This window comes from Zingiber officinale, chromosome 5A (genome assembly GCF_018446385.1).
Source record: "Zingiber officinale cultivar Zhangliang chromosome 5A, Zo_v1.1, whole genome shotgun sequence".
Taxonomy (NCBI): domain Eukaryota; kingdom Viridiplantae; phylum Streptophyta; class Magnoliopsida; order Zingiberales; family Zingiberaceae; genus Zingiber; species Zingiber officinale.
In genome coordinates this window covers 126,347,251-126,419,339 of record NC_055994.1, presented here as the reverse complement: position 1 = coordinate 126,419,339, position 72,089 = coordinate 126,347,251, and the positions used below count along the sequence as shown (strand labels likewise).

Below are 72,089 nucleotides of genomic sequence, written 5' to 3'. Positions count from 1 at the left end.
TCAATTAAAATTTTTATATTTTTATATTCTAATTGATAGTCCTTTAAGGTATGCATCATCCATAATAGTTGAGATGCACATTCCCCCATGGCTATGTATTTTGCTTCAGTAGTGGATAAAGTAACACAGTGTTGTTTTCTGTTTGACTAACTTACTAGGCAGTGACCTAGAAATTGATAGCTTCCACTTGTGTTTTTTCTATCTAGTTTGCACCTGGCAGAGTCTGAGTCAGAATAGACAACTAGGCCAAACGTGCTAGTCCTAGGGTACCAAAGTCCTACATTTAGAGTTCCCTTAATGTATCTAAGTATTCTTTTAACATTTGTTAGATGTAATTCTTTTGCATAAGATTGGTACCTAGCACACATACCTATAGTAAACAAAATATTAGGTCGACTTGCAGTTAGATGCAGTAGACTTCTAATAGCACTTCAATAATATTTTAAGTCTACTGATTTTCCTTCTAAATCAGACTCAATTTTAACATTAGTTGTCATTGGAGTATTTATATTTTTAGAATTTTCCATGCCAAATTTTCTAATTAATTCCTTAACATATTTTTTTTGAAAAATATATATTCCTTATTTTGTTTGTTTAATTTGTAAGCCTAAGAAAAAGTTAAGTTCTCCTACTAAGCTCATTTCAATTCACTTTCTATTAATTTAGTAAAATCTTTTAAGAACTTAGTGTTGGTTGAGCCAAAAATTATGTCATCTACGTAAATTTGGGCTATAAAGATGTCTTTTTCTAAGGTTTTTAGAAATAAAGTTTGATCTATTTGACCTTGTTTAAACCCCTTAGATATTAGATAAGTTGATAGGCGTTCATACCAAGCCCTAGGTGCTTATTTTAGTCCATATAGGGCTTTCTTTAACCTAAAGACATGGTTTGGATGGTCCAAATCCTCAAATCTTGGAAGTTGACTTACATACACCTCTTCATTGATGAATCCATTTAAGAATACAGATTTTACATCCATTTGGTATAACTTGAATCCTTTATGTGCTGCATAGGCTTACATCATCCTTATGAATTCAAGTCTGGCTACGGGTGCATAGGTTTCATTATAGTCTAAGCCTTCTACTTGGATGAACCCTTTTAGTACTAGTCTAGCTTTATTTCTTACTATTTCACCATTATCATATAATTTATTTCCAAATACTCATTTAGTGTCAACTATGGTTTTATTTATGGATTTAGGTACAACTTCCCAGACTTGGTTTCTTTCAAATTGGGCTAACTCCTCTTGCATTGCTAAGATCTAGTCTGGGTTAGGTAAGGGTTCTTCTATAGTCTTGGGTTCAATTTTAGAAATAAGGGTTATCTGACTCAAATTTCTATAGGATGATCTAGTTCAGACTCCTAGGGTTGGATCACCCAGAATTTGGTTAGATGGGTGGTTGGAACTTATTCTTGAAGGTCTTATGTTAGGATCAACAACTGGTTCTTATGATTTTCTAAGTTTAATTTGAATTTCTTTATCATCTTTTATGTTTCTTGTATTAATATTTTCTATATTTTGATTGATATTTTCATTTGTTGGATTAGGTAAATTATTTTCTTCATCAAAAATCATATTAGTTATTTCTTCAACTTTTAAGGTATTCTTGTTATAGACTCTATAAGCTCTACTGGTTGTGGAGTACCCTAAAAAGATTCCTGTTGTTGATTTTGATGTAAATTTTCCTAAATAGTCTTTAGTGTTTAGAATATGGACTTTACAACCAAACACCTTTAAATAATTTAAGTTAGAGATTTTATTATAATATATTTCATATGGAGTTCTATTTTGAAATTTATTGATTAGTATTCTATTTTGAATGTAACAGGCTGTATTTATTGCCTTAGATCAAAATTGATTATTTAGGTTATCTTCATTTAACATAGTTCTAGCGGCCTCTTGTAGGGTTCTATTTTTTAGTTCTACTAGACCATTTTGTTGGGGGGGTTCTAGGGCATGAGTACTCATGTTTGTATCCACGAATTTCACAAAATTCAGTAAATTTATGGTTTTTAAATTCTCCTCCATGATTACTTCTAATTCTTTTAATTTTAGTATAGTTTTTATTTTCTATCAACTTGCAAAAGGATTTAAATATTTCATAAGTTTCATCTTTAGTTTTTAGAAATTTTACCCAAGTAAATCTTGAGTAATCATCAATTATAACTAAGCAATATTAGTTTTTGCTTAGTGACTTGATTCCATGTGAATCAAACAGGTCTAAGTGTAGGAGCTCAAGTATCAGGTTAGTTCTATTTAAGTTGGTTAACTTTTGAGTTGACTTGGTTTGTTTACCTTGTTGGCAAGCATTATAGATTGTATTTTCTATAATTTTTAATTTGGGTAAATCTTTAACTAAGTCATTTTGACTCATTTTTGAAATGAGTCTGGTATGAGTGTGACCCAGTCTTCTGTGCCACAACTTAGTTTTCTCTTGTTGTGTCAAGAGACATTTTAGTGAGGAGGTTGGCAAGTCAATTGTATAGATATTCTTTTTCCTAATTCCCTTAAATGTAATTTCAAATTTTTAACATTTTTAATTAAACACTCAGATTTTGAAAATGTGACTAAGTACCCAGAGTCACATAACTGACTAATACTAAGTAAGTTAAAATTCAATTTATCAACCAATAAAACTTTTCTAATATAAAAATTGGAACTCAGTTTGATATTACCTATTCCGATTACCTTAAGTGTTCTGTCATTACCGAATGCAACTGACCCTAGCTTTTTGAATTTTATCTTGGTGAACTTCAATCGATCTCCAGTCATGTGTCTGGAGCATCCACTATCCAACATCCATTGGTCCAAATCGTTATGTTCCTACACATAAAATATTGATTTGGATCCAATTTAAAGGATTGTAAGATAGATTGGATTGAGTTTAGCCTCTTATTTTCCATCTCACCCAATCTAGGGTTTTAAATATATTATTTCTATGAGTGACTGTGAGATGGTTGATTGAGCTATTAGAATTATTAAGTTATGTTAAGTTATGAATTGGTTAAATTGATTAGATTTAATAAATTGATAAGATTTATTAATTTATTTGAATAAGATTTATTAATTTATTTATTAATTAAAATTTACTCATTAATGAATTTATTAATATTAATTAATTAAGATTTATTAATTGATTTATTAAGTAATTAAGATTATTAATTTATTTAGTAATTAAGATTTATTCTAAATTTTATCTAAGTCCATCTCACCCTTTTCTAAATTATCAATCAGGGAACCTTATAGGTTTTTGTGAGATGGTTAATTTTATCTTTAGTTTAGATTATCATCTAAGGATTGATTTACATTTGAGTTAGACTCAGGTTTTACAATCAGTCAATTGAATATTCATTTCAAAGATTGGCTTCCAGGCTGTGGTGAGACACTAGGTCTTCTTGGTTATGTGATCATCCACCACTTCCAGACAAAGTCTTTCAAAAAAATTGGATATTTAATTTCCTGTCTAAAACCCTTAGGTCTAACTAGTCAAGTGTAAATCAAGCCTAGGTCCTTATCTAGCCTAGTCTAAGCATGTATAATAAAGGCAGAAAAAACAACCATCAAATAAATTTATTTATCGATAAAGATGGTCTTTCTATTGTCTCCCCCTGGATCATAGCCTCGATGGGGTTGGGCCATTCGGAAACGGATATGGATCCATGGCTCTCTCGGATTCTGTTTCTGACTCGCTCTCAGTTTCTGATTCATCGACTTGTTCCCGGGCCGTAAGCACAAGGAAGCTCATCTATTCGAGCTCTTCATCAGAGTCTTCTGAAGAAGACTCATCCCATGTCGCCTGCAGTGCTTTCTTCTTCCTTTGCTTCTTTGTTTCCATTTGGTTTGAACAGTTGGCTTTGATGTGTCCCTTCTTGTTGTAGTCGTAGCAGGTTACTTCGGACTTCACTTTTGGACTTGATTACACCGTCTTGGACTGAATCACCTTTTTGATGTCTTTCTTTGTGAACCCTTTCTTCTTCTTGTAGAGCTTTCGTATAAGGTTGACGAGTTTGGCTGCTATCTCATCGTCGTCGTCTTCTGGGTCCGGTTCATCTTCGGACTCGGGTTCAGTTCTGTGCTTTGCTTTTTCTTCCCACATACTGCTCGTACCTGCAATCAAAGTAATTCCTTTATCGACTGGAGTAGTATTAGTCTGCTCATGTAACTCAAATTCAGAGAATAATTCATCTAATTTGATTAACGACAAATCCTTAGACACTTTGTAAGCATCTAGCATGGATACCCACAAGGTGTTCCTCGGAAATGCATTTAATGCATACCTGATGACGTCGTGATTTTCCACCTTCTGTCAGATCGTGTGGAGTCCGTTCAATAGATCTTGTATGCGAGGATGAAGCTGGCTCGCTGGCTCACCTTCCTATATTTTTATATTATATAATTTATTGAAAATTAAATCATGTTTACTTACTTTTGTAACGGAAGTTCTCTTGTGTAGCTCGATCAGCTTCTCCCATAGTTCTTTTGCGCTTGAGAATGAGCTGACTTGGTTCAGCTCTTCTTTGGTTAAGCCACATTAAAGGGTGCAGGTTGCTTTGGCGTCGACCTTGATTTTCTTTATCAAGTTGGTGTCCTAGTTCACGCATGATACTGGCTTTCTAGAGCCATCGAGTGGAAGTTCGAGACCAGTTTGGTTGATTATCCACATCTCGACTTGCGTCTTGAGGTGATACTTCGTTCAGCTTTTCTAGTAGTCAAAATCTTCACTAGAGAATAGGGGAGGACGTGTAGTGTTATATCCTTCTTGGTGGGCCATTTAAAAATCTAGAACGACAGAAAAATGAGAAAATTTATTCCAATACTTGGTCTTGGATTAGTAGTGCGGGATAATGAATTTAAATAGGCGAGCTCGAGTGGTGTTGCACCAGCTTCGAGAGAGATGAATTCTAAATTGCGATAAAACGATCTGAATAGGGCAACTATACCAATTCTGATTAAATAAAACAAAAGAATTAATACCACAAAAATTTACTTGAATGGTGGTTTTACCGATTCGAAACGACCCCGCTCTGATACCAATTGTAGGATCGAAAATCGCTAGAGGGGGGGGGAATGAATAGCGCTCATGGCTAATTCATTCGTTTCGAGTAAACTCAAAGTAAATACGCAGCGGAAATAAGAGAGAGACAAACAAAACACAAACATCAATTTAAGTTAAAGTTTAATTTTAAGTTTAAATTTAATTTTAATTTTAAGTTTAAGTTTTAAGTTTTAAGTTTAACTTTTAAGTTTAAGTATTAATTTAAGCTTTAATTTTAAGTTTAAATTTTTAATTTTAAACTTAATTTTTTTTAACCCTAATTTTTTAATTTTAAAGTTAAATTCATTTTTATAATAATTTTTTAAATATTTTTTTAAGTTAAAACAAGTTTTAAAATAATTCACAAGTTAAAATAATTTTTTTGGGTTAAAATAATAAGTTAAAATAATTTTTTTAAAAATTATTTTAAGTTAAAATAATTTTTAAAAATAATTCTTAAGTTAAAATAATTTTTAAAAATAATTTATAAGTTAAAATAATTTTAAAAAATTATTTTAACTTAAAATAATTTTTAAAATAATTTTTAAGTTAAAATATTTTTTAAAAAATAATTTTTAAGTTAAAATAATTTTTAGTTTAAAATAATTTTTAGTTTAAAATAATTTTAAAAATGATTTTAAGTTAAAATATTTTTTTAAAATAATTTTTAAGTTAAAATTTTTTTTAAAAATAATTTCTAAGTTAAAATAATTTTTATGTTAAAATATTTTTTTAAATAATTTTTTAAGTTAAAATATTTTTTAAAAAATAATTTGAAATTAAAATTTAAATTTAGTTTTAAATTAAATTAAATTTAGTTTAATTTATTTTAATTTAATTTAATTTAATTTAATTTAATTCTAATATATTTTATTTTAATTTTAATTAAATTTTAATTGTATTTAATTTAATTTTAATTTTAATTTTAACTTTAATTTTAATATAATATAATTTAATTTAATATAATTTGATTTTATTTGATTTTATTTGATTTGATTCGATTCGATTCGATTGGATTCGATTGGATTTGATATGATTTGATTTGATTTGATTTAATTTAATTTAATTTGAAATTATTAGTCATCTCACATGATTTATATTTTCAATCAGGGAAACCTATAATTTTTGTGAGATGAAGTTAAGTTTAATTTTTAAGGTTTGGTTTAACTTTGTGTTAGATTCAGGTTTAACTTTGGGCTCTATAAACAGGCATTGTTTGGATAAATTTCTGGGCTATGGTGAGTCACATGAACATCATTAGAGTAACTATGTCTTCGAGATTTTCCAAATAGTCATATCCACTGAACTTAGTATAAAACATTGGTCTAACTAGTTAGGATCCGTAAGGGGTAGCTTCAGTTAGTTCTACTAAGCTAAATGCACTAGGTCGAAGCCATATCTTCCTAGACATGCATAGACAAAGCTTCCCTAACCTACTATTATTCAAAACTTCACTCGTATCGTAGGTCAAGTTAAACTTTTGTCCCTTTTTAATCTAATCCTAATTACCCTGCCGGGTATGTTATTTTTGGAGGTGCCAACTAGATTGGAGTCTCCCCTAAATTATTGACTTTTATTTTAAGATTTTTGTATAATTAAGATTAGTTTTAGTTAAAATTTAATGTTTAATTTGTAATTTAAATTTAAATTTTTAATTTTGAATTAATTAAATTGGTCAAATTGTCTTTAAAGTTCTTTAAAAGAGTGTATTTAATATTTAAATTTTCATTCAATTTTAATTTTATTAAGTTAATTGAATTGTTTTTCTTTAATAGATTATTGTTAATGTTTAAGCTTTTATTAGTTTTTAAATTTGAATTGATTAAATTATTTGTATTATATTTCTTTAAAGTTTTATCTTTTAACTTGTTATTACTTGTTAATTTCGAATTTTATTTAATATTTAATTTTAAATTTGTTAAATTTGGTTTTGATTTTAATAGAGTGTTTGAATTTATTCTTATATTTTCTTCGTCTTTTAAGTTCATATTATTAGTTAAATTTATCATATTAGTCTTATCTTTAAAATTTCTTGGCTTTGGATAGAATTTTCTAAATTGATATTGTCAAAATTATTAAATAATTTATTAAGGTATTTATTCATTTCATCTAAATCTATTTCGTTAATTTTATAATTCAATTTTATTTTAATGTTTGAATTAATTATTTCTGAATTAATTAATGTGTCTGAATTGATTTGGTCAATGTTTTGTTTGACCAAGTCACGGTTGATGTCAATTTGAGCAAAGTCTTGTTGACTTGATCAAAATCTAGATAATCATTCAAATTAATTTTGTTATCATTTGAATTTTTAGGGTTATTAATTATGTTCAGATTTTTTGAATTTTCTAAATTAATTAGATTTATTTTATCAGATAATATCCTAGGGGTATTTTTGCATGTATTGCCAAATACATTATTTTCACGTATATTTTCAAAAATATATAAATTAACATGCATATTTTTTAAACTACTACTAGCAGAGGTATTTTGGTAAATATTACTGACCTTGAGCGCAGCCTCTAATTCAGTAGGCTTCTCCGTTGGATTTGACTCGAGTTCAGATTTAGTTTTGACTTGATCGTCTAACTCCAATGGCTCCTTGTGAAGCTTGGTCAGGCAGGTCCAAAACTCGTGGGCATCCTTGACCTTTCCTATCCTGCAAGTAACTTTGTTAGGTAATAAATCTGAAACTAACTTTATTATCTTTTGGTTTACTTCTGAGTTTTGTGTTGATCTTCTCAGTGTCATGCCACCATCGAAGTCGTTCATGAGGATAAAAGTTTCTATCTGCATCCTCCACATCATCTCATATGGAGGTGGTTCGTGAATGCTTCGTCCTTCGACTTGAGCCATTAAGCACTGAGGATAGAAAACTAAAAAGAGGTGCCAAGACTTGGTCTTGAATTAGGAGTGTGGAAGAAAAAATATAGTATTTCAATAATTTTAAAAAAATAATAAACTATTAATAAAAAATATTATTTCAAATTTTGGTAAATGCGATATTTTGATCATACTAACTAACTGTGAAAAGATAACAATAAATTTTTGAAAAATAATTTTGGAGGGAAAAAACACAAACGATAGTTATTTTTCTTTTAAAAAGAACCTCCCTTGCTCAATTGGTGGTTGCACCAATTCAGAGCGGTACCTGCTCTGATACCACTTGTTGGATCGTGTAGTTCGCTAAAGAGGGGGGATGAATAGCGATCGAAAATTCGTAGCGAGTACGCAGCGAAAAATAAAAATCATAATGCTAACACGAACTAGTTTTACTTGGTTCGAAGCCTTCGTCAACTCCTACTCCAAGGCCTGCACTCGTTGAGTGCTTTCGTTGGACAATTCACTAGAAGTTTGAAAATTGTTTACAAATGAAAGTACAAGAACTTGTTTAAAAAGCAAATATACTGACAACAAAAAGAAATAACTTGAGCCGCAAGTTGTCGGAGAAGTGTCGTCGTGTCGCAAGAGTAGAGCGCAATAAAGCAGTCGTAGGAAGCAGCTGTGTTCTCAGCTCTGGAGGAGGCCTTCTTTTATAAAAGTGCTCCGGGTGCCCGGACCATGACGTAGGCCCGACCAATCAGCGCGCTCCATATTGCGATGAGATAAGTTTTGCCTTCCGGGCACTCGAACCAACTTTGGGCGCCCGGATCCCTTCCGGGCGCCCGGACCACCATTTTCCTGAAAACTCCTTTTCTTGCAAGAAAATGTTAGTCCAAGGAAAAATAAAAGTTATGTTACCCTGCAAAATAAAGTGTTTGCACAATTTATAATCAAACAGAGTAGTAATTAGATTTCGTCTCGTCGAGATCGGAATTTAGTCACGATCTCAATTTAGATTTTCGAAATGGATCTAAGTTGGATCGACGCCTAAGTTCCCTAACTGGGAACGCGTCCTCACCAAGTCACTCCCCTCCAATGACTTACCTTAACTTACCTGTCAGACGTCCGGTCAGCCCGTCGACCCATCTGGACTTCGTGCCAGTTACCCGGTCAGTCCGTTGACCTAGCTGGACTTCGTGCCAGATATCCGGTCAGCCCGTCGACATGTCTGGACTTCGTGCAAGCTATCTGGTATGCTCGTCGACCTAGCTAGGCTTCATGCCAACTATCCGGTTGGTCCGTCGACCTAACTGGGCTTATCCTGCATACTTAGTCAAAAATGTTAGATCACAACGAGACTAACTTAACTTACTTTGTCATTCATCAAAACTTGAGTTAGACCATTAGTGTTAAACGCACCAACAAGTTTGGCCATATTATTCAGTATGATTTTAATCTTTCATTGAAATATTTTTAATTTATTATATTTATTGTGCTATTATAATTTTAAACAAATATGAAATGTATTTGCAGTTAACAATAAGCGAAGACTATTATTAGGTGCATTGATACTTTACATTTTTCTCATTTGGTATAATATCCAATGTTTTGAATTATTTTTATTAACTTTTTATTTTCATTATTTTATTTCACTAATACTAATATATGTATCATGTTTATAGGTGACAGGTACCTGGATTTTACTTATAATATGATGGTTGAAGATTGTTTAACTAATTGAGTTTTTATTTCACAAGACTTTGTTAAGTCTAAAATTTAATAATTTAAGTGTAGTGTGTAGTTAGTTTTGGATGTAATTACTTCTCATTAGTATTGTATTTTTAAATTTGACTTAAATGATTATTAGATGAATGAAAAATTTATATTAGCACTTTAAATTGTATTTCTATTCTAAATGGTGGATGTATTGTTATAATGTATAAATTTTGAATTCAAGTTATATATTCTAAATAGTTATTCTTGTAGTGACAATTTTTAATACCTTTATAAATTATTATAAATGATATATATATATATATATACACCATTAAAATATAATTTTTCTTGACATTTTTATATTGTCGTTATATCCCTATATTGTGATTTTTTTAAGTTAGCATTGATATTGTATAATGACATTAGAAAATGTCAGCAATGCAAGGAGGGTATAAGATGACATTACTTTATAGGGCATTTCTCGATAGTGTCACTAAAACTTAAGTGTCATAAAAAATAAACTATAAGGGCATTTATGTGTGCCCTTAAAGGCTATTATTCTTGTAGTGACATCAATATCTTAGAAGTCACCAAAGGAACATCTTGGGGCATTCGATTGAAATGTTGAATATAATCATGCAAAGTTTCTTTAGGCTTCTACTTGAGAGCGAATAAATTCAATGGTGACTTGTGATACCTCCCATTGAGGATACAATCAAAGTCTTATATTGGAAAGATATGAAAAGAATTATGGGTTTAAAAAGATGTAAGATATCTCCATTGACACGAGGACTTTTAGATAGAATCCAAAAGTAAAATCATGAGGGTTTATGCTTAAAGTAGATAATATCATGTCATTGTAGAGATATGTAAATTCCTTTTGGATACAACAAATGGTATCAGAGTCATGGTCCAAACTAGATGTCATATAAGGTTCCATTGAACGAAGTTATGAGAGGCTTAGAGCAGGTCAGGGTGACCAGATGCTTACGAGAAAGTCCAGAGCAGGTTAATAGTGACTGTATGCTTGCGGAGAGGCCCGAAGCAGGTCAAGAGTAACCGGATGCTCGCGGGAAGTGTTGGTTGCTACTCGAAAAACCTATAGGTTCCACTGTACAAAATTTTTGTACAAAGGTCTGAACCTTTTCCTAGCTACCATGTGTTCTTTTAAATTAAAATTTTGAATCGCCTGCGGAACTTTACACGTTTGATCCAAAACTTAATCTATTTGTTCTTTTAGGTTTTGACTTGGATCTCCTGCGGAACTTAACACGTTTGACCCAAGTCTCCTTAAGTTATTAATTCCATTAAATATTAATTTCCATAAAAGGTTCCCAGTACTGACATGGCGAGGCACATGGCCTTCTTGGATATGGGAGCAACCACCACCGACTAGACAAAACCTTTAATAGAAAGCTAATATTCAATTTCCTAAAATAACTTTAGGTTAACCAAAGAGAACAATCAAATCACAAGGAAAAGAAAGAAACAAAAGAACACAACTTGAAAAACCATATTCGAAACACTAGAACGTAAGCCTCTTGTATTTAGTATTATTTCCAAAAATAACTAGTATGATGCGGAAAGAAAAATTACTAGTTATACCTTTTAGAAAAACCTCTTGATCTTCTACCGTATTCCTCTTCTTATCCCGGACGTCGTGTGGGCGACGATCTTCCGAGACGAGAACCACCACGCACCTTCTTCTTCTCCAAGCAAGGTTCGGCCACAAGAAGAACCACCTCCAAGGAAGAAGAACTTGATCACCACCAATACTCCAAGGGATCTTCAAGATGAGGCTTCCTCCTCTTCTTCTTCTCCTTCCTAGGTCCGGCCACCAACATGAGCTCCAAGAGATGTATGGTTCGGCCACCAAAAGAGAAGAAAGGAGAAAGGCTAGGGCCGGCCACAAGAAGAAGAAAAGAGGGAGAGAAAAATAGAATAGATTCGTTAGCAATGAAGCCTCCTCTACCCCCTCTTTTATAATCCTTGATCTTGGCAAATAAGGAAATTTTAATAAAAACTTCCTTAATTCTTTTGCCATTGAAAAGGAAAATTTATTTAATTAAAAATAATTTCCTTTCTCAATTTTATAATGGCCGGCCACAAGAAAAAAAACTCCAAGCAAATAAAATTTTAAACACCAATTAAAACTTCCTTATTTGCTTCCGGAATTTTATAAAAATTTCTCAATAATTTTTATCCCTTCATGATTGGTTTATAAAAAGGAAATTTAATAAATTAAAATCTTTCTTTTAAACATGTGAATAAAAGAAAGTTATCTCTAAAAATTAAAATCTCTTTTAATCTACAAATAAGGAAAGATATCAAATCTTTTCTTAATCTCTTGTAGAAACTTATAAAAGAGAATATTTAATTTTTAAACTTTCTTTTAAATCATGAATATGTTTAAAAAGGAAAGTTTTCTTAAAATTTAAAATCCTCCTTTAATCAACAAATAAGGAAAGATTTCAAATTTTAAACTCTCTTTTAAACATATAGATGATTTACAAATAAGGAAAGTTTTTACCAAAAATTAAAACCATCCTTTTAAACTACAAATAAGGAAAGAGATTAATCTCTTCTCTTAATCTTTGTAGAAAGCTATAAAAGGAAATTTTTAATTTTTAAACTCTCTTTTAAAAACATGATATCCACATAAGAAATAATTTTAATAAAAATCCTTTTTAATATTCTAGTGGTCGGCCACCTAAGCTTGGGACCCAAGCTTTGGCCGGCCACCAACTTAACTCATCCACTTGGTCTTGGCCGGCCCTAGCTTGGGTTCCAAGCTAGCTTGGCCGGCCCCATTGGATGGGTAAGAAGGTGGGTATGCGGTGGGTATAAATCTCTATATACTAGAGGCTACGATAGGGACCGAGAGGAGGAATTGGTTTTGGTCTCCCGATAAAATTAAGCATCCCGTGTTCGCCCCGAACACACAACTTAATTTTATCAATAATAATTCATTCCACTAGAGAACTATTATTGAACTACCGCACCAATCCCAAATTACATTTTGGGCTCCTTCTTATTATGAGTGTGTTAGTCTCCCTGTGTTTAAAATAACAAATGTCCACTAATTAAGTAAGTTACTGACAACTCACTTAATTAATATCTAGCTCCAAGAGTAGTACCACTCAACTTCATCGTCATGTCGGACTAAGTCCACCTGCAGGGTTTAACATGACAATCCTTATGAGCTCCTCTTGGGGACATTCTCAACCTAGATTACTAGGACACAGTTTCCTTCTATAATCAACAACACACACTATAAGTGATATCATTTCCCAACTTATCGGGCTTATTGATTCATCGAACTAAATCTCACCCATTGATAAATTAAATAAATAAATATCAAATATATGTGCTTGTTATTATATTAGGATTAAGAGCACACACTTCCATAATAACCGAGGTCTTTGTTCCTTTATAAAGTCAGTATAAAAGAAACGACCTCAAATGGTCCTACTCAATACACTCTAAGTGTACTAGTGTAATTATATAGTTAAGATATACTAATACCTAATTACACTACGACCTTCCAATGGTTTGTTCCTTTCCATCTTGGTCGTGAGCTACTGTTTATAATTTATAAGGAACCAATAACATGATCTTCTGTGTGTGACACCACACACCATGTTATCTACAATATAAATTAATTGAGCAACTACATTTATCATAAATGTAGACTTTTGACCAATGTGATTCTTATTTCTAGATAAATATTTATACCAAAAGCTAGGCTTTTAGTATACACTCTAACAATCTCCCATTTATACTAAAAGACTAAGCTGCCATATCTGCTGCCATACATCTGATTCCCATGCCTTTCAAAAGCTCTTGCCTTAAGGACCTTAGGTTATCATCTGATGCAATCTAGGCGGCAACAACTTCTCCTCGTTTATACGATTTCTCGTATTGGGTGGTACTTGCGCTCTATTGTGTTTTCTTGCCTTATAGACTTATGGTTTCTTCGAGTTTGTTACTGCACCAACATTATTACAATAAATTGTAATAATATTTGGACAAACCAGAAATCATATCTAAATCTATCTTGAGGTTATTGAGTCATTCAGCTTTTATGGCTACCTTAGAGGCTTGCCATATACTAAGCTTCTATGGTGAAGTCCAGATAAACACCTATGCTTATCACTCTTCCATAGTTATGACTTTACCTCCTAAAGTAAACACAAAACCCCGAGGTTGACTTAATATTGTCCCTATCCGATTGGAAGTTAAAATCCATGCAACCCACAGGGACCAAAATAACTGCCTTGTAAACTAGCATATAATCTCTAGTGCCTCTAAGGTACTTATATGCTTTACTGCAGTCCAATATCCTTGTCTAGGGTTACTTTGATATCTGCTAACTATGCCCTTGGCAAAACAGATTTCTGATCTCATGCATAGCATACATTAGGTTGTCTAACTGCCGAAGCATAAAGAACTGCCTACATGTCCTCAATTTCCTTTGATGTCATCGAAGACATCTGTTTAGATAAAAACACTCCATGCTTAAAAGGTAAGAAACCTTTCTAGGAGTTTTGCATGCTAAAAACGAGTAAGGATTTTTCGATATATTAAACTCGGGATATATCTATATATATTTTTCTTGCGATCCCTTATTACTTTGATCACAAAAATATATACATTCTCCCAAGTCTTTTATATCGAATTATTTGGACAACCATACCCTTACTTCTGACAACATTTTGATATTGTTTCCAACTACCAAAATTGTTATCTACGTATAGTACAAGAAACACCACCACGTTTCCATCACACCCCATTTGTATACACAAGACTTATCCGTTTACTCAATAAATCCAAAGGTCTAGATTACTTTGATAAACTGGATGTTCCAAGACCTTGAAGCTTTGCCTCAGTCCATAGACTGATTGAGCTTTCACACAAGATGCTCTTAGCCCTTTATAATGAACCCTTCTGGTTTGCTTTATGTGGATGCTATCTTCAAGACTTCCATTAAGGAATGCTGTCTTGACATCCACTTACCAAATAGATAAAAGAATCTGGATAGACTTAAACATGGCTACCAGTGAAAAAGTTTCCTTTTTCATCAAGCCTTGCTTTTGAAAGTTTCTACCTTCCTGTCTATCCCTCTTTTCCTATTATAGACCTTTTTACACCCAAAGGCTTTTACACCATCTGGTGGTTCTACAAGCTTCCAGATTTTATCAGAATATATATATTCTAATTCTGTTATTCATTACTCTTTGCCAAGATGCTGGATCTTTATCTTGGAGTGTTTCATCATATGTCCGGGATCAGGCTCATGTTTATTTGGGATCAAGTCCAAAGACTCTCCCAAAACATGAATCTCTTAGGTTGCTTGACAACCCTCCCACTACGAAGAGGCACTATCTGTAATTGTGTATCTTTTATGATACGTGTTGCAGTTTCTTGTGATATTTCATCTTGTACAGTTGGTACTAGATTAGACATGTCCTTTATTATTTCCTTAAGAACAAATTTACTTATGGGCATGTGGTTTATTACATAGTCCTATTCTAAAAATCGGTCATTGATAATGACCTTCTGATTTTTAAGACTATAAACCTACTTTTGTTTCTCTAGGATAACTCATAAACAAGTGAACTCCTGCCCAACTTATCAGTGTCTCTTATGTGCTAGACCACCCAAATCCGAATATACTTCAGACTAGGCTTACGCCCATTCTGCAATTCTATGGGAGTAGAGAGTTCTGACTTTAGAAGGTATTATGTTCACTTCTGTTTCTAGTGTATATCCTTAAAACAAATTTGGTAATAACTCATCATCGATCTAATTATTCCATGAGAGCCTTATACCTTCTTTCTACTACACCACTCTGTTGGGGTGTACCAGGTGCAGTTAGTTAGGATTGAGTCCCGACTTCTGATAAGTGACTCCCAAATTATCCTAAGAGGTACTTGCCACTACGATCTTACCATAGTGACTTAATACTTTTACTTTAACATTTCTCCGCATCAGCCTTGTACTCTTTGAACTAATCAAAGTACTTAGTCTTGCGGCACATTAAGTAAATGTATTTGTATCTTGAATAGTTATCTATAAAATAGATGAAATATTCGATACTACCTCTTGCCTGGATAGTCATAGGATCACACAAATCAGAATGAACCAATTCCATCATATCTTTGGCTCCATACCCCTTAGACTTAAAAGCTTCTTGGTTATTTTTCCTTTCAAGTAAGACTTGTAGGTTGGAAAGATTTCCACTACTAATGAACACAAAAGTTCATCAGCTACCAATGAATCCTACTTAAGTTAATATAACCTAGCTTTAGATGCCAAAGATATAATTGGTTCATTTCCGAAGGTTGCTTTCTCTTAAAATTAGAAGATGTGTGACTAATTTCCATTTGTTGCATCGTGGGAGTTATTGGATTATAAATTGTCAACCATCATACCAGAATAGATAACTTTCCTATTTTTCTTGATAACAACTTTGTTATCAAAATAGACACAATATCTATAATAGTTTAGAAACTGAAATCAGGTTCTTTCTAAACTTGGTATGTAAAGACAATTACTTAAAATCCATATTTTATTCTTATCAAAGAATAAACATCTCCCACTGCAATAGCTACCACTTTTACAGTAGTGCCCATGTGGACGGTGATTTACCTTTCATTTAGTTGTTGGGTTTCCTGGAACCCTGCAATGAATTGCAGACATGATTAATGGCATCTTGTATCTACACACCAGGTACCGGTAGATAACTCCACTAAACATGTATCAACTAATGAATAAAATACACCTATATTGTTCTTAGTTCTAAGAGAACAGTCTACCTTAATGTCCAAATTCTATTTCCAATCAATTATAATTGGGACCACTAAGTCAATCCTAAAGTATATCAGCTAGGGTTTGACCATCTTCCTAAGAATCACAAAAATATTTGGTTAAGACCAACTCCTTAAAAAAAAAAAAAAAAAAAACCATGAATTTTGTATGCCACGTTAGTGTGGACGTATACAAATTCAAAAAGGAAATTTTATCATTTAATTTTATTATCTCGTCAACCTTACTTTATGACGAATAAAATTAATAGTTGGTCTATCTTTAATCAAATATTTGGTCAAGACTCTAAATTTAAAATAATATTGATTCCTCTAACAATACTATTTAAATTTACCAACACCTCAAAACACCGTGAATTTTGCATGCCACGTTAGTGTGGACGTATACAAAATCAACATTTGTAAGAGGAGGGTTTTACCCATTAACTATCTTGTCAACGTAACTTTATGACAAATAAAATTATCTCAAACACCGTTAATTTTGTATGCCACGTTAGTGTGGACGTATACAAAATCAATCATTTGTAAGAGGGGTTTTAACCCTTTAATTTTATTATCTTGTCAACCTAGTTTTATGACAAATTAATAGTTGGTTTCATTTGGTCACACAAATAATAATAGTGACTCCGTTGGGGAGGATACTATTAGATGTGTCTAAGTGTATACCATTACTTGACACTAAGTCCATTAATAAGATTATGCCCCTTCCGTTGGGGAAGATCACACGCCTTTAATTAATTTCCAGTCATCCAAAAATGGAAGTCTGTTCTAGTGATCCACAAACAAGCTCATCCGTTATGGAGGAAGGCACTCAGAGCCAACGCGCAAGCTTGTTTGCATCACTTACAAACCAGTAATGGAGACCATGGGATTTATTTAAAAATCCCTCTCCCACTTAGTTATTTATAAATGAGGAATTTTAACTATGCTAGCCTACTAAACTTGTAAACTAACATACACACACAGCATAATATAAAAGCAATAAATAGAAAATCTAATTTTCAACTATTATGGCTTTTATCTTTAATTGTCCTCCGTGTGTTGTCATCCGAAGCTGCTGCCATATTTGGCTACCGCCACCGGGTCTAGCTGTCGCATCCATCTTGCTCCTAGTTCTGCTGCGCCTCTGATCCTTAGAAGGTTCCACACTTTGCAAGATTCGATCCGCGACATAAATAGAATTTTACAATTTTGATCCTATATTCCATAAAAGGAATGTACATGTATCTAGATCAAAAATAAAATCCTAATAAAACTAAATACAGCTCCTGCTGTATTTTATAATACAATCATGCACACACAATAAAATGCCCTTGACATGTCCAAGGGTCCAATCACACACATAATAACTATAAGTCATAATAGTTGGATCCTGCATCCACAAAGTTAGCACATCCTACTATTATCCTGCCTAAATTATGTATGACATGTGCATAATTAAACTAATACCAAATACACAGAGGCAAAACCCTAGCTCTGATACCAATTGTTGGTTGCTACTCGGAAAACCTATAGGTTCCACTGTACAAAATTTTTGTACAAAGGTCTGAACCTTTTCCTACCTACCATGTGTTCTTTTAAATTAAAATTTTGAATCGCCTGCGGAACTTTACACGTTTGATCCAAAACTTAATCTATTTGTTCTTTTAGGTTTTGACTTGGATCTCCTGCAGAACTTAACACGTTTGACCCAAGTCTCCTTAAGTTATTAATTCCATTAAATATTAATTTCCATAAAAGGTTCCCAGTACTGACATGGCGAGGCACATGGCCTTCTTGGATATGGGAGCAACCACCACCGACTAGACAAAACCTTTAATAGAAAGCTAATATTCAATTTCCTAAAATAACTTTAGGTTAACCAAAGAGAACAATCAAATCACAAGGAAAAGAAAGAAACAAAAGAACACAACTTCGAAAAACCATATTCGAAACACTAGAATGTAAGCCTCTTGTATTTAGTATTATTTCCAAAAATAACTAGTATGATGCGGAAAGAAAAATTACTAGTTATACCTTTTAGAAAAACCTCTTGATCTTCTACCGTATTCCTCTTCTTATCCCGGACGTCGTGTGGGCGACGATCTTCCGAGACGAGAACCACCACGCACCTTCTTCTTCTCCAAGCAAGGTTCGGCCACAAGAAGAACCACCTCCAAGGAAGAAGAACTTGATCACCACCAATACTCCAAGGGATCTTCAAGATGAGGCTTCCTCCTCTTCTTCTTCTCCTTCCTAGGTCCGGCCACCAACATGAGCTCCAAGAGATGTATGGTTCGGCCACCAAAAGAGAAGAAAGGAGAAAGGCTGGCCACAAAGAAGAAAAGAGGGAGAAAAATAGAATAGATTCGTTAGCCATGAAGCCTCCTCTACCCCTCTTTTATAATCCTTGATCTTGGCAAATAAGGAAATTTTAATAAAACTTCCTTAATTCTTTTGCCATTGAAAAGGAAAATTTATTTAATTAAAAATAATTTCCTTTCTCAATTTTATAATGGTCGACCACAAGAAAAACTCCAAGCAAATAAAATTTTAAACACCAATTAAAACTTCCTTATTTGCTTCCGAATTTTATAAAATTTCTCAATAATTTTATCCCTTCATGATTGGTTTATAAAAAGAAATTTAATAAATTAAAATCTTTCTTTTAAACATGTGAATAAAAGAAAGTTATCTCTAAAAATTAAAATCTCTTTTAATCTACAAATAAGGAAAGATATCAAATCTTTTCTTAATCTCTTGTAGAAACTTATAAAAGAGAATATTTAATTTTAAACTTTCTTTAAATCATGAATATGTTTAAAAGGAAAGTTTTCTTAAAATTTAAAATCCTCCTTTAATCAACAAATAAGGAAAGATTTCAAATTTTAAACTCTCTTTAAATATATAGATGATTTACAAATAAGGAAAGTTTTACCAAAATTAAAACCATCCTTTTAAACTACAAATAAGGAAAGAGATTAATCTCTTCTCTTAATCTTTGTAGAAAGCTATAAAAGGAAATTTTAATTTTTAAACTCTCTTTAAAAACATGATATCCACATGAGAAATAATTTTAATAAAATCCTTTTAATATTCTAGTGGCCGCCACCTAAGCTTGGGACTCAAGCTTTGGCGCCACCAACTTAACTCATCCACTTGGTCTTGGCCCTAGCTTGGGTTCCAAGCTAGCTTGGCCGGCCCCATTGGATGGGTAAGAAGGTGGGTACACGGTGGGTATAAATCTCTATATACTAGAGGCTACGATAGGGACCGAGAGGAGGAATTGGTTTTGGTCTCCGATAAAATTAAGCATCCGTGTTCGCCCAACACACGACTTAATTTTATCAATAATAATTCATTCCACTAGAGAACTATTATTGAACTACCGCACCAATCCCAAATTACATTTTGGGCTCCTTCTTATTATGAGTGTGTTAGTCTCCCTGTGTTTAAAATAACAAATGTCCACTAATTAAGTAAGTTACTGACAACTCACTTAATTAATATCTAGCTCAAGAGTAGTACCACTCAACTTCATCGTCATGTCGGACTAAGTCCACCTGCAGGTTTAACATGACAATCCTTATGAGCTCCTCTTGGGACATTCTCAACCTAGATTACTAGGACACGGTTTCCTTCTATAATCAACAACACACTATAAGTGATATCATTTCCCAACTTATCGGGCTTATTGATTCATCGAACTAAATCTCACCCATTGATAAATTAAAGAAATAAATATCAAATATATGTGCTTGTTATTATATTAGGATTAAGAGCACACACTTCCATAATAACTGAGGTCTTTGTTCCTTTATAAAGTCAGTATAAAAAGAACGACCTCAAATGGTCCTACTCAATACACTCTAAGTGTACTAGTGTAATTATATAGTTAAGATATACTAATACCTAATTACACTACGACCTTCCAATGATTTGTTCCTTTCCATCTTGGTCGTGAGCTACTGTTTATAATTTATAAGGAACCAATAACATGATCTTCTGTGTGTGACACCACACACCATGTTATCTACAATATAAATTAATTGAGCAACTACATTTATCATAAATGTAGACTTTTGACCAATGTGATTCTTATTTCTAGATAAATATTTATACCAAAAGCTAGGCTTTTAGTATACACTCTAACAGGAAGGTCCAAAATAGGTCAAGGTGACCGGGTACCCGATGCTTGTAGGGGGTCCGGAGTAGGTCAGGGTGACTAGATGCTTGCGGGGGAGACATGAATCAGGTCAAAGTAATCGGATGCTCGCGAGGATGCCTAAAGTAGGTCAGAATGACTGGATGCTCGCGGAAAGACCCATAGCAAGTTAGGGTGACCAGATGCTTGCAGGAGGTCCGGAGTAGGTCAAGAGTGACCAGATATAAATACTTGCGGGGAGGCCTGAAGTAGGTTAGGGTAATCGGATGTTGCAAGGAGGTCCAGAGCAGGTCAGGGTGACCAAATGCTTGCGAGGAGGCACAAACCAAGTCAAGAGTGGCGAGATATAAATGCTCATGAGGAGGTCCAGAGTAAGTTAAGAGTAACTAGGTGCTTGCGGGGAGCTTCAAAACAGGTCAGGATGACCGGATGCTCACAAGGAGGCCTGAAGCAAGTCAAGAGTGACAAAATGCTCATGGGGAGGCCTGGACCATGAGAGTATGATGGTCCTTAGTTTGAGGGGAGGATTATTGGAGATATAATCAAAGTTCCATATTGGAAAGATATAGAAAATATCATGGGTTTAAAAGGATGTAAGATATCTCTATTGGCATGATATCTTTTGGGTAGAGTCCAAAAGCAAAATTATGAGGACTTAGGCATAAAATAGATAATATCATGTTATTGTGAAGATGTGTGAATTCTTTTTGGGCAAAACACCTCTGACTACTAGTAAAATGTTGTAAGAATATCGTTTTGAAGTCACTGAACAAGTGAACATAGGTTGCAAGTGTTGGAATTTGATCAGGGATGTCCTAAGGTAATTGCCTTATGTTTTTTTTTATATTTATTTGATAAGTATAGATTTAGTATTTGAGTGCATATTATGTATTTGATTGTCTTAAACTTATTTACTGAATGTTTATAATATAATTCATAGCATAAGAGAATATGTGATTGGATCGCAACTAGTGATTTTCTCTACATGTGCAATTATGAATATATTAAAATTTCTCTAGTCGTCGAATTGATGCATTTGGGCATCATCAATTCTATAAGACTAGCACGGGTTATACTCCTTGGTTCTGCCAAACAACTATTTTCTCACTGGTTGGAGACATTGGGATGTCGAGAGTTAAACATGGATGCTGGTTATAGTAACTAGTTTATTGGAGTGACTCATTGTAAGACTTCATATGGTTCTCTGCATATATATAGATATATCTGTGAAGTTCTTACTGCAGCACGAATGCAAGTTTCCTTCGATTTAAGGTATACAAGTTATCTTGATCACGGAGACTTATACTTTGACATCTTAAGCAAGTATCTCATTAAGGTGTGGGCCCGGGATGATTAAATATAAGTTGAAGTGCCCGAATATGTTTGGATAGCCTGTAGAGGATTCAGTGCTCCTTGCGAGGAGATATATACCCTATGGCCACTCGTAGGGATTATTACTCAAAGTCTTTGGCTAAAAGCATCACATGTTAAAAGTGCGAGACTCTTGTACACATGTATGAGTAATTTGAATCTTCAGAACGAGGAAGTATTACTTGGGTTGGGTGTGACGTAGTTAGCCTAGTGGGGACAAGACATATAAATCATATCCTGAACCAAGTGGGTATAAGATGAGTGAAAGGAACGAGGCACGACTCACTGTAGTTGCTGAAGAGTTTAGAATTAATTCTAAGATCAATTATGATTTTTCGGCTAATTGGGGATCATGATGTACTACTAGGTATCACTCATGATGGTTCTATAATTAAGTAGTTAATTATGGACGATCAATATAAACCGAGAACCTATTGGTTACACTCACTAACGAGTCTCTAAAAGACGTAAAACAAGTTAAATAATAGGATTCTTAGATCAAGAGATAAATGTTTGTTTATACTATACATAAGATAAATTTGGGTTGGATTTGAGTTTTCTAATCTAACTCATTAATGAGGGTTATATATTGATATGGTTGAGAGAAAATTATACACATGAGATCATTAATTGGCTTGCAAGATTTTTTAAAACCTTAACCTAATTTCTCTTCTCCTCTCCCTCTCACCTCTCTCTTTGCCGCCGCTAACAAGGGGAAGCCCTTGTTGCCGTGACCACCACAAGGAAGAAATCTCTTCCTTGTGTGCTTCTCTTCCTCTTCCTCTTCATCTTCCTCTTGATCCCTCTTCTTAGCTCGTGGCTAGTAACTTTCGAAGGAGAGGCTTGTACTCAAGGAGTTATTTTGAGGAGCTCGGCGTGGATATGAATAGAAGCGAGGTTCGACAATGTCACTACGGTTGATGCCATTCTCGTTACAGGTTTTCCGTAAGGTACACCTAGCATAAATTTACTTTCCGTAAAAATTTAATTATGCGATCATGTTTGACATGTTGTATCCTTATATGCGTGTGATGTAATAATTTAGGAATTATTATTGTTTTGTTTTCCGCTGCGCCTGTTTACAAAACATGTTTTAGCACATACCGCATCGGGCATATCCCAACAGCAGGGAGTCGGGTGAACCACCTCTGAGCCGAGCCCGAGAGTGTGGTCAGAAACATTCGATACTTCACGTCATCCGAATATTGATGTAATAAGGTGGCATTTTCAAACATGCATACATGGTCTTCCAGATCTGTAGTATCATTTTATTCGCCAATCATCAGTGATCGATAATGACGCGACAACAAATCTTCTAGAATGCTTTGCTAAAAAGGAGAACTAGTATGACTCTTTGGTCGACTGAGAGACAGTGCTTTGCCTCGAGTGAGTTCTTAGGGTGGTGTGCTTCTAGCTGAAGATTCGGAGTGTCCGAGTGTGCGCCACGAGTATAAATTCCAGTGGAATTACCGACCAAAATTTTGGCTACGTCTGTTGGCTGTGCCAGTATTGGTTAAGGGACTTGAGGAATTCCAGTCGAGGCGAAAGGTTCATGAGAAGTTACTTGTTGCACTTGTTGTTCCAATACACCTCTTATCGTGGCAGTCACGATCCGATCCATGTCGTCTTGCACTATGGTGATGGTGGTGGCTCTCTTGGTGTCATCCATCTGAGTATCTTGGTTCAAGTATACGTTCTCACATATAACACCAATTTGATCTTGTGTCAAGACCCTCAGAGGATGATCCACCAGTGAACTAGCAAATGGGTTGACTGTTGCCACTGAAACCGCAAGGAGAGGGAGATCGTGGGAAGAAATCACTATCACCTGGAGCACTTGAAGATGAACAAAGGTAGAAGAGGAGGGTTAAAATGGTGTCGGGGTTGCCCTGGCTTTACCACTCTGACGCTCAAGTCAATTTACGATGAAAAGGTGAAGAGCTTGCTAAGAAAGATGAATAGTAGTATCTTAGGTCTCCAAAAAACATCATGCCTCCTTTCACGCTAATGAGTTTCTTTTATAGTGTCTTCCCAACTAGGGATGGCAATGGGTCAGGTTCGGGTCGGATTCTATATCCTCCGTCCCCATACCCATCGGATATAAGATCTCCGATGGATATACTCATACCCATTAAATGATCGGATATCTTCTATAATTATAATTTTTCTTCTTTCTATCCAACTATTATCATTCAACAAAAATATATTAAAATTAACAATCTATTAAAATATATATATATATATATATATATATATATATATATATAGATTAAACATCTATATAGTGTCCTCCTAATACCAACAAAAATAGTAAGTTGATTTTGGAAAAAGAAAATTTTCTTTAATATATGTATATATATTATTTAATCGGGTATTCGGGTCGGGTATCGGGTATTGATAGTCCCTTCATACCCTCCTCCATTCGAGTCGGATGTCGGATCCTCCATCGGGTTCAGATGAAATTGTCATCCCTATTCCCAACTCTTTGTCTTCCATGTGCATTAATGGTGCATAATAATTTTCCCTAACTCTTTGTCTTCCATATTATTAATGATGCACAATGCTTTTCCAAACACTTTGTTTTCTATGTGTATTAATGGTACATAATATTTTACTTAATTCTTTATCTTCCATGTGTATTAATGGTGCATTATATTTTCCTCAACTCTTTATCTTGTTAATTGGCCGGTCTGCATGAATATCGATCATCTGATTGATTGATTCATCCGAATGAACTTGGCTGGTCAACACGAGCGACGGTTATCCATTGACTGGAATGTTGACTAAGACACGCGAGGGTTACTTTAACTGACCTAATCAGATATAAATAAGAAGTCTACATGTAAAATTGTAATATGCGCAAATTAAATCATGAATATTAAGAGCTTGACGGTTGCACGTGTCTTATTTTAGTTGATATCATATATACAACTTACGTCAATTAATCTTAGGATGACTAATTCGATATCATAGAAATTTTCTACTGGGCATCAAAATAAATAAAAAACGCTTATAATAAATAACTCATCAAGTGAGCGTTATTAGATCAACTGACCATTAAATAAAATTGACCCATTAATACAACATTATCCCGAGAGTTATATGTATTTTTTTTAATATATTTTATAGTTGACATTCAATATTTGGCTTAGGGCATCTCAAATGGTTAAACTTCTCAATAAATTTTTTTTGTAGTTCCCAATATGCCACATCAATATCACATCATAAGTATAAAAACCTCTTAGAATATCTCCAATGATTCAACCTCTCAATAAATTTTTTTGTAATTTCTAATATATCACATCATAAGTATAAAAATATATTATTCTCTCCATAATCAAAAACCTCCGTATAATTTTTGTCATGTCCTACATTATAAATCATATATCTTTAATTATTATTTTTCATTTAACATCTCTATATAATTTTTATTTGATATTTTAATTAATTATGATCTTTAATTTAATTTATGTATAATTTAAAATTAATAAATTAATAAATTAATGATTTTTAATTTAATTTAATTTATAATTTTTATTCAATATTTAATTTACTTATACATTTAACTTAATTATAGCGATTTGTATATATATATATTTTAACTTATCTCAAATATATTTATTTTCAAAACAAAAAAGTACCATTTTAATTATTATTAACTATATATAAAATAAAATATTATAATTAAATATTTTATCAAATAATTTATTTTTAATTATTTAGAAAGAATTAATCCTACACATTAATTATAGGCTCCATCTTAAAGAAAATTTAAAAACTCAAACTTATTCTTAAATTAAAATCTCAAACCTTTTCTATATTATCATAGAATCTTTTTTGATTAAAATTTTTAAATTTTATCAAAGGCTTTTTTGATTAAAATTTTTTCCAACATAGAAGCTTTTTTTAAATTTTTTTTTTTATTTTATCAAAGGCTTTTTTGATTAAAATTTTTTAATTTTATAAACCTTTGATAAAGTTTAGGAGATGCTCTTAGGCAATTAATTTAGAATGAAACAAGTCCGTATTTTTTTATATAGTTTATAGTTGACATTCAATATCTGACTTAGCCGATTAATTTCGAATGAAACACGTGTCCTTTTTTTTCATGCGCAAAGAGATTAAAATTTCCCCTCGACCTTCAAAAATCTCCTCACTTTAAAATCAAATTGGTTGCAGCACCAAAATACCATTATTTTTAAAAATATATATATTAATTCCATGATAAAACCGAGCTTAATTCCAGTACGACCAGTTGAGAAATGGTGTTTGCTCGTCGGCGAAGAAACCTGTGCACTCCTTTCCCTCGACGAACTCTTCCATCTTCATTGGATGATTCTGGTAATACTGAATCCCTCCTCCTACTCCAACAGATCTGGTCGTACTCATGTCCAGGTTCAGCAAAGGCGGTTCCGGCGAACCGGGGAGGTAAGAGATGATGCTGGCTGTCGCTGACGCCGTGTGGGTGGCCGACGCCGATGACGATATCCCTCGCGGGCTGCCCTCGTCGTTGAGCAGGGCGTCATTGAGGACAGCGCTCGAATCGCTGTCCCACGACCAGTCCTTGCACGCCAGCCCCGGAGGAGAAAGTTCCTTCGCTGCCAAAGTCGCCTTTTTCTCGGCCTCCGATGCCAATGGATCCTCCTCCGTCAACTTGTGCTTTAGTTCCTTGATCTGCATTTTTATCGATTGGCCAAGGAGTCAAAATCCCCCTTTGGAGCATTTCCCCCAATTTGGAGAGTGCAAAATTAGGGTTTTTGGGTTACCTCGACAAGCAAGGACTCCTTGTCGCGGAGGAGGGCGTCGCAGTCGAGGCTGAGAGCGTCGTGGCTTGCCTTGAGGGTGGCGTAGTCGTGCTCCAGATGCTTGGTCTTCCACCGCGCCCGGCGATTTTGGAACCAGACGGCCACCTGCCGTGGCTGAAGGCCGAGCTCCTGCGCGAGCCTCAGCTTCCGTTCCGGTTCCAACTTGTTATCCATCTCAAAGCTGTTCTCCAGACCTCTCACCTGCTCCGCGCTCAGCCGACGCTTCTTCGCCCCGCACTCTACGCCACCGCCGTATAACTCCTCCATACTGTCTTCCTCCTCCTGCCCGTCTATGGACGACCGGAACATGCTCCTCTTTTCTCCTACACCAAGCACTTCAAGGTTAGAGAGCAATTACACACAAAAGTTTCAATTTTTTCATCATTTCTTATCTCAATTTAGCTATTCATCATGGAATTTATACCAGTGGGGATCAAATAATCCGAGTAGCTAAATGACCTCTTCATGCCGTCACAGCTTAGTCGATGGCCTGAAGAGGTTTAGGTAGTTCTCAAGAAGCAAAGAGAGTCGCTTTAGCTGTAAGGACTTGGTTTGGTGCTCTCTAACGGAAGAAGGGAATTGGGTTGAAACCTAACAGCTGTGGGAACAGCTTTGTGGGGAACCGAGGAAGAGGAGAGGAGGGTGGTCCCTTCCATGCCCCCTCTTCTTTCTCCTTCTGGTTCATATCATCTCCTTTAGAGCCCATCAATGGAGAATGATCTCTCTGTGCACTGAAGCTTTAGGAAGCTTGCTCATAAATCAGGCAGATAAGAGGTTGGAGTCGACAGAGATGGATAAGGGAGTAGGAGAATTGCAGAACAGAAGGCAATGGATTGCGTGCCTTTATAAATAAAAGAGATGTGTATGTAACCTTTGGTTGTGCTTGGGGTTAAGTTTAGACGGACACGGGTTAAGAGGAGACTTTGGAGTGAAATGAAATGAACTGAAAGAAGGCTCAAATGCATATTCATTTGCTATTCCTTCTACCCATGCAGATAAGGAGTTCTGGCAATGTAATTTTACATTGATTTTGTTTTTGTATGGACCCAGTCATTTATGGACTTGGAACTTTAGACTTATAAGAAATAAATTACACCATTAGTATCTGAATATTTTAACTAAATTATTCAAGAAGTAGTGAAATTTTAGAATTTCATGATTTTGTTAACTAAACAGATGTTTTTATGATAAAACTTGATGTAAATGCCTAGCACGAGGGTTTTGGAGTATTAATGGTGTAAATGAGCAGACAATTAATTAATCCACGCTGTCAATTAAATAAATATCTTGCTAAAGTTGGCTTAATGGCATGTTAGTATTTTAACGCTGAATGAATAAAAAAAAAAGAGTGATGCCAAATTTAGCTATAATATATGAATATTGTGGTAGATTTAGAGAAAATTTCCCGAGGCTAAGCTAAATTTAGATATTAACCTTTTCTTAGATGTAATGCAACATCAACAACAAGTCTCTTTTTAACCGATTAATTGAGATTCTTATTTGTGCTAGGGCAAAATGTCCTTGGTGATTTAGCTATATGTATTTTGTCATGGGATCGATGATACTGAGTCGTTTGAGATGAATGATATCACCTTTTCTGTCATTATATGGGTATTGTCATTGAACTTTAATCTATGTGATTGATCTTAACATTGAACTTTAATGTCATTTACAAGGGCACTTCAAAGGTTACTAAAAAACACTTTAACCTAGCCAACAACAATGGGCTCCATGAGCACTGTTTTTGCTAGGTAGATCCTCTTTGCACTATCTCTATTCTCTAGTACCCCACCCATTTATCAACCCAAAGAAGGAAAGTCATGGAGATTATTTTTAAATAAAAAGTTGTCTTTTTAGAATTTTTGGAACACTGGTTAAAACACATGTTAGTTAATACTCTTTTATTATTAAAGTTATCTTCTCAGTTTCCACTACTAAAGACGACTCATTCAACGATTGTTAAAACGATTGTTGAACTGGCTGGTTTTAGGAACACATTCCTTCATCGTGGTAAATTATGATTCCAAGATTCTACTTTGACGTTAAAAGAGCAGTGTGCAGAAAAGGAGCAACTCATGCATGAAGCATTCATTCAATGGAGGCTTTGATTATAATAAACCGTGTTGCCCCACCATATCAGTGGTTTATGGTGGCAGGATCCCATGCTCGCCCATTGTGAGCCCATGCCTTTATCGAGGTGCATGATTGGACAGTCTTAATCATTTTCTCTTTGCCTTTGTTAAATGCTAGCCCTGCAGCCACGGCGGCCATGACTTGTAATTCTGGATGTAGCAGACAATCCCAAGTGACGGTGGCATTAGCCACAGTGATGAGCATTTGTTCTTGATTTATTCAATTCCTGAGTTTCTCTTATACAGCTTTGAATATGCAAATGGGGACAAGCAATACAAATTAAATGATTTAATTTATATAAAGTTTTGACAGGAACCAAATCGCGTTCAGGCTGATCGTGCATTTTTGAGTTTTTTAATGCCTTCAAACTTATACCTGCATCGGTCACCCAAACCGGTGAACATCAAGGTTTTGATGGTCTTACTACTTCCACGTAAGTTTTTATTAGTCTTCTACATTTGTTGGAATAATGGACTACTGTACTTGGCGACTAACGTCTAGTTCTTCGTGGATGATGATCTGTTGTTGTTCGGGCCAAGCCACCAGCTTTTTGCTGAAGCAGCCTTTAATCTTATAGTTTCCACCTTACACCTGTGCATCTACAATGGCAAAGTCTAGTCATAGTGGAATGAACTCTTTAACATCATCCAAAGGCTTTGATTCCCATTATCATCCAAAGGTGATTGATTGATTGGGAAAGCGATTCCCTTGTGGTAGAGCCTACGGCAGTACCTCACCTAATGGATTCCTGCACATAAGGAAGAGCCACAGGAAGCAGATAAACAATGAAGGAAAGGAAACGAAGTGAGGAGGTGTGCTATTAGTTTTGGATGGCGTATTCAGTCATGACCAGGAAAGTCCACAGGGATGTTGATATTTGGACTTTATCTTGGGTGCTGGAACTTTAAAAGAGCTATGAAATTGCAGGGCCTGTCACAACTTTCAGGGTTGTGCTTGATACAGTAGAACTTTTCATTACAGAATTCCTGATAATGCTAAGTGGCGTAGTGATTTTCGGTTGGGAGGAGGGATGGTTTTCAAAAAATTTAAATATTGTTATAGATTGATCTTTATCATTTAAAAGCCTACAATTTAAGGTGTTGAAAATAAATTAAAATTCAAAAATATTGATCATAGCCCTTGGTTCTAGTTGAAATAATAATTCTTTGATCCAAAGCTTATCTATGATTTAAAATTAAAAAATTATTTATAATTTTACTTTCTTATAATATTTAACATTACTGCATATGAAATTTGTAATACCATCTAAATAAACATCCTAATTAACAATCTAATAATTTATTAAGTTTATGTTTTATAATTTTCCTTTAACAAAGCATAAATAAAAAAATAATAACTTACTCCTCTTCTAACAGTTGTTTTTGAAAAAAATAAAAAGAGGGGATTTTTATCTTCTTTGCTAGCAATCAATCTTGACCAATTTCAACAAGCTCGGTAATAATACAAAACGACTAAGTTAAGGACTATTCTTATGATATCAATAAAATCTTAAAAAATAGGATAAGAGGAAGAAGATGCAAGGGCTAAAGACTTCTTTTGTTGCTGAAGGAGGATAGTAGTTGATGTTATATTTTTTACTTGCTCGAGAAAAGAAAGGAAAAAAAAAGTTCTTGTGATTAAGAAAAGGGAGGAAAAAATTATAAATTTATTATTGTTATTGGAGAAAAGAAGATGAAGAAACAAATGGGGAAAAAAGAAGAGAAAAATAAAAAAAAAAAAAAGAAAGGAAAAATAAAAAGAGCTCTTGTGATTAAGAAAAGGAGAGGAAAAAATTATAGATTTAGAAAAGAAGATGAAGAAATAAATGGGAAAAAAAAGAGAAAAATAAAAAAAGAGTGATAGACACAGGAGTGACATACAGCCTGCAATGCATGTGTCAAGGGAAAAAAGCAATGAAAGAACTAAAATAGAAGGTTCCTGAGAAATATCATAATTCATTTTAAATCAGTCAAATTTGTTTAAATTTTAAATTTAATTCAGTGGTAACTAAATCAATTCCAAATTAATTTGTTGGGGGAGATTGAAGCAAAACGGTTTCAGCAACAGCTTCATGAGAGATGCAACTCAATTAGCAAAACGTTCTGGATCTGAATATTCAATGCATGCAAGATTACACAGCATAGAAAATTCCACAAACACTTGATAGACGGTAAGCAGCATCTAAAATTTTATGCACAAGAGCCTACAAGCTAAGAGAATGCAACTGATGCTTAGATTGGAGGGCACAGCGTCCCTGAGGGGATTCTGTTTAATGCCAAGTGAATCTAACCATACAAATCAACATACTAAGGGCATCGCTAGCTAATAGTTAGAATACTAGGGTGCAATTTTATTGTAATAGGATAAATGGTCAATTTTTAATGGACATGTGCTCTGGGTAAAAAATACTCTTCACACCTTTTAGTAATTTAACGGTAGAATATAAGTTGACCGTATAATATAATTTATCACTCTCTACATAATTTGTAAAGACGAACTATTAAAAGATAATTATAATAATTAAAATTCTAAATATTTTTTTTTATAATTTCTAATACATTATATTATAGACATACAAACCTATTACTCTTTTCACAATTAAAAAATCTTCCTATAAATCTTAAATTTCATTATTAATTAATCACTAGCTTCACCATCGATAAAAGTCAAGTTTGAATTTTCACTATTATTTTTTTAAAAAATCTCAAATCTCATGTCCACAGTTAGTTAAGTTTTTTTCAATTTTTTTCAATTTTTTTTTTTTTTTTTTTTGATAAATCTCTTTGATCCGGTTGTAAGAACAGGGGACCCCCGTTCGGTGGGGTCAACACCACATGGAAGTCAAAGTGGCAGGAGTCCGGCCGGAGAGGTGTGGGTCCGACCGGCCGGACGGGCGGCTAGCCGGTGTGGTTAATGGTTAAAGGGGTCATCGAAAGTCAGGGTTCCGGCGCTCAGTGGACAGGATCGCAAGGCCGAGCGGACGGCACGCTCGGCCGAAGCCATAAGGTAGCATGCTGTTAATAGTCCCTACAAAGCAGGTGATTGAGAATCTCCCCAAGTAAACCACCATATAGGTCCGGCCGGATGTCGCGGAAGCTGGCCGGCCGGACGCTAGGTCGGGAGCAAAGGGGAAAAGGACAAGGTACATCTCTTCCTGACAGCGGGTATGCTCCCCATGTAGGCCATACTCCAAATCTTATGACAGGGGGTTCCGCTATCCCATCAAGGATATGCCTGGACTGTAGCAGTATGGCGTCAGGTAAGCTTTCTGACAGACACATACCGAGGTATGGGTTGCGGACACGTATGTGCCTCGGAGGACGTGCAGGAGCTCTTTCACCACTCTATATAAAGAGTCTCATACTTCGCCGGAGGTACGCGCGTTTGGACACCTTTGGAGCCACTTTTTTCATCTGCTTGCCTAACTTGAGCGTCGGAGGGTCGTCACCGGGAACCCCTTCCCGACCCGACTTCTGTGCAGGTTCGCCGGAGTTTCTTGCAACCAGTCGAAGATCCACGTCACCATCCGGGGAGCGCCACGTGCCCAGCATCCGTTGATTCAGCATTCGGGCAGAATCACTCTCCAAAAAATTTGCATTCAAGTTGCTCAAAGTTGGAACTTCGAAATTTAATTTTCATTTAAAATAATATTAGAATTTATGACATTTTTAAAATAAAAGAATTATAAATATTTTTAAATTAATTACCCCTTGTCGACGATGAAATTTTTATTATTATGAGATTTTATTGATGGAGATAAAAAAATATCATCCTTTGTTCTCTATAAAAATCGGTTTTCCATATTTAAATTTTTGAATCCGTCATTGATTAATGTTGTTACTTTATTTAATTAAAAAAAAGTATGGTCCACCGTCCATATATAGAGGAGAGGACGCATGATGAAGTCACGAACTTTATTTATATTGGGAGCTGAAAATATGTATTTACGGTGAGGAAGGGTGACCGTATCGGGAATTTTATATTGGGAGTTTTGTCTTGCGTTAAAAATTGAGGCAGGGGATGGCTGTCGCGATGATACAATAAAAAAATATATTATATGAAAGAGACAAAACTTTTAATGTGAAATAATTTAATATTTTTATTCGTTTTTACCATCCGATTACTTCTGATTAGTTCCATCTCATAATTTTTTTTATTAATTATTAGGATAAATGAAAACGTACATATGAATCACAATGAATGTCCTGTGTTTTTAAATTTCTCAGAAATAATCTGTCATTTTGTATATTATGGGGGCACCTGGTGAAAATGATTGATAATTACTATCGATGATTTAAAAATGAAGGGCGAATTTTTAAATAAATAAATAAAATGAATACTGATTTACTGAAATCCAGCCGACTCAGTCGTCCACTTTCAAGTAACGTACCAATAACGAAATGGGTACGAAGTAGAGTATTCAATCAAAGAGATTGCGGAAGGCATGGGTGTTCATGCTGGACCGGATGGGTCTCCCCGATCGTAGGCCATCCCGTTTCTCTATTTAAACCCCACCCCGCCGTTTTTGAATGCGGCAACAGCTGTTTCTCGCCTTGTCTGCCGGCTCTTCGATACCAGGAGACGAGGTATGTTTTGTCTAGGCTCTACACGTTGTTAGTTTACTGGAAGAAAAGTTTGAAGATTTCTAGGCTTTGCATTGATTTCGGGGGAGTTTGATGTCGATTTGATAATGTGTTTGAGTAGTTGTTGAAGTTATAAATCCATCCCAAGGGATGGACTACTAGGAATGTCTAGGATGAATATAATCATTGTTTACTATAATTGAGTAACTATATCCTTTTATCATCTTTTATTATAATTGAGTAGCTGTTGAACCTGAGCTTTCTTTCATTTGGTTTCCAGCTGAAGGTTCACGATAGGCGATCAGAAATGGCTTCTCTGTGTTCTCCTCCTTTCGTAGTCAGGATCGGCCATCATCCTTGGTGATATCTCACCTTCTCTCGTTTTCTTGAACTTTGAAATGCAGCTCGTTGAAATATAATCCTTAAAAAAAAACATGAGCTTGAGCGTTCCCTTCGTCATTCAATTAATTATGGAAAAATTGATAGAAAAATTAGGTTGAGAAATCTCAACACAAAATTTATGTATTTTATTCAATTCTTAAAAAATTATAAATTGAACAAACAAAATTATATAAGCGTATCAGAATCCATAGTATGAAGTCGATTTTTGGCAAGATCTTCAATTTACAAATTTTTCTTAGTATCCTCAAAGTTTTGTGGATGAGGAAACAAAACAAAAGCATTGTCTACAAACTGGGATCATAACCTTTATTTATAGAAACATAAGTTTGCCTATTTCTAATTTGACCTCTTAACAAATTAGAAATTACACATGGTATTCACATTAATTTATTCATAATAATTAAACCCGTAAGTCATATTCCTTAATCATAAATTTGATCACATTAAATTATGACTTCTTTAATTGATGACATTAGACATTTATAATTACAATATGTGTAAACTTATAAATATTAACCTTAATGAGCTATAACTTTTGTCATCATAGCCGTAGGGTTTCCTTAACAATCTCGTCCATTCATTATATAGACATAGGATCAATGTAGTGTTCATTGTATTTATCACAACTAAACCATCAATTGTCGCATATATCAATATAATCAAATGACATAGATCAATTATGAATATGTGGTATGAAAATTACATGAAAGATGATCTATTCATGTTAATTTTCAATTGGTCCTCCTTATAACCACAGTGATATCAAAACTTTAACTTAAGTTATACAAAGTGTAATAAAGTAAACATTGAACTTTAAATCAGATCAGATAATCTCCAAATACATAAGTTTGATCGACATAACTAAACATATATAGAAACACATATATAGTACAAACTCCCATTAGATCTATATTTCACCAAATTGAAAAACACCTATATGAGCGGTATGCTCATAGAAGACATTGGGTGGTAAACCCTTCGTAAAAGGATCTGCTATCATGGAGTTTGTATCTATGTGTTCTATTGAAATTTGTCCACTTTGTATTCTTTCTTTAACAACAAGAAACTTGATATCGATGTGCTTCAATTTTGTCGAGCTCTTATTGTTGTTAGAATACAATACAGATGATCAATTGTAACAAAATTACTTCAGTGGTCTTTTAATCCTTCCCAAAATACACAGCCCAATAACAAAATTTTTTAGCCATATTCCATGATTAGATGTCTCATAACATGTTATAAACTCTATTGTCATGGTGGAAGAAACTATCAATGCCTGTTTGGCACTTCTCCAAGAGATAGCTTTGCCGGTCAACAGAAAAACATAGTCTAAAGTGGATCTCATGCTATCTTGGCATCCCGCAAAATCAGAGCCAAAATATCTCATGATCTCAAGAGTATCTAATCTCTTATATGTGAGCATGTAATCACTAGTTATCTTTAAATATCTCATTACCCTCTTTGCTGCTTTCCAATGATCTATTCCTGGGTTTCTTAAATATCTGCTCAACACTCTAACAATGTACGCAATATTCGGGCGTGTACAAACTTGAGCATATATAAGACTTCCTACAATCGAAGCATAGGGAATCTTTTGCATTTCATGAGTCTCGAGACTTCCTTTAGGGCATTATTTAAGACTAAACTTGTCTGCTTTAGCGACTGGGGTGTTACCTGGTTTACAATCTTGCATGTCAAATCTTTTAAGTACCTTATTGATATAGTTCTTTTGCGATAATCCAAGAATACCTCGAGAACTATCTCGATGTATTTGGATTTCTAATACAAAAGATGTGTTACCAAGATCTTTCATTTCAAAATATCTAGATAGAAATCTATTATTTAACATACCTATATCATTTGTGACAAATAAAATGTCATCGGCATATAGAACTAGGAAGATATGCTTGCTCCCACTAAACTTATGATACAGATAATCATCTACCACATTCATCTCAAAACCAAATGAGATTATTATTTGATGAAATTTATGGTACCATTGACGAGATGCTTGTTTTAACCCATAGATGAACTTCTTAAGTTTGCAAATCATACTCTTTGCATCTCCTAATATAAAGTATTCTGGTTGCACCAGATAGATTGTTTCCTCAATGTCTCCATTGAGAAAAGCTGTCTTGACATCTATCTGATGGAGTTCCATATCGAAGTGTGCGACAAGTGTCATGATCGTCTTTAAGGAGTCTTTCGTTGAAACTGGAGAAAAGATCTCTTTAAGAATTTGGAATAGAAGGCTCTGATACTAATTGATAGAAAAATTAAGTTGAGAAATCTCAACACAAAACTTATACATTCTATTCAATTCTTAAGAAATTATAAATTGAACAAACAAAATTATGGAAGCGTACTAGAATCCATAGTATGCAATCAATTTTTGGCAAGATCTTCAATTTATAGATTTTCCTTAGTATCGGAAACAAAACAAAAGGATCGTCTACAAACTAGGACCATAACCTTTATTTATAGAAATATAAGTTTTGTCATTTCTAATTTGACCCCTTAACAAATTAGAAATTATACATGATATTCATATTAATTTATTCATAATAATTAAACCCTTAAGTCATATTCTTAATCATAAATTTGCTTCTTTAATTGATGATATTAAATATTTATAATTATAATTATTATGATCCTAAAATTTTAACAAAAATTGCTCGTGGTCTTGGTGATCCCGCCGTTCACTTTGACTGCCTTTGCTCTTCAACAGAACAAAGGAACATGGAAAAGAAAAAAAAACTAGAATGGAATAGAAGGAAATCTATAAATAGATCCTTTTGTTTTCTCCAGCGTAACTGTTAATTAAGCGACTCTAACTTGACTATGAGCAGGTATCAACGTTCATCAAAGCGATACAGCTGCTTCAAAGAACATAAAGGGTCGTGCAACAACGCATTCACACTAAATCAAAGGAATTTAAAGAATGATATCTTGAAAGCCACATGCTTTGCTCTCAATGAAGATAGTGGGTCACAACTGTATCAATGTCTGCCGAGTTCGACTTGCTACGACGACATTGCACCACCATGGGAGAAGATGGCATACTTCCTGATAACTTTTCTGTCTATGATGATGAACCTGATTTAGATTACCCTACTGATGGCTTTTCCTCTATTCCAGAGGCAATTGAGGACATCCGGCAAGGCAAGGCAAGGTTTGCGTCCCTACTTTTGTTCCTTAAAATTTTGTCTGATATTGCTTTATTCGCGCAGTTTGTTATTGTTGTTGACGATGAAAATAGACAAAATGAAGGAGATCTTATCATGGCTGCATCTCTGGTAACACCAGAGGCAATGGCCTTCCTAGTCAAATATGGGACTGGAATTGTGTGTGTAAGCATGAAAGAAGAAGATCTTGAAAGATTAGATCTTCCTCTCATGGTCTCAAATAAAGAAAACGAGGAGAAGCTGCGCACGGCATTCACTGTCTCAGTAGTAAGTTATATGCTTTTGAGAAATAAATGATCATCATGAAGCATGTTCATAGAAATGCTTGATCCGATTGATAAAATTTCTTGTTTTCAGGATGCCAAAGACGGTACGACCACTGGTGTTTCTGCCAAAGATAGGGCAAAGACAGTTAAAATGCTCGCATCACTCGATTCAAATCCCGATGACTTCAATCGCCCTGGCCATATCTATCCACTGAAATACAGAGAGGGTGGCGTTTTCAAGAGAGCTGGGCATACAGAAGCATCCATTGATCTGGCTGTGCTGGCTGGATTAGCCCCTGTTGGAGTTCTATGTGAGATTGTTAATGGAGATGATGGCTCGATGGCTCGGCTGCCAAAGCTACATGAATTTGCCAAGAAAGAAAAATTGAAACTAATTTCAATTGCAGATTTGGTAAGGTATGCTAGTAGCTGATGAACGTACCACACAAATAAGTAGTTTTTTTTTTAAAAAAAAAACTTTATCTCTTTCTTCATGGGCAGATATAGAAGAAAAAGAGTTAAGTTAGTAAAACGAGTCTCGGATGCTCGATTGCCCTTAAAGTGGGCTTCTGTTCAGGCCTACTGCTATCATTCTGTTGTTGATGGCACGGAACACATTGCCATGGCTAAAGTAAGCAAACTCAGAAGGCAAAACAAAATCTCAGTTCAGCTTCTTTTTGACTCTTTAGATTGCCCTTTCCCCCTGTACACAGGGAGATATTGGAGACGGCCTAGACATCCTGGTGAGGATGCATTCTGAGTGCCTTACTGGTGACCTATTTGGATCAGCTACATGCGACTGCAGCTGTCAGCTGGAGATGGCCATGAAAATGATTGAAAAAGCCGGCAGGGGTGTGCTGGTTTACCTTCGAGGGCGCGAAGGAAGGGACAGTGGACTTGGTCACAAGCTTAGAGCTTACGACTTGCAGGAATATGGCGTTATTGCACAGGTAGAGGATACAAACTGTCGATGCTAATATGGTGTCATCCCAGTATTTGCTTCCATCTTATTCTCTAGTTCCTTGGCACTGCTTTACACATACAACTACTGTAGTGTCTTCGTTGCCATGGTTTGTGATCCAAAAGTTAACTCATTCCTTTCTCTAGATACTGCAAGACCTTGGCGTTCGATCGATGAAGTTAATGACGAACAACCCTGGCAAATATGCTGGGCTTAAAGGCTATGGATTGAGCATCACCAGCAGGGTTCCTTTGCCAACTCAGGTAATTACAGAGAACAGAAGTTACTTGAAGGTGAAAAGCGTTTAATTGAGCATGTGTATCGGTCGGAATTCAATGGTCATGTCATTGCAAGTGAGAAAGCAACAGAACTAACAAAAACGATGTGGCCTTGTTCAACAGAACTTCTAGCCATGCCTATCTATATAGATAGAGATTTGCCAACAGGAGTTTGTTTCCCTTCCACCTTTCTCCTATGAATTACATGCCCAAGATATTGCCTCTATAATTCGAATTGCTAGATATGGTATTTTTCAAGTCAAGCAGCACATCAATTCAAAACTTATGCTGCAATCTAAACAATGGTGGTATCAGAATTAATCTAAATTGATAAATTTCTCAGAAACTACACCTGCTTGTTGATCTTGTGTATCCAAACTTGGTTAATCATGCCATGATGCTAAGGGAGTGCAGCAGGAGGAGATGTCGACACCGGCAACCTCCATCGCATTGCAAACCCACTCTGGTACATCACCCCTGGGGAACTGCAAGTAATTTACACAGAAAAGAACTATGTAATTTACCTTCATAACAAATAAATGCATCGATGAGAATTTTTTTTTTTTTAAAAAAAAAAAACTCAAAACACAATAATATTATCGAAAAAAGAGACTAGTTTTCACACTGGTTGCAGTGAGAACCAACCTGGGTCTGTAGAAAACCCCTCACAAACCTGTCGAATAGAACAAGAGACTAATAAATATATCCTGACAATTTTTGGTAGGCATGATTCATAATCATAATTAGGAGAGAAAACTAGTGGCAAGATATACAACATACTCTGGAAATCGCCCTTCGACTATAGATGTGTGGAGGTTCTTACTAAGCTGCAGGAATAAGAAAAATTCTATCACAACATAAGAATTTATAGTGCAATAACAAGTTTATGATTATTTCGTAAATATGCCTTTACCCTCATCATATATGATAAATTATGATAGGATAGTAGCTGGGAACCCATAGCATCTTTTGTGACAAGACCATGTAAGTAGGCGCGTGTATAGTTTTTACAGACCTGAAAGAACACTAAATGAATATGGTAGATGATAAATGCAAAGTTTAATCAATTTTGCTACTGCACATTTTGAGAAACCTAACCATGCATGAGCATGTCAGATCAATAGGACGTTCATCATTGGCCATGGCTCGGTTTTTCAACTTCAAGATTCCCTGTGTAGGTAAAGAACTTGTACTGTCAAAGAATAGTCAACATTAACAAGAATTATGTATTTTAGTTAGTAGGCTAACCTCAGGAACCAGAGCTGTGCCGAATCGAGCAGTTCGTGTGGGATATACACAGTCATACATGTCTGCACCTAAAGCACTGCAAACTACAATATCCAGTGGATACCCAACACCCTGGAAAGTATTTTTCATAGCCAAGTAGTAAAATGCATCAGGCAGAAAAGATAGGGCCTTATACAAACACTAATCAGAATGATCAGACACAAACTAAGCCATGCTAATCCACACGAACAAAGTTATCTGTTTCTTTAGGATGAAGAAATAGATGCTTGAGTATGCTGATTCAGAATGATGTGCAAGTGGAGGAAGGTCCAGCCTAATATCATCGACCATGAGATACAATAAGATTAAATTGGTGTATCCATAGTTCAAAATTTCAAACTAATCTACGTCCTCCACTGAAACGTCCTGATAGTGCTCATATTGTAACATCTTTAAACCTCAACATATGATGCTTGAAGGTCATTGAACAAGTCATATATTGTATCATGAATTCGAACAAAAGATTATTCAGAGCTGAAAACTGGATATTTTGAAGGTTTGAGATAAAAACAGATCTTCTGACACTTCAATTTACGGGAAGTTAGAAGCACACTGTCACTTCAAACAGTGGTCATCAGCAAACTATATTAGCCCATTCAACCAGGACGCATGCACCAGAATTTTTCTTAGGATCTTTAACAATGGAGCCATATCAGCAGAGTTTTATAAGGTGAAATAAGAAGTGTTTTGGCTGTTAGAATTGTTTGGCAATGAAGAAAGAGTGTGAGTCCACAACTGTACCATCACATATCGGGGTTTGTCTTCAGGTAGTGAAGCAGTACACTGTGCAACAACACGCCAAAAGGAGTCTTTATCTTCACCGCCTACAAGACCACCAATAGCATAGCTGTCCCAATAGGAGGTGAGATTAGCCTTCTGTTGCCAGCAAAGTTAAGAAACATAACTAGTTGAATAATTCAAGCCTCAGCAAGTTGCAAAATAAGTGAAATACTTTCAATCGTTATGTGATTAGTCAAACTGATGCAACCATACTACTCATAATGACTAAAATGTTCATTAGTATAGTTGGTTCCCTGATATTTTCCTTTAACATGTACTGTTTGATGTAGCTTTTATTTCAAGGAATTTCATAACAAGAAACAATCAATGGCAATAATAACAATCTGAAAGAAGCTAAACATGGATGATGTTGACCTACCCTGGTAAATCGCGGTCCACCAAACCTCTGACACATATATCTCTGGAAAAAAAAGCATATTAGTATATTGTTAATTGCTCGTAATATCTCAAAGACACTATATGACTCACCGTAAAACAGGATCTAATCCTCCTTGCACAATTCCAAATAAATTCTGTACATCAGGTCTCTTATGAGCTGCCCTTAAAAATACCGAACCGACCAGAAGGAAAATAACAAATTACGAACAGAATGGAAACAATATATTATTGTCAATGTACTTAGTCCAGATGCAAAGACAGATTAATGCATCGAGCAAAATACAATTACTACTACAATGTGCCATATACAAATTAACCAATTATATGTTCCTACTGTTTCTATTGCAATATAACAAAAGTAGCATTAATGACATACTGATCTAATAGATGGAATAATATATATAGCACAATTCATGGCTTCAAGCTACAATGGAATATCAATGTGTATGTACATTTATTGTAATTCTAAACCCTATTAACTATTTTGTAACTAATGATGAATGACAGAACACCTGGCACAATCAAACAACGGATGAATATTAAAGTGTTGCCTTGTTTCCTAACATATTAAGGAGAATCAGCATAAAGAATTAGCTGGTGAGATTCAAGTTACCCAATAATGGAATAGTAGATTTTCCTATCTTCTATGCAAATGAGAAACTTGAAAAATGCTAGTAAAAAAGTAGCAGCAGCATACACAGAAACACTAGCGAGTGGCGACTTTGGTCAAGAGCTAGTACACATGCAAGGACAAAGGGGTCAATAATATCACAAGGTAGAGGAAGGAAGAAGTTTATGGAGAGGAAGGGAGGAGAACATGGAGACAGAAAGTAAAATAACTCTTACACTCCTAAAAATTCTATTAGCACAACCAAGCACGTCTAAATTGTACCCCCAATATAAACTTAGGTTCGATCTTAGAAAAACATATTTAAGAAGCTGAAATTAAATAGGATAACATTCAGCATCCAACAATTATTTCTTTCTTGGTAAAGATGTTGGTCAACAAGAAGACACATTTGAACTTGGAATTACCAATAATCAACAGATGCATTCAATTTGACACCATGAATATCATCAAAATGAAGTAGACATAAAAAACATTAATTAGACCAAACTCTTTCAATGAAATGTATTTTGTGCATGAAAGAACCACAAGTAATCAAGTTGTCCATACCGGATATGCATCTATCAATCCAACGAAGAGTGCGATACATAGCTTCCTCAATGCGTGGACCAGTAATGGTAGTTTTTACAACATCATCAAGTGCCATGATAATATCAGCTCCAATCTTATTCTGCAAATATATATAACATGAAAAGCATAATTTTTCATGTAAACTTGAAGACTATATCAAGCAGGAAGCAATGAGAGTATGTGCCTTTGTAGACATGACAGAATGCAAGAGAGTATAAAGTGGGATGATAGTTGGGCAATTATTTCTGCAATTTGTAAGTTCATCAGATTGCTGACTGACAGATAGTCATAGATCCTGATAAATTTAAAGGTTGTTTAACTTGAATTTCAAGGTGTCATACTTTGTAGTCACTAGGTTATAAACTAAACCAGTGTCTTAGGATCCTAGAGCAAATGTTGGCTGCGTGCACATAGTTAGATTACAAACTTTGAGTTCCACGTAGCATGAATATATGCACAAATATATATGAAGCGTTAGTTTAAAAAAAATTGCAAATGCATAGACATAGGCAAACTAATTTTGCATACAAACACTTTGACTGCTTGTATAAAGGTACCAAAAATATGATAGAATAACTGAATAAATCTACTGATTGGTAGAATAGTGATGACCAACAAGTATATTAATTCCATAGCAAAGATGCTCAAAAGCTTAATTAAGATCCAATGTTACTATCATACAAAAAGGTCGCAATGTCATGGTGAACTATCTCATCTGCAATCTTAAGAGACGGCGCAGACTGCTCAATGAGTATGACAGATTTTCTCTATATTTTTATGATGTATCACTTGAGGCTATACATGAGGCTCATGCAATGTCTGTAAAATAATGACAAGGCTAAAATCTGGTTGAGCTCATGTCTTTCTAAGTCATCAATCCAACCTACCCAACAAGAAAGAGATGTCACTTCCATATATGACCCAAGTACAATGCAAATACAACCCTTCAGTAGACATAAAACTGACAAACCATAAACAAAAATCTCAACAAATTAACCCCTTAGAGAAAAACTTAGAAAAGAAACAATCAACTATATGTAATCTAATCAATGGCAAAATACCACTGCATACAATCATAGATAAGCCTAGAAGACCAAATATCAAAATGCTAGAATCAAACTTAACACTAAAATTAATGCACCTTCAAGGATGATGTTAAAATGCAATAGCGAAGTCCACAGATTACGTACTTGTATTTGGATAGATTCTTCAGGTGTGAGAAGCATTGGCTTTCCATCAACAGGAGACTGGCATAAAGGGTAAAACAAATTACATCAAAACAAATCATGAAAATTTTCTTTGACTTCAACAGCATAGGTGGACTTTGGTGAACTAGCACACTACCAAAAACAAATAACAGGATTACTTTCTTAGTATAGTTAATGAGATACCTCATTAACTACAAGTACTTAATATCAACACAGTAATAAAAAGAGGCAAAGAAAAACATTATTCATAAAAACTTTGTAGCTGCTGAGAAGATACACAAATCAGAGTCCATATTCCTCACAATTTTTTTACATAATTTCTAAATCCCATGTGTTACAAGAATTTCAGATCCTTGAATATCTTCAAAACTTTGTAGTATGGGTTTCTTCAGAATCCATATACAGATTAAATATGTTCAGCCTGAGTGATTTTATACAAGGGATATTTAGATATTTTGTGTTGTAACTCATAGAACCTAAAAGTGCTAAAACACACCCTTCGAACAAATATCCAGATTCTGACTCTAGAATAGTGGATTTTTGGAGTGAGGTTTGGATAGTGGAATTCTGTGGGCAAGATTTCTAAGGCAGGATATTAATTTAAAGGTATTTGGCTATATGCCTATGAGATTTCAGTACCAAATGTTCTGAATACATCAATGTGTATTGAGTAGCAACATAAGAAGTCATTCCGTATGTTTTCCATAATGATTAAGAGACAATCAGCCACATCACTACAAGTATATATTTTTGCATTGACCTACAGGGTCCATACTCATTATAGTGCTTTACATGGATAAATCATGATAACAATTCTCATGCTGGATTAAATATCAATTAACAAATAAGCATTGGCATCCAAGTAAAAATACAGGATTATCATGTAACTTTTAATTGTCACCTGAAATGTGACACCTTGTTCAGTAATATCTGCCAAATGCAATAGTGAAACCTGGAAAGAGAAAGTACATTAATCATACAGTTGAAATATCAAATCCAACATAATCAAACTAAAGATAAAATGAAATGCATATTCTGCCATATCATGAACTAGAAGTGAAATTTGACAAAACAACTAGCAATTGTCCTCAGAATAATCTGGGCAGTCTAATGCTTGGGGAAGGAGAAAACTCTAGTAACTCTATGAACATTGGATCACACAAAATTCCTTATGTCCTAGAATACTTAAAAAATCGCCCCCTGAGGGTTGGTGTGATCGTAAGCGGACGGACGAGTTTCCCAAACAATGAGGGTTCGATTCGCTCACAGCGCAAATAAACGTCTACGACGCTCGAACCACTCGTGATGCTGGACCGTCCCCCGTGGCCCATCTGCACTTCCTGGGCCGGTGGGAAACTTCCATAGGCCAGGCCGGCCACCTCCTTATTTATTTATAGAATACTAAAAAAAAGTCAATTCTTGTGAAGGCTGCATATTTTAATGTCATAATACCATTCAAAATATCCAATTAATCAATGATCCATAAGTTGAAGAGTTCTAGGAAGCCAGTCATACCTAATGTTGTGCAATCAACTACAAAGTTTCAATATCAAAGCTTTGTAGGTTTAGCATTCACTGCCTAATTGTTGTATTGATTGATCAATTAGAAAATAAACTCATAGTGAAGTCAAGCAGCTTTCAGCATGGATGAATAGATATTCAAGGAAGATTAATATGTAAAAAAAACGCTAAAGATATGTTCACGTAGAGCCAAATATTACTATGCTTTAGACTATTGCCACTTAAATTTTAACAACTAATTGGAACTGTTTAAAATTAGGAAATACAAAATTACATCTTGCTGAATGGGCATGTTAGTAGCATTCATTTTATAAATTTTCATGGATGTTTAATTGAATCATTAGGGCAACCCGGTACAAGAAGCTCTCGCCAATACAGGGTCTTGGAAAAGGGTCTATTGTATGCAACCTTACCTTACTTTGCAAGAGGCTATTTTCAAGACTCAAATCCGTGACCTCTAGGTTACACGATAGCAATTTTACTGTTGTGCCAAGGCTCCCCTTCAATTGAATCATTAGGGAATGAAAAAAATTGATCATATTAATGTCATGGAGGAATAAGACTATATTAATATTACTGAGTACAGCTACACATAGATTTCAAGGAAGAGAAGAAATGGCAGTAGCTGACACCCAATAGATGGGAAACAAATTATTTGTGATTGTATCATGACCACTTAGTCCTATTTAAAGAGTGCTTACAAACTAGAAAATAAAATTAGCATTTATCTTTGCAAAACAAACTTTATTTAGGTAAATCAATAATTACAAAAAGATCAGGTGGAGAGTTTCATTAGGCCCCAGCAGGTATGTAAAAAACTCATGAGCACGATCTTAAATATATTTCTCATTACTAGTTATAATAACGTTATAAATGATTTCAATAGAATGTTCTTGCAACTTGGAACAAGTTCTAATATTTAAGGATGCATGAAAATCATATGGATAAACATGTAAATAAACGCAAGAGCAATGGTAGATCAAAGAAACCAAATAGGTTTCAAAAGCAGATGCTATCATTTCAACTTCTTGATTACCATTTGAAAACCACCCGAGTCAGTAAGCAGTGCTCTTTTCCAGTTCATGAATTTGTGAAGACCACCCAACTCATCTATCAGCTCAGCACCAGGACGAAGAGCAAGGTGGTAGGTATTACCAAGTATTAATTGGCAACCAATTTCCTCCAGTTGAATATTAGTTAGACCCTTTATTGTACCTAAAAACAAATTGAAAAACATAGACAAGTATATGATACTGATTACCATATGTCACATATCTTTTATACACCAAACAGGATAATGTCACAGAGCTCAATATTATGCCATAAATGGATGACGCCCTGAATATAAATCTTTTACCGGTATTGTATCCTCCAAACTAGAACCTTTGTAGTATGATATCAGATCATTACCAGAAGTAGCACTCTTAACCTTGTGCTGGACAATGAATTTATTGAATGATATGGAAGCAAGATTTAGTTGTTATGCTTTCCTAATCTATTTTGGTACCAAATTATTCTTCAAAGGGAGACAAGTTGCAGAGTTAGAATCAAGTTTTGATTTAGTAAATATTTGGTTGCTAGACACAGTATATTCTCCTCCCAAAATGATCCTGTTTATTTATAAAGTCATAAATTTGACTACAACTTACTATGGGTAATTGGGGTTCTTAGTAACTACCCATTACTAGGTTTGTTTCAAAAGAAAAGAGAAATTGGACTGAGAATTATTCAGAACCAGAAAATAGAATGAGCATGCATACTAAAGTCTTCCACTTCCTCTGCATAAATAGCTTTTGAATCGTGCACCTTAATCGGTGAGCAAATTTATTCAACTCTGAGAAGACAAGGAGATATAAAGAACTAGAGACTACAAGAGAACACAGTGCAATACCATAAAGAGACACATAAAGGCCCTAGCAAAATCCAATATAAGATTGAGAAATACAATCAAACCTTAATGGGGACTTTAAAGAAAAGCAATTTTTAGAACAAAAAATCTCAAATCAGATAAAATTAGAGTCAGCTATAACAGGAGCATTAAGGAATTCACTTCACTACTTTAAAGCGTCTTACCGCAAGTTATGTCTAGTCTAGCTGAAAAGGATATCTACACTAATATCATTCGAAGTTAAATGCAGGAAAAAGAAAAATTATACAAAAATGTCTACACTAATATCATTTGAAGTTAAATGCAGGAAAAAGAAAAATTGTACAAAAATGTCTACACTAATATCATTTGAAGTTAAATGCAGGAAAAAGAAAAACCATACCTTGAGTCCCAACAGGCATAAAAAGTGGTGTCTGACATATAAAGTGAGGGAGTGTTAATTGTGCTGCACGAGCTCTATTAAACTTTCCCAATACCTGAAAATATAGAAATTTTTTTGCAGGTCTGGTCTCAATGAAAAATAGACTAAAAATGTACAGGCAACTCTATGTCTGAGCACCGATTTGATAAAGAAAGGATTCTGAGAGAGCATGCATAAAAATGATGCATTCAAGATAATTATCAGCCGATAACATTGGGCCAAATCCATTATCCTATGATAGTTATCTAAGACCCAGCTCATAAAGATTCAAACTCCTGAAATTCAAAGCAACCAATAAGCATATGTTCTTCGATCACCAGGAAATAATTATTGACTCTATACTGAAAAGAGTAGCCAAAGATTGATCATACTGACTTCCTATTCAAAAATCCTTATGAAAATTATGGGTAAATATAAACATAAATATTTTTCCCATAATCATCAACAAGATTAATAGGAGATTCTACCTCTAGGCATACAAAAATCATCTCGATTATAGTATTGAACAACATTGTCATGAGTAATACGAGTGACAGAACGCCATGGCGTAACAAATACAGGTATATGTATATCTTTGTACCTCAAACTTAAGTGCCATTCGCAGATTAAAACAAACACGCAGAAGGCTTCAATCTGCGACAACATTTCAAGTAGTTAGCACTTGAAGACGCATCGAGTAAAGTAGCTTGTAGTCCTAAAATTTGAAGAAAAAACAAACAGATCATTGAAAAAACATATTTTTTCTATGTTCGTTGCACGGAGGTAAACTAAAGAAAGCAACGAAATCCAAAACCGCATTGCAAAATCAAAACAAACAAACAGAGTATTACCGTACATCTGCAATCAGTCAACTTTAATTAATTTCGGATATAAATGGACCAAAAATGCGAATAATAAAAGAAAAAAATGGAGAGAAAAATTCAATTTTTCAAAAAAAAAAATCAGAAATATTATCGATCCACCAATTATCAAATGCGAGTACAAGAGAGTAGTGATCGATAAGGCTTCGAATAACTGATACGCAATCCAAACCTTTTGAAAAACGACGATGGGACGAGCAGGGAAGCCCTATACCTTTGCCTCCCCTCTTCCTGGCGGGACTTCGAAGTCCCTTGCGGCGGCCAAAACGAGCGAAAGAAGGGATTCCTTTGGTGAACAACGGCGCCGTAGTCACACTTGGGGAGCGCCGTGGGAGGGAACATCTAGGCCGTTCCTACCGAGATTAACGTTTCTGATTAAACTGACTGATGTCTCGGTCGCCGGCCCATGAAACTCTGAAAAAGTCAACCAACAGACCAATGTATGGGATTTGGTTCGTTGGATTCTATTTAAGGAAAAACGAAACATTTCGTCCTTCCATAAATTTTCTTATTTTTCAAAATATTCTCAAATTTTATAAATCATCAGTCTTCAATCTCTGATCATCCTCCAATCTCATGGTCTTGTTATACGAAGCAGTTGCGTCAACTTCCTGGGAGCAAAGTAAAAGAATTAAAAGCAATAGCTGGTGGCTGGTTTCTTACTTCTTGATTTTTTTGATAACGTTCGGAATCTGAGTCCGATAAAGACATGATGAATTAGTATGGATAATGATCCGGGGCCGGGGGGAGGGGGAGAAATTGAGACACATTTCTCGTATATGCTTCTGAAAAGAGATTTCCACGTGGTGTTGACGGATGACGATGTTTAAGCCGATGGTGCCTGAGCTCTGCGTACACTCAGACGAGCACACGGGTGTTAGAGGCCAGAAACTAAGAAAAAAGTCCCCGGAACAGACCCTCTGACGCTCAAGTCAGGTATTTTTTCTCAGAAGAACAATGTACGAAGCGGAAAGAAAGTAAAAGACAAGTGCGAATATACAAGAGAGCATCCCTGCGCAAGGAAAAAGACCTCCTCTTTTATATGGCAGTGTGTATCTTCTGGAGCCTGACTGATGTCAGAGAATGTCGCATATCAGAATTTGTCAGGTACTGGAGGACACATGACATTCTCCTATAGGCTGAAGGAAAGTTCCATTTACAAATGATTGCTGACTGCCAGAATATTCTGTGGCATGCAGTAGTTATTCTCTGACAGGCGGTTACGATTGCCTGATCTTGTTGTCTTGTAGTGCCTCCTGTCCTGACCAGGTATAAATAGAAATTGTGAGTGCCAGGAGATGTGGAGAGATCATCCCAGAGCCGACCGGGAGTTGATTATCCAGGAGTTAGTTTGCTGTGTGCACCCAGCTCCGGTACAATCATGTCGTGGAAGCCTGACCAGTCAGATCGCGGGTAGGTATTTCCCTGACTACCTACCTAGGTGTCCCCGACCTAGGGTTCCGATCTATGACAATCCGACCGAGAATCAAGTGGCTGGCGTCTACTTCTTCTTTCCATACCTGTTGATTGTCATGCCCCTTGACTTCTGATTGTCACGTCCTCTTAATTTATGATTGTGATGTCCCCTTAACTCCGAACTATCATGTCTTATCGGATCCCATCATCACGCACCGTATCACTTCCTTTCAGAGGCAAATAGAACTTTTCCCAGTTGTTAATTCACTGATTAGAACAACGACTGAATGGCCATTTTATTGATTCCACTTGTTTTGAGGTAAACTTTGATGCAGTAAGCGGTTAATTTGTTTATGGGTTGCATTTCAATATTGCTTCAGAATAATCCATCTCGATGTACTATTGATGTAGATTTTGGAATCAAATTGCCCAACACAATGAATTGATCTGACCACAAATTATTAAGATGGGCAAGTCCTCCAATGGGCTGACCGGCTGGTCGCTCCGGTGCCCACAGAATTGTCCATGGACGCAAACAAGAAAGAACCACAGAACCTTTAGGTTTTACTGCGTCTGCCACCGTTGGCAAAGCAGACGACCTTGTAGGTACACGAACAAGCATAACAGAACGCTATTTACAACCCAAATGCCTTATCTTTCCATAGAGAAGATGGTCCTTGCTCTGCTCCCAGTTCATTTTGCCTTTTTACGTGTCAGTGCATATCTACATATGGAAACTTGATGCAATCGCCCAACTGCTTCGCTTGTTTTGTCTAATTAGTGCAGTTCTAACATTTACCACCATATCTTCACCTCGATGCAGTAGTTTGTCTTATTGGTTAATATCTTTCAACTTACTTCGCTGTGGATTTTGTCATTGTTCTTAAGACAATGTTTCTTGGTCTGGGTGACACTGCCCCTATCTAATTGTTGCTTATGGGTCAGTTTTCTCAGATATGTGTAAGCGACAGAAAATGACTGCTCCTTTTCATGTATTCTTGATTTTTGTGCCTTATGTATTAAAAGAAAAAAAAAAAGGAATTTGATTGTTTCGACATACGAGTTTTGGTGAAAACAGTTCTGAAGCTAGTTCTTCCTGTTGTAACAATTGGCTGAGCCTAGGTTGTCCTGTATATAACATAAAGCCTGGTCCTGATACTTCAAAATTCGTTTTCATGTTTAGGACCATTATGGGGATCAGATGCTGTGTGAATTATGAAGTTGGCATACACTGCATGCTGTATGTCGAAGAAGAAAACAAGGATGAATTGCTAACAGGAGCTTATCCAAGATTGCATTTATATCCGCAATATAGATTTATGCCATTTCTTTTTTACATGTTCAATACTGTCAACATTTGAAATCAGTCTTGACATTGTTTAACGTAACGTGGTTGGCTTCGTGCGCCAATTTTCCTTCTTTGAAAGTAAAGGATGGAGACAGAAAGCTCCAAAGATGTTCCACAGTTTCATCCTTTTGTGCTGTGTGAGGACAATGCCATGTGAATATGTTGGTCGAATGCCCTTATTATCTCTAATCTAGCTTATAACTGCACTACTTAGAGGAGATTAATGCATCTCGATTGTGGATTTTTCTACATAAGTTCACTTGTAAATTTAGAGTTATTGGGAAATCTTTTCCTTTTAATTCTGAATAGGCTACGAATGAACATGACTAAGAAGAGCTCTCTTTGGCACTCATCATCATCCTTCAAATGAGCAATGTGATATATTTTTTTTTCTCTTGGGAGAGGGATATTCTGATTTATATTTTCTTCGGTATATAATATAGCAAATAACAACGAATAGAATATAATTCCCAGCTATCTGGGTTCAGCTGTATAGCTATTTGTTTCTCAGGCTATATTTATATACAATTCCATTAATCTAATTTTGCATTTTTCATTGCAAGTGGCACCATGTCCTTCCAAATATCCTTTTCAAAACAATTAGATTGTGAACCTCACAATCATTCAGACAGCACTAAAGGTATATCCAATATTTCTTTTGGTCTGACCTTGGAGATTTAATTGTCGCATCAGTTTTTGGTATTTTTATCTGGACCACCCTGTGAGAGATTCCTTTTGAACTGTCAGCACACTGGGCTGAGCATAAGAATTCTCAGATTCAAGACTTTCAATGCCTTGAACACTTTAAAATTCAGATATTGAAGCACTAATTCTAGCCATTTGTGTGATCTATACTATATAGGCCATAATAACTTTCTCTAGAATGCCTAAAGAGAACTAACAGAATGTTTACTTACATAATAATAACTTCTAGACAAAAGTCCCTTAAATCTCTGCACCAATTTAGGAATAACATCAGATGGAAAAGTTCTACGTCTAATATATTATATTTAAATTGTAAGAATGAGTAGTAACTTTTTGTTTCTTCTAGTAAAAGATAGTATTAGCATGAAGTAGAAAGGCTTTTATGTTCAATGAATGTTATTTTTCACATTTGCTACTTTGTTTAAGTTAAAACTTGCTACAATTATTAAAATTTAAAACTCTTAGCTCACTGCAGCACTCAACTTGTTTATGCAGAATCAGGGCCATGAAAGATGCCAATGTGCAGGACAAATGCTCAGAGTACTTGACTTACAGTTACAGATAGGTTCACTGCTATTAAGAGATTCCTTTTCTCCACTCTGCAAGGAAGAATATCATCAAATGTATATATATAGAGAGAGAGAGGCTGGAATTTGTGAGATTTTCTTGCATGTGTGGTCGATTTGTAAAGTCAATTATTGGTTCATTATCCAATAAAATGATTGCCGGAGTTTGGGACTGCCAATAAGTGTCCTGGAATACTAGTGTGAGATGCTGTTACCAAAGACTCCCTGCCTTCTACCAGACCATGGAGAAGGGGAGGGGGGTCGATCACCAAGTTTTTAACCTTTAAATCCTTGATTCTAAGACCAGGCAGAGGCCCTCTTCCCAAGATGTGGACCAATGGTATGTAGATAAAGCTCAGAAGGTTCATCCTTTCAAGTCTAAGTTTATGGGAACCCAACACAACTGGCCACCCTGCTCAGCACACTGAGATAACTCCCAACAAGATACAAGATAGCTTTTTTGCAAAGTGATCAAATTGCTTCCTCCTTGGGCTATATATACTATTCATTTTTTTTGTTCTTTAGCTCTTAGTTTTAGTGAGCTCTTACATCAGGTACAGCGCCAGTTGACGGAGAACTTTAGCTAAGCTTCTCTTGGATTGAGCACATTTTAAGCTCAGTTTTCACACTGATCAAAAGAGTTCCTTTTTCACATTCCAGATGTTCAAAACAGGAATCCTGAACAAGCATTTGGAGCTAAACTACTACAGTTAAGATATTACCCTAAAAACACAGTTACATGGTACGGTCAAAGGCATCCTCCCTTTGAATCTTTCCAAGTAGCTCATGGACTGCTGTTGCAATCTCGTCCACTGAAGTCAATTGGCATTCATTTTCCATCTGCAGAATTCACAACTCCATTAACTGTCAGCCTAAGTAGTAGCCAAAGAGTGCAATAGGCCTAACTGTACCTTTAGGCTGAAAGAATAAAAGATTATTTCATCAATGGTGGTGACATTGAGGTGAAGCGTGGTCAGATTGAGGTTCTGCAATCCTACCACCAACTTCAACAGCTGCTTTGGGCGCCGCGGTGAGAGGACCTTGAGGTTGGCATGGCTGCCCACCATGGAGACCTCTATGTCTGCCGCAGGCACTATAGTCTCTCTGGTTTTCTCATCGTTGGTGAACTTTGCGCGTCGGTAAGAGTCGGATGAGCACTGGGCGAAGGTGAACAGATCGGCAAAGGGAGCAGAACCAGCTCGCTGCTTGATTCTTTTGTGAGCTTCCAGAGTCTGGACTAGCTTTTCGAGCTCCTTCACGAAATTTATTGCCCCTCCAATAATGGATGCTTGATCACTCTGTCCAAGAAGAATTGAACATGCTTTTAAGCTTGAACAGTTGACAAAGTTATGGTGAAGCACAGGGCCCGTCAGATGTGCGTGCCTATATGTGGGGTTAGCTATCATGAACATTTGTTCGTGACAGCATCATGGAAGTTCCTGGCACTGTGCACGAATTCTGTTCAGAGACACGAAGAATGCCCGAGATCTTTGGCCTTTGGCCTTAATTACTAACAGATGAACAATGAGCAGGTCACGATTTGGTTTATGACAGTAAGAATGTTGGCAATGTAAGAGATCAAAGAACACACTTTAATCCTATTTGCAGTTAAATTAAACAGGAGGAGAGATAGAAGCAAACCTTGTGCACATAGGAGGCCGGCATGAGTGACCTGAGCACAGTTAGGTACTCGTTCATCTGTTTCCTCCGGTTGCGCTCCACCGCAATGTGATTCATCCTTTGATTTTCCACCTCCTCCTGGTTCTTCTGGCTCCTCCACCGCTGCCTCTTTCTCCGGCCTACTCCGGATCTCGGTTTGGCATTGATGGCATCATCAGTGGCGTAGGTTTCCAGCGATGAGAATTTGTCAACAATTTGCACCATCGAGGAGCAAGAGGTGCCCAAAGCCGCATTTTGTTCTAGTCCCCTGCCAACTTGACCACCTGCATTGCCTCCAAGGAACACAACCCCACTCTTATCATCTTCTTCCCCTGCTCCACCACCGAAGTCATAGCCCCAGAACTCCTCTCCCCTGCTGAACAACTCCCTCATGGTGTAACCAAAGAGGTCTTGAAGGAAGACTACAGCTTCCAGAGCCATGTTTCTGCGAAGAGAGTACTATGGAGGAGGACTCAGGGTTAACATACAGAAAAAACAAAAGAAGCTTTCTTCCATGGGAGGATGGGAAGGACTGGCTGGCGAAGTAGTAGGCTTTAAAGGCCTCAGTGAAAGAGAACAGAACAAGGTTGTCACGTGAGGTCAGGAAGGGAATAGGATAGCAACAGGAAGGTAATAAGGGAGTGTAGTCTGGCCACCCGGCTAGTTTGCGTGTGCTTGCTGTGTTAATGGCGTGGGAAGCTATGGTTGATAGTGAAAGAGCTAAAAAGGCAAGGAGTGCAAGAGGGATGCTTCTTTTATTCGTCTAAAATAACTTGGTTCTAAAGATCAGATGAAAAACAAAGGTGAAGAAAAAAAGAAACCTCAATTACGGACAGAATCTCTATTTGCCTAAAGCTTTGGGACTCAGGTCAGAAGATCTGGTCAGGGTGACCATGGTGCAGAGTGTAGTTATGGCGTAGGCCATGTGATCTCCATCTCATTTCGGTGGTGACACAGATGGAGCTCTCCCTTTCACTTGCCTGAATTCTTTCTATTATTGGATCAAGCATATCTGTCAAGTTCCAAGACATGATCCTCAATTTCACTGTCATGCTCAATCATCAGTCACATGATCCTCGAAATCACTGTTCATGCTCAATCATCAGTCTGACTCCATGAGAAATGAGCAATGCCATAAGGTCCATAGTGAATAAATGAAACGATTATTTCCTCTGGACACCATAATCCAGTGTTTCCACCTTCCCAGACTTAAAACGGTTCATGGAGATTATCTTAATTCATTCTTCAAGTGGAAGAGAAAACTTGAAATCAGACTTAAAAAATATTCGGCGGGTCAGAAAAAGAAGAAGAAGAAATTAAAAGGTGTGTTTAGTCTAATCCGAACTTTTTCACTAATCATGAAGCTGGTCGTTGGCATGTAGCAATTTCTTCCGACAAGATTCCCACCATATCGCACGTAGCTGGCCCAATTGAACTGTTATATGAAGCCGGCGAGTCCGGTTGACGCGTACTAGTACGGTGCATTAGTTAAATGTGACGGCATTTGATGATATCTTAACAATAATTACATAATATTTGGAATGTGGCACATCTTATCACACTGGCACCAACGTCGGGGTATTCCATGTCACTGGGTATATATTCTTAAGTAAGCTCATCAGTTTATATGTTTATTCGTGAGTTTTTCTTTAAAATTTGTAGCTTGAGCATATCATCATTTTTCTTAATGGATCATTGGAGATGCATTATTCTTTTCAGCAGCTGTCAGCCTAAATCACAACCTTCGTTTTTTATTAATAATAATAACATTAATAAATAACAGGTGAACGTGACTGTTGGGTTGATCAAGGCTTGCTTAATCTTGCAGTATATATATTGATTCAACCCATGGAACTGGGCTTCGTGCCACGGACCTTCATCTCACAAACATGAACAATTCCATAATCTCCCATCTCACGCTGCTTGGTCTTGACAAATTCTAGGCCCTGTTATCAGCAGTGCAGTGCGTAGATACATGCAGTTTGTTTGAAAATGTGTTTACACAAGGCTACCTGCTCCAAGACTATTTTCTAGGTTCATTTGAAATAAACAGACCGAACGCAACGTGCTAATTAACGAGTTAATTTTGAATTCGACCAAACTCTTGCATACGCAACCACTGACGCCGTCAACTATGTATCTCTGGAAGAGTCTCGTGTAGCCTCGGACTGAGCACGCTGACGGCCACTGAATGATTCCGAAGGAGTCGTTTACTAGGAACGAACAAATAGTATTTTCTATGGAAATGAGAAAGGATCGGCGTTTGCTCTGCGATGGTGTTGGTAATGATGGACGTGGGTTACCCATTATTAATTGGGATAACTTATCATTTTATCCCTCATTGGATTCTCATTAATTATACAATTAGAAGAACATTCGAAAGGTTACGGGATTTGATTTGTGGATCTGTCGAGGAACTCGTCATGATATTCTCACCGACGACAAGTACGAAGATTATTCTTCATCTTTAGGAGATCATTTCGGAAGATTACGGTAAATTTTATACAGTTTGTCATTTTTAGCTTTGAATTATACATCATGCATTTCGGTTTTAGTTCTAAATGTTTGAAACAAGTTAATTATGTTACTATGAATTGGATCTCTTAAATTGAATGATTCACTTTTTCACTGTAATTTTAAACTATAGATTTGTTCGAAAGGTATGCATATCTTCATTGCCAAAAGAATCACCGATGGATTTTGCTCCATAGCGTTCTGTTGTCGTCGAGTGAAACTGTGAATGTGTTGCGATTAGCCACTATCCCCAAGAAAAATTACAACATTGTCACGATCTGCTGTTGAACAAAATCACAGACTGCAGTTTATAGAAATTAAGAGAAGAGAAAAACTAACTATATTATCCGATCATAAAATTGATATACAGTATAAGGTTTTATATAGTTAAATTAATTAAGAAACGCTAAATTTTATAAAAAAAAGGGAAAAAGTCCAAATTACCCTAAAAGTTATAAACAAATAAATATATAATCTAATATCCCCCCTCAAACTCACGATGCTACAGCTAGAAGCATTGAGAGTTTGTCAGATAACAAACAAAAACGTGAAGCGGAATGTGCATTAGTAAATATATCAACAATCTGTAGGTTTGAAGGAACAAAAGACAATGTGATGGTGTCAATCTGAAGATGGTGACAAGTAATGTGATAAACAATTTCAATATGTTTCGTCCGCTCATGAAAAACTGAATTACGTGTAATTTGAATAACACTATGATTATCACAATATAACAGAGTAGGTTGATGAAGAGAGACACTCATATCCTCAAGCAACCAATGCAACCAAACTATCTCACAAGTAGTTGAAGCCACGACACGATACTCAGCTTCTGTGGAAGATTTAGAAATAACATCTTGCTTTTTACTCTTCCAAGAAATGAGGAAATCACCAAGAAAAATCCAGAAGTCAGTGGTAGATTTGCGATCCGTAGGATTATCAGCCCAATCCGCATCAGAGTATGCATGCAGCTCAAGAGATGAAGTAGAAGGAAATAAAAGGCTTTGAAATTGAGTGCCCCGAAGATATCTGAGAATACGAAGAACAGCAACCCAATAAACTATAGTTGGTGCAGCGACAAATTGACTAACCACATGAACAACATACGCAATATCTGGACTAGTCACGGTGAGATAAACCAAGCTTCCAACAATAGTTCTGTACAAACTAGGATCTGGCAAAGGTGAGCTATCAGATGGAAAATATCAAGCATTAGTCTTAATAGGAGTATCAACAACTCTATTATCAGTAAGATGAGCACGCTCAAACAGATCAGATATATACTTTGACTGAGATAAAAGATAACCTTTCGGGGAATAAGCAACCTCAATGCCCAGAAAATAGCATAGTATACCCAAGTCTTTTATAGCAAAACAATGAGCCAACTCAGATTTCAACGAAGCAATTCCATCATAATCATCACCAGTAATAATCATGTCATCAGCATATAATGATAAAAGAATATGACCTGCACTCGTACATCTGACAAACAATGCTGAATCATGATTACTAGGATAAAAACCAAACGAAGTAATCACTGTGGAGAACTTCTCAACCCAAGCACGATGTGCTTGTTTGAGACCATAAAGCGCTTTACGAAGCCTACAAACTTCACCAGGTTTGTGTGAAATACTATGAGGAGGTGTTATATAAACTCTATCGAGAATGCATTCTTGACATCCATATGAGATATTCTCCATCGACAAACAGAAGCAACAACAATCAAAGTACGAATAGTTGTCATTTTTGCAACAGAAGCAAATGTTTCTTCATAATCCATGTCATACTCCTAAGAATAACCTTTAACAATAAGACAAGCTTTGTATCGTTCGATAGATCCATCAGATTTAGTTTTGATTTTATATACCCAACGGGAACCAATAGTATGTTTTCCTAGTGGCAATGAAACCAAATCCCATGTATGACTCTGACGCAAAGCAGTTAGCTCCTCAGTCATAACACTATGCTAAAGTGGGTTACAAACAACTTCTCTCTAGGATTCAAGCTCAAAAAGACAATGAATAGATGCAACAAATGAGGCAAAAGAATGAGAATAATAAGAGTAAGCAAAATCTAGTAGTTTAGTAGGCTTACGAACACGATTGAATTGACGATGGTGGATAGAAGGATCATCCACAACCTTAGGAGATAATTGGGTAATGGCAGAAGGAGAACATGTGGAGCGGATATCTCGAGAACCAAAGTACCAGATTCAGTTGAACTACCAGTAGGATTTGTAGGTAAATCTTCCTCAGTATCGGTATTGAAGGGATCAATGCAAAACAGATCTGACTTTGTCATATTATGCGAACCAGCCGGAATAGAAAAGAATGAAATATGCTCAAGAAACACAACATGACGAGAGACATACAATTTTTGACTAACAGGATCAAAGCAATGATATCCTTTTTAACTAACATCATAACCCAGAAAGACACAAAGAGCAGACTGAGAGGCTAACTTATTACACTATGCATGTGGACAAAGGACAAAGCAAGTACAACCAAAAATACGCAAAGAGGAATAGACAGGATACAATTTTTCAAAAGGTGACAAACCTGAATTATGTGAGGTTGGAATTCTATTAATGACATGAGCAGCAGTAAGGATTACTTCCCCCTAAAAGGGGCTGGGAACACTGGCAGACAATAAAAATGAATAGACTGTTTCAACAAGATGTCTATGTTTCCGTTCAGCCATGTCATTTTGTTCAAGAATATCTGTACACGAGGTTTGATGAATAGTACCATCAGAAGCATGCAAGTAAATGTGAAAATTGATTTGAAGTGTATTCACCCTCACCCCCCTCCTCCCCAAATCACAACGAAAACACTTTATGACACTAGAATGTTGGGTTTTCACAAGAGTTCTAAAGTTGTTGAAAATTGTAAGATAATCAGACCTGTGTTTCATAAGATGGACCCAAGAGTAACGAGTGCAATCATCAATAAACAAAACATAATACCTTGACTTCTCTTTTGTAGGAATAGGAGAGGGTCCCCACACATCAAAATAGATAAGATCAAATGGAGCAGAAGAAAAAAAAGACTTTTATAAAATGGTAAGGTATAAAATTTGGTCAGTTTACAACCGCTATAATTAGAAATATCATAACTTTTTAAAGGTCCTGATGCTCCTGTAGAGACTAAAAACTGCAAATGAGGCGTTGAAACATGAGCTAAGTGAGAGTGCCACAAATAAAAATCAGAAGATGAACGATTCAGATGAAAAGACAATAAATCTACACTCGAAGCTACAACTTATGGTAATTTGAGTTGATCTAAAACATAGAGTCCTCCTTGCTTATGGCTTGTCCTAATCAGCCTATGAGATTGCGGGTCCTGAACATAATAATTAGATGAAAAAAAAGAAATTAGGTATCCAAACTCATATAATTGACTAACAGAAACAAGATTTAAAGTAAGATTCAGAATATAATAAACATTAATAAGAGATAAAGAAGATGTAACAATTGAACCAACACCTATTAATGACATAGGAGTACCATCAGCAGTCGCAATAGATATAGATGAATTGGGAGAAAAAGAAACAAAAGATGATAAATTGGATGACATATGATGGGAGGCACCAGAGTCCAAAATCTACAAGGATGAACATATACCTGAAATACCAGATGACGACAAACATATATGCGAGGAAGCTAACATGATAGAGGGTTGTGAAGCAAGGAACTGTTGAAACTGCTCAAACATATATGAATCAGATTTCCATGAAGCATCTACGCGACCAGGCATGATGACAGAATGAATAATTCTCAGAATAACGAAACTGTAAGGATACACATTTGTATGATCCGCAAAACTGATGTCAGGATAACCCATGGTCACATAAAGAATATGAGGCAGAAAAGGATGTCAAATGTAGAAATCAGTAGCACAGGGCATTAGTGTCAAAATCAGTAGAAAAAACGTCAGTGTCAAAATCAGAAACATAGAGCTTCGACACCGAAATCGACAGAAAATAGCGTTGGTACCGAAATCAGTAGAAAATAATGTCAATGTCGAACCGAAATTGATAGAAAATAGATGTCAATACCGAAATCAATAGCAGCAGTAGGAGACAATAGCGACAACAGGTAGGAATAACAGGGGGCGGTAGAAAAAATTAGATTAGAGAAGAAGAACAGCTCTGATATCATGTAGAAATTAAGAGAAGGAAAAAACTAATCATATTATTCAATCTTAAAATTGATATAGAGTATAAGATCTTATATAGTTAAATTAAGAAACCCTAAACTCTAAAAAAAAAAGTCTAAATTACCCTAAAAATTATAAATAAATAAAAATATAATCTAACATAGTCGTCACTGACCCTGAACGCATTTAATTAGAGTTTAGTCTTCCGATTGTGGCCAACGAACAATTAGGGGTCAATCCTCGTTTTTTTTGCCGAAGGACAAAGAGGGTCATAGATGATGACGACATGAGTATCGACGGAAGAAGAAATAAAACGAAACTTAATATTCCGCTGTTTGCAAGTTTTTTTAATGCATATAATTTAAGAAAAAATGTTTGTTTTTAATGCAATATGATAGAAAGTTTATTTTTCAATACATGTTGCTATTAAAAAATGGTGAGCATCATCCATGTAAATTATTTTTCTGGAACCAGTTTAGTTCAAGCTAAATGGATTTAACTAGATTAGTCTAATTAGATCCTGATTTAATTTAAATTATTAGTTGATTTAATTAGACCATTTTAGCTCAATTAAATTTCGATCTAGTTTAAACTATTAATTGATTTAATCAAACCAGTTTAATCTAAGCCAGAATCAATTTGGATTAATTTGATTTAATGAGTTTAGGTTTAAACAAAAATAACATAGGTAAGATATCTCTGTCCAATTAGATTAGTTCTAATGAGGACAATGGACCAAGCTCAGGATAAGGATTCATAGTCGACTGATTTAGTGTGTCAATCCACTGAAGCTCCTAAAATAAAGAAAATTAGTTTTTCTTATTTGCGTATGGATTTTGTATATTTTTCTATGTATATATTGTAAGTACCTCGTAGTGGTTTTGATGTGATCAACTAAGTCAGGTTAGGTCTTGTTATATTTTGATACCCTGTGTATAAGTGTGTAGGAACTTAGGAGCATAGGAAGTCGAGCGAAGGATGCAGCTAGTAAGAAGGATGGCACAGGAAAGAGTCGACGAGCTCAGTGCGCCCGAGGGATGAGGCGCCGCAGAAGAGTACGTTGGCAGACGAGAAGGAGGTGCGCGACATTTTCGAGGGACGAGAAGCCAAAGCAGAAGGTTACTCGAAAAGGGCGGAAGATGAGTTCGGGTGAGTCCTATTTCAGATGACCGAAATTACCCAAGCGAGCGGAAGACCTGGAGGTGAGGTTCAATTATAGACCAAATTGAAAATCCTAAAGTTGGTATACCTGAGATTACCCCAAATGAGTCCAAGTTAAAAGGGATTGAGTTGACTACTGCACTAGTGTTTATCCTAGTGGGAGTGGTATTAGCTTATATATTTTATTAGAATTATGTTGTTGTTACTGTCGTTATGTATGAACAATAATAAGCCCATTTTGTTTATATGAGCCATGTTATAGTTCTTGTCATTGTGTATGAACAAAGTTATTTTATGAAAAATTATGTTATATGTTAACAAACTAAAAAATGATTAGTTCATGTTTAATCTAATGATTAGTTCATTTGTTGGGATGTGTGCAATAAAATTGATCAATAATGATTTGATTAGGTTATACGAATGATGACTGGAAATGTAGTTGCCACTTGATTTTGTGAACCAACTCAAATTAATATTGAGTCAATCATAAATTGCATGCATATGAATTACATTGAATACTAAATAATGTGTTTATTTATGTTAGATCATGACAACTAAGAACATAATAGCTGAACTCAATAAGGAAGAGAAATTATATGAGGATAACTAGAAAATCTAGAACCTTAAGATATAATATGTTCTTGAGGAATAAGAAGTTCTAGAAGTTATAAATCAGTTTATAGAAGAACCTGCTGATGGTTTTGCAGCACAGCATAAACGTGACCTTGATACCTATAAAGAATGGAAGAAAAAAGACTCCATTGCTAAGGGAATATTGATTAGTTCAATGATAGACAACCTGGTATTTGAGTATGAATTATTACAATATGCTCATGCGGTCTGGGTTGTCCTATGAGAAAAGTACAATGGAGTTAGCTTGAACAAGTTTTGTCAGCTGACGATAAAATTTGACAGCTACAAAAAGCGTCTGAATGTTACCATGGCCCAACATTTGAGGGATGTGATGAATATGATTCGGGAGCTAAAGACTACTGGTTATGAGTTGACTAATAAACAATATGTTCAGGCAGTTATCCGTTCCCTTCCTGATTTTTGGAAAACTATGAAATAAAATCTGACTCACAGTGAAAGTATCAAGACTTTTATTGATGTCTCACGCCATGTTGGACTGGAGGTGGAGAAAATAGAATCTGCAAGGATATCTGGTCAAGATTTTGTAACTAAAGGTTATAGATCCAATTGAATAAGAAAAGATGGTTTAAGAAAGGAAAGAGAAAAGGGAAAAGAAGCTAGTGCTACTGAGCAAGGCCAATCAAGAAGAAAGGAAAGAAGTATGGAAAGAAATATAAAGGCAAGTTGACTTGCTATAATTGTAGCAAAAAGAGTCACTTTGCTCAGGATTGTACTGAGCTAAAAAAGATAAATCCATATTTAACTTATTTTCATGAGTATTATGTTGCTAGTTCAGTATTGTTAACTGATTCTTATCCTTTATAGATTATAGTTTCAGGAGCAACAAACCATGTAGCTCATGATTAAGCTACATACGTGAAGTACCGTCGGATATCAGCTGATAATAAATGGATATATGTGGAAAACAATGCAAAGATTGAAATCAAAGGAGTTGGCACTTGAAACTCAACCTGCATGGTGGACGTACCTTATTTCTATATGATGTTTGATCCTGTCCGAATCGCCGAACCAAAGGACGCTGGGCACGTGGCGCACTCCTAATCGATGGTGTAGGCCTCCGTCGGGTCGCACGAATCTCCGGCGAACCTGCACAGAAGTCGGGCCGGGAAGGGGTTCCCGGCGGCGACCCTCCGACGCTCAAGTCAGGTAAGCGGACAGCAAAAGGTGGCTCCAAAGCTTGTAGAATGCGTACCTCCGGTGAAGTAAGAGGCTCTTTATATAGAGCGGTGAAAGAACTAATGCACGTCCACCGAGGCGCATACGTGTCCGCAGCCCATACCTCGGTATGTACCTGTCAGAGAGCTTACCTGACACCATACTGCTACAGTTCAATCACGTCTTCGATAGGACAACGGAACACCTTGTTGTCAGACTTAGAGTATGGCCTAGCCATAGGACTTGACGGCTGTCAGAAGATGTTCCTATCCTTCACCCACCGCCCGGCCGGGACGTTCGTCCGGACGGCCTTAATTCCCGGCGCCAGCCGGCCGGCGCGCCCATTATGTCCTGCCTTCTCTTAGGCCTTCCGCTCGGTCATTATTTACTATTTCATTGAGCGTCGGAACCCCGACCCCTGTCAGGGCGTCTTTCACTATCAGACGTTTACGGGCAGGCCGATCGGCCTGCCCTTTTTTCATGCGTCCGGTCGGCTCACCCTTCTTCGACGGACCACCTGGCCCTCTGACCTCCACGTGGCATTGCCCCCTCGTTAGGGGGTCCCGGGCTCTTACCACCGGATCACTTGCCTCCCCCTCGAGTCTAGTCGAAGGAGGCGAAGTCCGACTGACTGGACTGCCGATCTGACTGAGCAATGATTGCTACATTGGGCCGATCGGCCAGGCGTAAGGATGCTCATCCGTTCGGCAGTATCTTGTCCATGCCTTGTGTTTTCTTGGCATCCATGTCCGATGCTCTCCCCTATTACCCATCATGTGCGCTGCGCACGGTAAGGGGAGTTCATTAAATGCGACCAGTATCCTGCTGACACGTGGCGATCGTGCGTTTGTCAGCGTATGGCGGTGGCGTCACTTCCGATGGGACAACCGCCGTTTGAAATGAACGGCTGGATGATGACCTTGATATCGGTGACCTGAATCGGACGGTGGAAATTGATGGCGGCCGCCCATATAAAGCTCCCGACCCCTGCTTTTCGCCGCATTTCGACCTCCTCGTTTCTAAACATCCCGCTGCTCCTCCTTTCGCCGGCGACCCTGCGTTTCGGCTTTCCGGCGACCCTACAGCTTCTTCAGACCATCTTCCTTGCTCGTAAGACCCTTTTTCTCGCTCCCAACGTTTTCTTCTTTCTGTTAATCGTTTCCTTCAGTCGGTTTCCACCCATTCCTTGCTTGAACCTTCCCCTTTTGTCCCGCATTCTTGTCTTTCGATCATGACTAGCACCTCGCAGTCGACCGGCGGTGCTCCGGGTCTATGGTACTCGACCATGGAAAGTCGTTTTGACATGGAGGACGCGTTGCGTTCGCTCGAACTTACGACATTCCTTCCGACCACCAAATAGTATTAGCCACACCAACCGATCGGCCTCATGAACCGCCGATCGGCACAGTTCTTTTTTTCCGAGACCAATTTCTGGCCGGACTACGCTTCCCACCCCATGAATTTTTCCTGCAAGTCTGCAATTACTTCCGCATTCCGCTCGGCCAGGTAGTTCCCAACTCTATCAGGCTGCTGAGCGGAGTAATAGTTTTGTTCAAACTGAACGGCATCCCCTTAGACCCAAAAATTTTCCACTACTTCTACTATCCCAAGAAGGCCGAGTGGGGAACTTTTGTTTTTCAATCTAGGATAGGTTTCGTCCTCTTCGATGGCATTCCGAGCTCCAACAAACATTGGAAGGAGCACTTTTTCTATTTACGTTTTCCCGAGTGGCCAACTTTTCGTACCAAGTGGCAGACGACGATGCTAGCGCAGTCGGAGCTCGGCAAATTTAGAGGCGACGCGGCCTACCTTCATGCAGCCGAACGGCTGGTTGGTCAGCGTTATCATATTGACAAGCTGCTCCTTCCGGGAGTAATGCACATATTTGGCTTGTCCTCTACCCTAGCCGATCTGCCCTGCAGTATGAGTAAGTTCCCTTATCTTCCCGTTTGTTTTGTTCTAACTGATTTATTTTTTGCTTCTGCAGCTGAAGTCATGTGGCGCGCCAAGGCGACTGAGAAGCTCAAGTTGAAAGCCGCTTAGATTGAGGCGGTGACGAACAAAGAGGTCGCCGAGCGGGGCCTTGGTCTAGCTGATCCAACCGGCGAAGTAAGTGAGGGGACTCAGAATGCCCTTGAAGCCGTAGCAGCTACTACCTCCCACGAGGAGGCAGCGGGCGACACAGAACCTCCTACACAAGCCGAGGTGGAGGGCCGTTCGGCCGACGATGTTCCGCTAGTCACTCGGAAGCGCCGCCGCCCGGAATCTGCGTCTGCTTCCACTCCACTTGATGAGCCACAGCCCGAGCGGGGCGTGGATGCTCCGATGTTGTACTCCGACCCCACATGGCTCTCCGAGGGCCAGCTCTGAGGTGCCGCCATCCAGCCCTTCTAGAACTCTGCGCCGTATCAGGCGTTTGGGCGACCTTCCCTCCTCGTCCACCGGTAAGGCCGATGCCTCTCAGAGCGAGCCGAGCGGCTCGAATTTAATTAAGACCGTTCTACGCCTCCCCTCAGAGGAATACATGGCTGCTGCTGATCGGCCAGTGGTCCCCGAGCAGCAGATCACCTTGACGGGCCCTCTTGCAAAAGCTTGGGAGGACGCTCGGCGCCGCATAAAAGCGATGACTCCCGGGCAGCTCGGCGACAGCAACCTCCAACAGGCCACCGGGGTATGCTCTTCTTCTTTATTCGTGTAGTTGAATTAAGTTTTTAACCTATTCACCTTTGCTCGTAGAACTGGGTGGAGCAGATTGCCATTAGCAATCGGTTGGCCGAGCTGGAGGACGAACTGAGAAAACTTAAAGCCGCCGGGGACAACCAACAATCGACGGCCGCTCTGGAGAAGGCCAAAAAATCACTGGAAGCCGAACGGAAAAGGGCTTCCGATCTGGCGAGCAAGGTCGTTCGGCTTGAGGCGATGATCAAGCAACGAGATAAGGAGATCAAGACGGCGACCACCCGGAAGCTCCAGGCCATCGATGATATGGACCGGATGAAGGTGGAGATCCGAGGGCTGGAGCAACGCATCAAGGATCTGGATGTTCTGCTGGCTACCGAGAAGGAGAGCCGCTCGGCCGATCTCCAAAGATTTGATGGAGACTTGAAGGATCTCCAAGCCGCCAGCGACGCTGCCCACGCCGCGCTCAAAGAATATCAAGAGGGGGAGTCGGCCCGTTCTGACGAAGTGAGGAAGGCGTATCTCCGCTCGGAAGATTTCGGAGAGAAGTTTACCGACAAGATATCCCTCACTTTCGAAGAAGCGATCAAGGCGGCGGTGGATTACCTGAAGACCAAGGGCCACCTGCCCGCCGAGCTGGCCATCCCCCCCGAGGACCTCGCGACCGTGATGGGCGCCATCCCCGACACTCTTTTTGACTTTGACGCGTGATAAGCGTTTTTTCTGTGTATGAACTTTTTTGTATTCCAGCCGTTCGACCCAACTTTTTTGGTTCACCCAGTGTATAATAGATAATCTTTTCTGTTCCTTCAACTTCTGTTTTGGCAAGAAATTTTTCTCTCGTCACGACTGAAGTGTTCTTTAAAACTCTTCCGCTCGGCACCACGCTCGGCACCACGCTCTACCAGACAAGTCGATTGTTTTTAATGTCTTTTATCATGCGACTGAGCAGCCGCTCGGCGTTCTAACGAAGCCGCTCGGCGTTTACACACTAATATCTTTTTAACTTCTACTGACCAACTTTTGCTCTGTGTCTTACCCCCAAAGGGGTCTTCCGTACACATTTGATAAGCGAGCCGCTGTCGTTGATCGTATCATGTGAATGGCTATCCGCTCGGACGTTTATAGACGCCGGCTCGTCTCTCGATATTTAACGTCGGAGCTCGACGGTCTTCCGCTCGGACGTTTATAGACGCCGGCTCGTCTCTCGATATTTAACGTCGGAGCTCGACGGTCTTCCGCTCGGACGTTTATAGACGCAGGCTCGTCTCTCGATATTTAACGTCGGAGCTCGACGGTCTTCCGCCGGACGCTTTATGCCGGCTCCTCTCTCGATATTTAACGCCGGAGCTCGACGGTCTTCCGCCGGACGTTTATAGACGCCGCTCGTCTCGATATTTAACGCCGGAGCTCGACGGTCTTCCGCCGGACGCTTATAGACGCCGCTCGCTCTCGATATTTAACGCCGAGCTCGACGACCTTCCGCCGGACGCTTATAGACGCCACTGTCTATCGATATTTAACGCCGGAGCTCGACGGTCTTCCGCCGGACGCTTTAGACACCGGCTCGCTCTCGATATTTAACGCCGGAGCTCGACGGTCTTCCGCCGACGTTTATAGAGGCCGCTCTCGATATTTAACGCCGAGCTCGACGGTCTTCCGCCGGACGCTTTATAGACGCTCGTCCCTCGATATTTAACGCCGGAGCTCGACGGTCTTCCGCCGGACGTTTATAGACGCCGCTCGTCTCGATATTTAACGCCGGAGCTCGGCGGTCTTCCGCTCGGATGTTTATAGACGCCGCTCGCCTCGATATTTAACGTCGGAGCTCGACGGTCTTCCGCTCGGACGTTTATAGACGCCGGCTCGTCTCTCGATATTTAACGTCGGAGCTCGACGGTCTTCCGCTCGGACGTTTATAGACGCCGGCTCGTCTCTCGATATTTAACGTCGGAGCTCGATGGTCTTCCGCTCGGACGTTTATAGACGCCGGCTCGTCTCTCGATATTTAACGTCGGAGCTCGACGGCCTTTTTAAGGCTAACTTTAATACAGCCGCTCGGAAACGATATCTTTCTCCCAACTCAGATAACGTACTCCCAGCCGAACGGCTCGGGGTCTTCTTCGTCGAGCGCTTGGCTCGAATATTATACCTTTGGCCGAACGGCTTGGGGCCTTCGTCCTCGAGCGCTTGGCTCGGATACTATACCTCCGGCCGAACGGCTCGGGGTCTTCGTTATCGAGCGCTTGGCTCCAATGATATACGCCCGGCCGAACGACACGGGCCTTCTTTCGAAAAATTACGATGAATTCTATGCCCGAAAGAAACTATATCTGAAAAACTAACCTGCCGATCAGCATAAGATCTGACTCAATTTCTCAACTCCCGAATACCCGTGGAGTGAGGTGGATACAATGTACTCGTCGAAATTTATCAAGGCCAGGAGGATGGCGAAACTTCCCGGTCGGTCCTCCATGGCCGTTCGGCCCACCCAGAGGTGGAGGCGGCCTGCTGCGTTATCTTTTTACTTGAGCCTTCTGCTCCCGTTGCTCTACGAGCCTTCGTCATCGAGTGCTTGGCTCGGATACTATACCTCCGGCCGAACGGCTCGGATAATATACCTCCGGCCGGACGGCTCGGGGCCTTCGTTCTCGAGCGCTTGGCTCGGATACCATACATTAGGGAGATAGGCCGCTCGGCCGATAATGCCAATTGCGTTTTAACACTTTGCTTCCTGTACTTCGAATATACAGCCAAACGGAAAACACACAGCCTACATTACATTGGCGCACCTTTCACCCTGTCCCAGAAAGGCTGGATATAATTTGCGCTTCATGGTGGATCCAAGTGCCAATCCATCCTCGTCCGCTCGGCAGCTCGTCCACCCAACTTCCTCGTATGTGGTCGATTCATCGCCTGACATCAAACTCCCGCTCTTGAGATTCCAAAAGGAGGGGCTTGCTTTTCTGTTAGTCGGTGGCCGGTGGTGCTTCCGCTCGACCACCAGACGCTGATGTTGCTTGCTGCTTAGCCGCTCGGCTTGCGCATTCTCTCTCTGTTGCTCCACGAGCTTAGCAGCTCTTGCCTTGATTAGAGCGTCGGGCTCCTTTGCGGAGAGCCTCACCGTGTGCGGTCGTCCAGCCTCGTTCGTTGTTCCCGTTCGGATGCAGGAGCGTTCCCACAGACGACGCCAAATTGATCCTGTCCGAATCACCAAACCAAAGGACGCTGGGCACGTGGCGCACTCCTAGTCGATGGTGTAGGCCTCCGTCGGGTCGGACGAATCTCCGGCGAACCTGCACAGAAGTCGGGCCGGGAAGGGCTTCCCGGCGGCGACCCTCCGACGCTCAAGTCAGGTAAGCGGACAGCAAAAGGTGGCTCCAAAGCTTGTAAAATACGTACCTCCGGCGAAGTAAGAGGCTCTTTATATAGAGCGGTGAAAGAACTAATGCACGTCCACCGAGGCGCATACGTGTCCGCAGCCCATACCTCGGTATGTACCTGTCAGAGAGCTTACCTGACACCATACTGCTACAGTTCAATCACGTCTTCGATGGGACAACAGAACACCTTGTTGTCAGACTTAGAGTATGGCCTAGCCATAGGACTTGACGGCTATCAGAAGATGTTCCTATCCTTCACCCACCGCCCGGCCGGGACGTCCGTCCGGCCGGCCGGCGCGAAGAGCGTCGTCCGGACGGCCTTAATTCCCGGCGCCAGCCGGCCGGCGCGCCCATTATGTCCTGCCTTCTCTTAGACCTTCCGCTCGGTCATTATTTACTATTTCATTGAGCGTCGGAACCCCGACCCCTGTCAAGGCGTCTTTCACTATCAGACGCTTACGGGCAGGCCGATCGGCCTGCCCTTTTTTCATGCGTCCGGTCGGCTCACCCTTCTTCGACGGACCACCTGACCCTCTGACCTCCATGTGACATTGACCCCTCGTTAGGGGGTCCCGGGCTCTTACCACCGGATCAATGTCCTTTATGCTCCTAAGATTCAGTGGAATCTGGTTTTCGTTGCTAGTTTTCTTGATTTGGGTTATTGTATAAACTTTTTCAATTAATGTATTAAACTTTGAATTAACTATATGTCAATTGAGTGTGGTTATGTAACTAATAGTTTCATGGTTCTTGATGTAGAACCATATATTAATTATAGAATTAATGGTTATTTTTCAAATATTGCTCTTACTAGTGATGTTGATATTAATGATAAAGTTTAACATGTTAGATTAGGACATATTGGACAAGAAGAAATGAATAGATTAGTTAAAGAGGGTATATTAGACGTTCATGCTAAGATTAAATTTTCTATATGTGAGCATTATCTTATTAGAAAATAACTAGCAAACCATTTAGCAAGGCTATTAGAGCTAAATCATCATTGCAATTAATTCATTCGAATATTTGTGGTTCAATGAATGTGAAAGCTAGAAATGAAAGTTCCTATTTTATTACATTTATTGATAACTTCACACGTTTTGGTCATGTGTATTTGATTTTTTATAAATTTGAAGCATTAGATTGCTTCAAACGTTATTTAAACGAAGTTGAGAATCAATTGAAATATAAAGTTAAAACCTTACACACTAATCGTGGAGTTGAATATTTATTTGATCAATTCAAAACAATGTGTAATGACAAAGAGATTATTAGACAACTAACTATCCTTAAAACTCCACAGCAAAGTAGGGTTCCTAAAAGAAGAAATTTAACTTTTCTAGACATGGTTAAGTCTATGATAGCTCAAGCTAATTTATCAATTTCCTATTGAGGAGATGTATTATTAACTGTAATCTATATACTTAATCGATTGTCTTCTAAATTTGTTCCATCTACTCCATATGAACGTTGGACAGGCAGAAAATCAGATTTAAGAAATCTGAGGCCTTAGGGTCAGTTACCTATGTTCATGATAAGACTTATAAATATGAAAAATTAGGACTCAAAGATAAGAAATGTATCTTTATAAGAATACTTCTAAGGGTTGTGTTTTTATTGTGAGTGACAAGATGAAATCATCTCTGAAATAGAATCTAGAGATGCTACTTTTTTTCAAAACTGAGTTCCTAACAAGAGGTGAAGTTGATAAAATAATTCCTTTATTTGTAATAGAGGAAAAGGATAATGTTCCTTTATAAAAAAAAATCAGGTATTACAAGAGATGCTTGAATATAGTCAACCTAGTGGGAGTGATTTGTCGATTAATGAATTAGTTTCTCTACAGTCAAACCTATGAAGAAATAGTCATCAAATTATTCTCGGAGAAAGTTTGATATTGAGAATAAGGAATTAATGATTCTCCCAGTTGATTATAAGGAACCTCGAACGGTTGAGGAACCATTGAAATGCTTAGTTAGAGAAAAATGGAAAAATACAATGGATGAGAAAATGAAGTCTATGAGAAAGAATCAAGTTTGAGATTTAATTGATCTTCCTTCGGGCCAAAGGATTATTAGGAATAAATGAATTCTCAAAATTAAAAGAAAAGCAGATGGATCGATTAACCGATACAAAAGTTAACTGGTTGTAAAAGGATATACTCAAATGGAGGGTATTGATTTTGAAAAAATATTTTTTTTTATTGTGAAGTTTGTATCAATTCATGTCATCTTAGCTGTAGTGGCAAATTTTGATGTGAAATTACATCAGATAGATGTAAAAATAGTTTTTTAATGGTAATCTCGACGAGAAAATTTATATGACATAACAGAAGATTATATTGTTGAAGTCCAAAAGAACTCAACTAGTTGTAAAAGGATATACTCAAATAGAGGGTATTGATTTTGAAAAAATATTTTTTCCTATTGTGAAGTTTGTATCAATACGTGTCGTCTTAACTGTAGTGGCAAATTTTGATCTGAAATTACACCAGATAGATGTAAAAATAGTTTTTTTAATGGTAATCTTGACGAGAAAACTTATATAACATAACAGAAGATTATATTGTTTAAAGCCTATATATGGGCTCAAACAAATAT

General features: G+C 37.1%; 4 protein-coding genes and 1 long non-coding RNA gene across 7 annotated transcripts; 2 read left to right on the top strand and 3 right to left on the bottom strand.

Moving 5' to 3' along the window:
• Positions 1-26,090: 26,090 nt before the first annotated feature.
• LOC121981651 (homeobox-leucine zipper protein HOX20-like) lies at positions 26,091-27,555 on the bottom strand. The gene is made up of 3 exons (XM_042534269.1): positions 27,147-27,555; positions 26,684-27,045; positions 26,091-26,591 (listed from the first exon to the last, which is right to left on the bottom strand). Exons 1-3 carry the CDS (start codon positions 27,187-27,189, stop codon positions 26,154-26,156), a joined length of 843 nt encoding a protein of 280 aa, XP_042390203.1. The 5' UTR covers positions 27,190-27,555; the 3' UTR covers positions 26,091-26,153.
• Positions 26,927-29,833, top strand: LOC121981652. Its single transcript, XR_006111896.1, has 3 exons — positions 26,927-27,064; positions 28,713-28,919; positions 29,168-29,833. It is a non-coding gene; the product is annotated as an uncharacterized LOC121981652 (long non-coding RNA).
• A 7,551-nt stretch (positions 29,834-37,384) lies between these two features.
• Positions 37,385-38,648, top strand: LOC121981650 (probable bifunctional riboflavin biosynthesis protein RIBA 2, chloroplastic). Its single transcript, XM_042534268.1, has 4 exons — positions 37,385-37,708; positions 37,793-37,922; positions 38,005-38,241; positions 38,399-38,648. Exons 1-4 carry the CDS (start codon positions 37,443-37,445, stop codon positions 38,558-38,560), a joined length of 795 nt encoding a protein of 264 aa, XP_042390202.1. The 5' UTR covers positions 37,385-37,442; the 3' UTR covers positions 38,561-38,648.
• On the bottom strand, positions 38,625-48,493 carry LOC121981649 (queuine tRNA-ribosyltransferase catalytic subunit 1-like). 3 transcript variants are annotated; one of them, XM_042534265.1, is made up of 16 exons: positions 48,265-48,493; positions 47,813-47,865; positions 47,194-47,287; positions 45,960-46,138; positions 44,304-44,354; positions 43,385-43,441; positions 42,174-42,294; positions 41,087-41,130; positions 40,977-41,018; positions 40,559-40,693; positions 39,779-39,889; positions 39,629-39,700; positions 39,444-39,545; positions 39,311-39,357; positions 39,176-39,203; positions 38,625-39,015 (listed from the first exon to the last, which is right to left on the bottom strand). In XM_042534265.1, the coding sequence occupies exons 2-16, from the start codon at positions 47,828-47,830 to the stop codon at positions 38,914-38,916; spliced, it is 1,203 nt and encodes a 400-aa protein (XP_042390199.1). In that variant the 5' UTR covers positions 47,831-47,865; positions 48,265-48,493; the 3' UTR covers positions 38,625-38,913. The 3 variants fall into 3 exon arrangements, with proteins under 3 accessions (XP_042390199.1, XP_042390200.1, XP_042390201.1); XM_042534266.1 differs by having other exon boundaries at positions 48,307-48,493; XM_042534267.1 differs by having other exon boundaries at positions 40,559-40,664; positions 41,087-41,153; positions 48,265-48,488.
• A 4,263-nt stretch (positions 48,494-52,756) lies between these two features.
• Positions 52,757-54,330, bottom strand: LOC121983217 (transcription factor bHLH94-like). The gene is made up of 3 exons (XM_042536173.1): positions 53,769-54,330; positions 53,039-53,425; positions 52,757-52,967 (listed from the first exon to the last, which is right to left on the bottom strand). Exons 1-3 carry the CDS (start codon positions 54,225-54,227, stop codon positions 52,863-52,865), a joined length of 951 nt encoding a protein of 316 aa, XP_042392107.1. The 5' UTR covers positions 54,228-54,330; the 3' UTR covers positions 52,757-52,862.
• Between the last annotated feature and the right edge of the window lie 17,759 nt (positions 54,331-72,089).

Coding starts and splice junctions, on each gene's coding strand:
- LOC121981651 (XM_042534269.1), bottom strand. CDS start 27,189: ATGAAGAGGTCATTTAGCTACTCGGATTATTTGATCCCCACTG. Junction 27,046..27,146: donor GGATTATTTGATCCCCACTG/GTATAAATTCCA, acceptor TGCTTGGTGTAG/GAGAAAAGAGGAGCATGTTC. Junction 26,592..26,683: donor AGGAGTCCTTGCTTGTCGAG/GTAACCCAAAAA, acceptor ATAAAAATGCAG/ATCAAGGAACTAAAGCACAA.
- LOC121981650 (XM_042534268.1), top strand. CDS start 37,443: ATGCTCGCATCACTCGATTCAAATCCCGATGACTTCAATCGCCCTGGC. Junction 37,923..38,004: donor AACACATTGCCATGGCTAAA/GTAAGCAAACTC, acceptor CCCTGTACACAG/GGAGATATTGGAGACGGCCT. Junction 38,242..38,398: donor AATATGGCGTTATTGCACAG/GTAGAGGATACA, acceptor TCCTTTCTCTAG/ATACTGCAAGACCTTGGCGT.
- LOC121981649 (XM_042534265.1), bottom strand. Junction 39,701..39,778: donor GCACAGCTCTGGTTCCTGAG/GTTAGCCTACTA, acceptor TTACCTACACAG/GGAATCTTGAAGTTGAAAAA. Junction 39,358..39,443: donor ATTTATCATATATGATGAGG/GTAAAGGCATAT, acceptor TTATTCCTGCAG/CTTAGTAAGAACCTCCACAC.
- LOC121983217 (XM_042536173.1), bottom strand. CDS start 54,227: ATGGCTCTGGAAGCTGTAGTCTTCCTTCAAGACCTCTTTGGTTACACC. Junction 53,426..53,768: donor CGGCCTCCTATGTGCACAAG/GTTTGCTTCTAT, acceptor CTTCTTGGACAG/AGTGATCAAGCATCCATTAT. Junction 52,968..53,038: donor TTTATTCTTTCAGCCTAAAG/GTACAGTTAGGC, acceptor TGAATTCTGCAG/ATGGAAAATGAATGCCAATT.